Genomic DNA, 59,961 nt, shown 5'->3' with positions numbered 1-59,961 from the left:
TTTCTCTGTGTAGTCCTGGCTGTCCTGGACCTCACTCTGTAGACCAAGTTAGTGTCGAACTCACTAATCTCAGAAATCTACTGCCTCTGCTTCCCAAGTGCTGGAATTAAAGACGTGTGCCATCACTGCCCAGCAGATAGCATAAAGTTTCTTAAGAGTTGGATTGATTTATTCACTCCAACAAAAACTTCAATAATTATATATATATATATATATATATAAATTCATATGTATATATACATATATATCCAGGGATAATATATTATATATGTAATATAATATATATCTTTGGCTGGACTTCTGGAATTATTCCATGGACATTGTTTCTCTTTTGTTCATTATTTTTTTATTTTCTATGTATACATGTCCACGTATGTACAGCTTCACACGCATTTGGGTGCCCATGGATGACAAAAGAAGCAATCCTATAACTTGCAACAGGAGCTACAAGTGGTGATGAGACACCTGAAATCATGCTGGAATGATACTCTTGTAAAGAACCGTGGCTCCTGGGAGCCAAAACCAGGTCCTCTATAAGAGCAGTAAGTGCACTTAACCTGTAAACCATATCTCCAGCTCCAAAATATGTGCCTATATATTTTTCTATTTATGTATATGTGCCTGTCTGTGTTAGATATGAATGTGAATGTGGGTACCTGTGGAAGCCACAGAGGGTGGATCTCCTGGAACTGGAGTGAGAGGTGGTTGTAAGCCACTAGGCATGAGTGCTGGGAACAGAAATAGCGTCCTCTGCAAGTGATGCAAATATTCCAAATGATGGAGCTATTCCTCCTGTTCCTGGATAAATATTTAAATTCAAAATATTATTCTGAAGTCTGACACAATCCAAATGGCCTGCAAACCATTGTTAAGCTAGATTGTTTACCTGATAATGGTAGGAAAGGGAGTCTGGACTTGTTCAAGCAGCTGTGCTGTGTTGAAATATCTTCCACCTTCAGGTAATTGAATCTACAGATGTGAAAAGTTTGGGTCTGAAATTCCAACAGCACACACAAGTCCATGCCCTAAATACACACACACACACATACACACACACACACACTCACACACACCAAGGCACCTTTTTATAGACAGAGGAGCTCCTTTGAATGTCTAACTATAGCTCCTCCAAGAAACAGTATGATGCAATTTTAGTTGGTGGTTTAAGTAGCTGCGCCATGACCTATTTCAAATGGGCAGCATTGTACTTCTGAAGGTAGAACAAATAAGAGCTAAGCAGCATGATTCCATTAATCAGAGACTCTCCCACTTACAGCAAGGTCATAGTTCTTAAGATGGGAAAGTTATAATGTATAGTGGAGTAGGGTGGAGAGAGAAACTCAAGACTGATCTTTGAAAGAGACAGTTGATAGAAAGACTGAAGGACCTTCCCCACCAGGACTACATGTAAGAAACAAAGCATTCTGGATTAAAAAAAAAAAAAAAAAAAAGACTTGGATCTTCAAATAAGGGAGAAGATATAAATGACTCCTTGAGGAATTTAGTAGCTCATATCGTTTGAGCTTCTAACTTTTCTCAGCTCTCCGGCCAAAATCAACCTTTGGAAGCATTTTCTTAATGGAACTGTCTCTATTTCTACCATTATCCATGATTCCATGACCCTATCCTTTGTTTCAAAGCGAAGGTACATTGAAGTCTCTGAAGGTACCCACTGGATTCTAATCATACACTTTTAAGAATAAGTCAGAAACGAATACAGCTAAATCTACTGAGGTACCTCACTCCGCAGCACAGTATATGCCACCTATCATGTGCTTATCCTCATGGCAGCTCAGCTGACTAGAACCCTCGTTCACTCCAAGTACCAGAACTCACAGAGAGTATCATGAGGTTGTATACTGATAGTCCAGGTAAACATCAAGATTCAAAACTAGAAGTACAACTCTATTCTCCTAAAACTGAAAAACACATGGTCAAACCATGGCAAATCCAGGACCATCTCTGTTGTGATTCTACTGCACAGCAATGGTATAGATGGAAATAACATCAAGAGTTAATAATAAAATATCATGTAAAAAATTAGGAAGACATGAATCTTGAGTTCTTATAACTTTTGCTTGAAGACAGAATTGAAGTAGGAAATGCTGTTTTAAGCTCGTAATCTAACACCAGGAGGGACAGACAGACAAGGGAGTTCAAGGCAACACTGGGCTAGTGATGAAAATTTTGTCTCAAGGCAAATAGCCTCACTGCCTAGTATATGTAACCCTTATTTCTCTTGCCAGTCTCACACAGCAAATGAACAAGAATTTTTATGAAACTAAACTAAACTAAAATAAAAATTAAAATAGTTACATATAAAGTTAATGGGTTTTATGAGGATGAATTTCTTGTTTTAGAATTACATACTTGTATATAATGCAGCTTGATCAAATTCACTGCATTGCCTCCTCTCCAAATCCTTCACTATCAGCTCACCACTTGTCCCTCCCAACTCCAAATGTGCTTTTCCACAAACGCACCAGGTCCATATTTCACTGTCTGTACACACAGTGGTGTCTTCTGGAGCATGAATAAGCCAAACAGGGTATGCATTCCTGAAGAAAACAGACTCTTCCACATCCCACCTCCAACATCCACAATCTATGCTAGGATCTTGGCTAATCTGACCTTTTGCAGGTCATGCATGCATAGTTACAGCTGCACTTATGTGCGCAATGACCCTATCATGTTCAGAACAGAGTGTTTCACAGCTGTCCTCTGCAGCCCCTGGTTCCTGTAATCTTTCTCTTCTAAGAAATACCTTGTAGACATTCTAAAGCATAAATAGTCAGTATACTACGCAAGTTCAACAGGATCTAGCTATACTTAAATTGTAAGGGCCCATGATTCATTGAAGAATGATACCATGGACTCAAATAATATGTAAATGCAAAAAGTGTTTAATCTGCAGAAGTCCAGCATGCTGGAGTCTCCCATTATGAGAATAGAGAGACACCCAAGTGAGCTTGCAGGCCTGATTTAAAGCACATTAGAGAATTTCAGGGTAGGTGACCTCTATGTTAATCTGTTGAGTCTCTCTTTATGAACATTCTATTACCAGGATTTGGGGGCTGGAAAAATTGCTGAGGAGGGCTTCAAAATGTTACTGAGGAAGCCTGGAAACTGCTGCGGATCCATTGTCCTTGCTTCAGGCCATTTACAGGAGAGGTGCTAAGGCCTAGATTTTCCTGGAATTTCCCAGTTCTTGGAAGTTGAGATTTAGGCCTAGTCTCCTTAACTGCCAATTTGAAGCCTGACATGGAATCAGCTTAACTTTCTCACACTCACTCACTCACTCACTCACTCACTCACTCACTCACTCAATCAAATGAATACTTACATACACATACTTACAGTTCCAGAGTTTTTAACTCCAAGGTAAGAGGTTCACCACAAAATCAAGGCTAATCTGTTCTGCATAATGAGTTCTAGACCAAACAGGGCTACATAGTAAGACTCTATCTCAAACAAAAATATTCTAATTCCATATGTCAATCATCATGATGGAAATACCCAACATGATGTGGAGACCACAGAAAGGAAGGGGCCTATGAGTATGCAAAATTAATAAAGGAAATGTTTTAGAATATTTTTAAAATAAACTTACATTCTTAAGTTGCATATAATTCCCATTCCCATAGCAAATACTGGAAAGATGTGATGGTTAGTGTTAACTGTCAAGCTGACAGGATCTCTAGAGTGTAACTACCTGGGAGATGGGCCTCTAGACATGCTTTTGGAGGAATATCTTAATAAGGTATAGAGACTTGCCCACTGGAAAGGAACCATTCCCTAGCCAGGAGATACTGGCTGTATAACCTGGGAAAAGAGAAATGAGCACTAGTTTGTGTTCATCCCTCTCTGCCTCCTGCTTGTGGATGTGATGTGACTAAATGATTCATTGAAGAATGATACCATGGACTCAAATAATATGTAATTGCAAAACGTGTTTTATCTGCAGAAGTCCAGCATGCTGGAGTCCTCCATTATGATAATAGAGAGACACCCAAGTGAGCTTGCAGGCCTGATTTAAGGCACATTAGAGAATTTCAGGGTAGGTGACCTCTATGTTAATCTGTTGAGTCTCTCTTTGTGAACATTCTATTACCAACATTCAAGTTCCTATTACCTAAACTTTCCCTCCATAAAGGGTTACACTTTGAACTGTGACCTATAATAAACCCTTCATCCTTAATTTTTCTGCAACCATAATTTTAATATCGATTATATAGAAAATGTCTCATTGTTCAAGCTCATCCCACTATGTTCTTATTTAGTCATAACAAGTCATATCATATTCCATTTCCTAGGTTGCCATGCTTGCTTACCTCTTGACCCATTGAACTTGCTTCTTTATAAGGACTGCCTCCACTGTAGGCCTGTGGATTCTCATTTCCCAATAGCCAGATAAGAATAAGGTTGCTTTCAAAGATCACTTAAGACTTACTTATAGAATTTACCTTCCACAGAGAGAGGTTGAAGAAGACAGAAGCAACTGAGAGGTAGCAAAGTAACCTTGCCAGAACCTGAGCCCTGCTATAGATAAAGCCATCTGACTTCTCATACAAAAGAACAAGAAATAAAAACAAAACAAAAACAAACAAACAACTTAAATTTATTTATATGGACATTTTCTAAAATTTTCATTAATTATTGTTAGGTGGGCACTTTAATCTAGTGTTGTGGATCCAAAAAACAATTATTTATAATATATTTCTGAATAAAAGTTCTATAGGATAAACTTAAGAATTTATAATTCTTAGAAAGCATTCAATAGTACTGTGAAGTATATGACCTTTAACATATAATAAAAACTGGGCAAAAAGGATTAAGATTTTATATATTTTGTTAAACATGACAATATCAATGCTAATACTTAGTGTAGACATTAGGTTCCCTTATATTCTCTTCTACCCATTACTGTACACCCATCGAATAATACCTTACTATTCCAAATTACAGAAAATATCAAATAATTGACTAGGTTTTACAAAATATCTTCCTGCTCTTACAATAGTTGGTTGGCTTTGACTAACACTGAACACTAGTGCACACTAACAAATGATCATTGAAATTAATGACCTCATATTGTACTAGCTTCAGGACAGCTGTTCCAGAATCTTCCACCGTGAACTTATTATACTTCTTGCTGTGGAGACTGACGTGGCCTGTGCCATTGCACCATCTGCTCAGCTTTCACTCACCAGCATCTGCTATTCTTGTCTTGGCACCATCTGCTGGCCATCTCCAACCCCATCTGCACTGCGCAGTGGTACTGCTGAAATTACAACACATTTCACCCTACTCCTAAATAAAGGTATTCCTGTGTCCTGCGTCATTTCTCTTTTTAGAGTCAGGAAAGCCCTTTCTGGAATGTCTATAAGTCTTACTTTAAGAATCCCTTCAATCTTATGAGCACACATTTCATGTTATTCATGATTTTTAAAAACTAGAGGGGACTTTGGTTGGCTATAGTAATATACATGGAACTCCATGATTATCATTCTAAATACTTGATATTCAGACAATACCCTGCTTTTAAAAATTGGAATAAATGCATTTATATTTCAGAAATATTAAGATATAAGAAATGTATGACTGTTAGTTTGTCATATAAGAAACATAATGTGGGAACTATTAAATTAAAAGTGCATTATTTATTCAAATTTGTTACTATACAGGTATATGAATGATTGAAGTAAAAGGTGCATAATTGTTAAAAGTCTACCACATTTTTTATTTACCTGTGCTGATGAGTGCTTCTCCTGATGAATAAGACATCTGATACCTTGCAGATATTAACCTTGCAGATAAACAATGAAAGAATTTGAGTTAAACAAAACGAAGCACAGGGTGAAGAAAAGTTGGCAAGGAAAACAACAGCAACAGCAAAATTGAGACTAAATTGTGTGACAAATGTTACACACCAGATCAGTATACTCAAATTCTACTTTCTATCCTTCTAGAAGATCATGCCTCCCTGTTATTTTTCTGCATTTAGAAAGCGGGGAGACTTCCAAAAATTCCCACTTGAAGTGTTTAGAATGTTTAAAAGGAAAACCTACAAATTTAGTAAAGATTTAATATAAACTTTTACCACATGGTTAATGTAAATAAATGAGCAGATTTAAGGATACACACTTTTATTAGAAGAATCATGGAAAGGAGAGAAAAGAACTGTTATAATAAGAAATAAAGACAAGAAAGATGTCTGAGCTCAGTTACACTGAAGCTGGGTCACTAAAGGCTATCATAAAATAGTGGAGAACTTAAAAGCATTAGCACCATAGTCAACGTCTGTCTCTGTTAATTAGCTTTATCCAAAATAAAATGGAATTATCACACCTGTAGGGCACAAGGTAAGTTTACAACTGGAAAGAAGAAGCATAGAAACTGGAAGCAATGTTATTATTTCCCTTAAAATAGTCAGAAATTCTCTGTTCTGAAGGAAATTATTGCTATATAAGAATATTATTGAGAGGCTAAACAATATTCATGTTATGGTAAAAATATTGATTAATTAATTAATGAAGCAAGCATACTGAGAAATACATATAAAAGAAAAGTTATATATATATATATATATATATATATATATATATATATATATAGGCTAATGGATCAGTGTTAACATGACTAAATAATTCTAATTCTGATTTTCTCTATACATTAAATGATCTTGGGCTGGTGAGATGGCTCAGAGGTTAGGAGCACTGATTGCTCTTCCAGAGGTCCTGAGTTCAATTCCAAGCAAGCACATGGTGGCCCACAACATCTAGAATGAGATCTAATGCCTGGAGCAAGCAGGGCTGGACTGACAGAAAGAAAAGAGAAAAACAAAGAAAACGAAAAAGAGTTATAGTTCAAAAATTTGTTCTTTATAATTTGAGAAAAAATAATTACTGTACAATAATAAAGTAAAACAAAAGAATAAAACATTATATTCCTAATACTATTATTCTACCCAAAGATTTGATTAGTAGTAGTAGCAATGCCTAATTTTAACCAAAATCCAGCATGACCAGGTATTTCCTTCATAAAGAGCAGAGGATAGGTCATTCATTAGCTACGCAGAAAAAGTGTTGTCCTTTGAGCACACAAACCAGCCATGAAATAAAAAACTTGAAACTTTCTCCAGGGAAGGAGGAAGGCCTGGTACTGATACTGATAATTCTTATAAAGAAGAAAAAAAAAGAGAGAAAGAAAGAAAGAAAGAAAGAGAGAAAGAAAGAAAATAAAAAGAATTTCATGAAGTCATAGTTTGTAATAGCTGTGTACTACGCCATTGTGTAAATGTACCACATTTTCTGTATCTATTCCTCTGTTGTAGGACATCAATATGATTTCCAGCTTCTGGCTACTGTAAATAAGGCTGTTATAAACATAGCAGAGCATGTGTCCTTGTTATATGTTGGAACATCTTTTGGTTATATGTCCAACAGTGGTACAGCTGGCACCTCAGATAATAATAGGTCAAATTTTCTGAGAAACTGCCAGACTGAATTCCAGAGTGGTTATACCATCAACGGAGGAGTGTTCCTCTTTCTCCATCCTTGCCAGCATCTGCTGTCACCTGAGTTTTTGATCTTAGCCAGTCTGACTTGTGTGAGGTGGAAATGCATGGTTGTTCAGCCATTCCATATTCCTCAGTTGAGAATTCTTTGTTTAGCTTTATAGCCCAATTTTAATAGGATTATTTGGTTCCCTGGAGTCTAACTTCTTGAGTTCTTTGTATATATTGGATATTAGCCTTCTATCGGATGTAGGGTTGATAAAGATCTTTTCCCAATCTGTTGGTTGCCATTTTGTCTTATTGACAGTATCCTTTGCTTTACAGAATTTTTAGGCAAATGCATGGAACTAGAAAATATCATCCTGAGTGAGGTAACCCAAACACAAAAGAACACACATGGAATGCACTCACCGATAAGTGGATATTAACCCAAAAGCTTGGAAAACCAACATACAATTCACAGACTACATGAACCTCAAGAAGAAGGAATACCAAAGTGTGGATACTTTGATCCTTCTTAGAAGGGGGAACAAAATATCCATGGGAGGAAATACAGAGACAAAGTGTGGAGCAAAGACTGAAGGAAAGGTCATCCAGTGACTGCCCCACCTGGAAATCCATCCCATATAGTTACCAAACCCAGGCAGTATTGTGGATGCCAAGAAGTGTTTGCTGACAGGAACCTGATACAGCTGTCTCCTTCGAGGTTCTGCCAGAGCCTGACAAATACAGAGGTGGATGCTCACAGCCAAACATCGGACTGAGCACAATGTCTTCAATGAAGGAGTTACAAAGAGGACTGAAGGAGCTGAAGGGGTTTGCAGCCTCACAGGAAGAACACCAATATCGACCAACTAGACTCCCAAGAGCTCCCAGGAACTATATCACCAAAGAGTACACATGGAGGGACCCATGGCTCCAGCTGCTTATGTAGCAGAGGATAGCCTTATTGTTCATTAATGGGAGGAGAGGCCCTTGTTCCTGTGAAGGCTAGATGCTACAGTGTAGGGGAATGCCAGGACAGGGAAGTGGGTGTAGGTGGGTGGTTGGGGGAACACTGTCATAGAAGCATGAGAAGAGGGATAGGATAGGGTGTTTCAGGGGGAGGGGACCAGGAAAGGGGATAAATGTATCCATTTATTTGAAATGTAAATAAAGAAAATATCTAATAAAAATTTAAAAAAAGAAAAGAAATAGGAAAAATGTGTATGCTTGTATTGAAGTTCTTTATCTAAAACATTTAAAAGACAAATAAAATGAAGTAAAGTAAGTTGAAAACACATGTAGAATAAGGACATACAAACAATTTTTTCATACAGTTCTGAAACACATTTATGTTCTGACAGATATGTTAATTTAAAAAAGGGTAAAGTGTTCAAAATCTTAAAATTATAGAGCAAAAATATAATTATAAGCTCGAGTTGATTTTTTTTCAAGATATAATTACATTATAAATTTCATATGTTCCAAATTCCACTATTCCACATTACATACAGCCAGTCAGTCAGTCAGTCAGTCCTTGACTGTGCCTTTCCTTGACTAGCCACAGAGTCACACTGGGAAGGTTCCTGTTCTATGAGCTTCATACAGAGTATTCTTCTCTTATAGGTGTAATTGTTTTGGGTCCTTTACCCAACATATTTACTAACATTTTTCTATGTTGAACTAGGTAAGCACAGTGTATTACAGTTGTCTATTATATTCATTACAATAGCTTGATGTTCTGTAGTACAAAAGAATGGGCTCTCCTGTAGAGTCTAGTATCAGAGCAATGGAAGCTGCACCATCTTTATCTAAGTGTACTTTATCATGATTAGACAAGAAAACTTAGTGATACATTTCTGAGAGGGGCTCTCTATTACTAAATAATACATGTTTACATTTTGATAGGGTGATTGTATATTTGTGTATTTATTTGTTTATTTGTGTGTGTGTGTGTGTGTGTGTGTGCGTGCATTAGCATGGCATGTGTGTAGAAAATATAAGTTATCTTGTAGGAGTCAATTCTCTATCTTTCTACCACATGCGTTCCTGGTATCAGTCTCTGACCTTCAGGCTTGATGGCACACACTTTTATCCACTAGGCCATCTAGCCAGCCTAGAGAATGGCAACTAACACACAAGCAACATGGAACTGATATGTTGTGGTTAATACTGCAGACTTGGGGATTTTGTTGTTGTTGTTGCTTGGTTTGTTTTTTTGTTTGTGTTTGTTTTTAAATTTTAGATACATTAAGAATATTTTCCAAACTTTAAAACAATTACTCACAGGTCCACTACTTATTCTTAGTGACCTATTTACAAATTAGTTAGACACATTACCATCATTGAAAATATGGGTGAGAATCATTATTTTCATTTAATTGTATTTGGCTTTTTAAAACCATCATATAAAACTCTAGAAAACAAGAGACAACATAACTTTTAAAACTAAAGTGCCTGCATTCAAGTTTATCTGCCTAAAGTTGCTGAGACTTGTAATTAGCTGTCAGAACCATAGTCTAGTTGTTTATAAAATGTAGGCAATCATAGCTACTATTATTCTAAATGGTTAGGACTTATAACTGAATTCAGAAAGTTTATACATAGGTTAGGAGGCTGAGGCAGCATGACAGTTCCTGGATTCTCTTCTTAAATATACAATTCCTATTTATTATTAATTTGTTTTGGATAGTTCTTGAAACTGAACACAGGCCTTTTTACATGCTAAGAAGGGACTTAGGCAGCAAACTACAGCCCTCAGATTTAGAAATTTTTAAGGCTTAACTCCAATGTCCTGACTGACCTCTAACTTCTAACTTCTTCTGCTTTAACTTCCTGCTTTGTAAGATATACAGGCATTGTGGGTTTCTTTCAATGTTCACTGATACGTGAATATCAGTGAGATATCCTCATATCTCACTGATATTACAAATACCTGATATTACAAATACCCACATAAGGCTTGACTTACAACTCATGACACATGAAGCATGCTTAAGTCAAGCCTTATGTGGGTATTTGTAATATCTTTAAACTTTAACTATCATTTTGGTTAGATTTTGTTCTAGCTTGTGCTGAAGAAGATGAATCCAAGTTGATGTTATAGAGAATTTCTTTATTCTGCTTCTCATATAAATTAAAATTTGCTTATATTTATCTTACATCTGCATTTTCAGTGAATATATTACTTTAGACAGAATATCTTCTGAAAGTACCATAAACTGCATGTCAGAAAATCCTTTCTTCCAATTTGAAATTTTTGCTTCTGAATTCCTTGGAAGTTTTAAACCAGACAATCCCCAATGAACCTATAGTAAGTAATAGAATAACATGTCCACAACAGGAGAGTAGAGTTATCTTGACTATGTTTCAAAATTATCTGTAAAGAACAAAAACTAAGGAGTGAGTTCAAAGGAGATTTATTCAAACTACATCACTTTTAGCTATATATTCAAAGGACTTTAAATGAGCGTACCACAAAGATATTTTCATATCATGTTTAGTATAGTACTTCTCACAGTATCTAGAAATAAAATGAGCCTAGATGTCTGTTATCAAACAAAGAAATAAAGACTATACATATGATGCTATCTCCAAGTGATCTACTCTTTCTTCTGATATCTGTGGGTACCCACACACATGTGGTAAATACACTCTAAGACACATGTGCCTCATATAAATAAAAAATAAAAATAAAGCTTAAGAGAATATGCTTTATGGGTAGCAGACTATGAGGGTAAAAGAGGAACACAGAGATTGGTAACTTACACTAAAGACATTTCAAAAGTCATATAGGAAACTTCTATTGTAGAGACTTCCTAATACATCACATATATAAAAATAGTTTAAAATTAAATTACTAAAATGGTATTGATGCCTCTTCTAGATAATGGAGGATAATAAATTAAAGACCTAGGGAGAGAAATGGGTTACTCTCAGTTTCTGCTGGCTAGCTTTCTTCGGTGCTAGAAGGTTCTATGGACAGTTTTGGAGAAGTAGTGTTGAACAAACTCCTAGTAACTTACCCTTATTCCAATAGATTTGGGCATTTTCCAAGCCTCATTAGAGATTTCTATTGCTATGGATGGTGATTATCATGAAAAATTATAATCCATCACGGTGTAGGAAATAAGAGACTTCAGAATGCTCAGTCTTAAACAGGACATCTATAGCACATGCCTTACCATCAAGTATCAGGAATCATTGTAAAAAGATTTAAAAGAAGAAACACAGCCAGAATTGGTTAACAACTTCAAGGAAGCTGTTTCTTGAACACAGGAAGTTCCATATTTCTGTTCCAAGTTCCACCAGTTGAGGAAGCGTTCATAAGGCTTATGCAAACAAAAGCTAGACAAATCCCAGTATGGAGAAGGGATACAATCAAAACAATCTGATTTGTTTGCTTGTTTGCTTTTGTTTTTTGTTTTTATTGTTAGTTTTTTTTTCTGAAGGTTTCAGTCACGTATAGGTTGTCTGTGCAACAGTGAAAACCACACATCAGAGCATTCAAGTTTATATGAACTGTAGCATCTGTCTAACAGAGAAACAGATATAGTGAGACCAAAAGACAAAGACAGACAGGACAACAGACAGAAAGACAAATAGAAAGACAGAGACACACACACATCATGAGGGGGTAAAGAGAGAGAGAGAGAACACAAATTGATTGGGTGGGAAGAAAAAGGCAATAGTTTATGGAAGCGATGGGAGTTGAATATGATCAAAACATATTGTATAAAATTCTCAAAAAAAACATAAAATAGATAAACCTTTTGATATTGATTTAGAGTTATACATTATATTGATATCATTGGCTATTTGAATTCAGTTATCATTCAATGGATTTCCAGATTTTGGTGTTCCAGAAAAAGGAATTTGACCGATACCTAGATAGTAATAGAAGCAGATCCAGTTTATTAACAATACATATTTAAGAAACAAGTGAGCTAGGAGGGTTATATACTCCAATGTAAAATACAAAAGATGTGGCTTTTATAGGTCATTTGTCTTTTATGAGTTTTCTCAAGCACCTCTTTACCATGTAGGAAGGTTGGAGGTGTCCAGTCTTTCTTTCTGCCAAGTAGTCTCTTTCATATGCTAATTTTGTAGTCCTTCAGACATTAACTTCCACCTCCAGATTCTTTAATAAAACCTAAAAACAAGTGAGGGAACATCATGACTTTAGAATATTACTTTACTGATTTGTTTTGTTTCCATTAACCAAACAGGTGAAAGCATCTTCTACATTTGTCATTTGAACTAATCTCTTTACCCAGGAGAATTCTGTTAGCTGAAATCATGCTACCTTTTGAAAACATTATTGACTCTGGAAGGAAAATTTAAACTGTGATGTGGATAATATTGTGTAAGAAGGCTTGGTTCAGATCAGATCTCTAACATACAATAGCTGTACCATGTTAGAACCATGAATTATTAGAATTAGAATTATTTTCTGGACAATGGGGTTTGTAGTTACATGAATTATGGTTCTAACATCCCATCATCCATTCAATAATTTCCTCTCTGAATGGCATGGCTTTAAATCTATGTGTATTTTTCCTCTTCTTTGCCATTGAATATAAAAAGGTATTAATGTTCCTATACACTTTCTGTGAAGACATGACAAATATATGTGAAGTTCCTAAATAATACTATATGTCCTTATATTTCAATAGATAGTAGTTACATGTTAATGTTGGCATATATCACATAACATGAATATTGTATTACATAATTAATGAATACATACTATTAAAGATAATTCAATAAAGCAGCTTTCTATGCAAAAATGATAAATTAACAATTTTCTAGTATTCTTCTAACATCCTTGTGTTATGGTACTTATGCCTATATGTGATCTCTGGAGTACTAGATCAAGTCACAGACAGTTCCTACAGTCAGTAGATAGTGGCATATGGCTATACTCTTTATCATTTCGTTCTCATTAAAAGTACTACAAATTATTCAGCTCTTGGATCACTTGCTCAAAAATATACAAATACCGTACTTTTGGCCTTTCTACCTAGCTCTATAGACAGATAAATCTTTTTCTTTTCCATCAAAGTTGCTAATATCTTTATTTTTGTCTTCCTAATGTTACAGACATAAAAAAATTTTACATGCTACATAATTTTTATTTATGCTTTTGTGTTTGCATGCTGGGGCTGGTGGAAATCAGGAGAGGACATGAGGTCTCCAGCTTCTGGAGTTTCAGTAAGCCACTAGAGGTGTGTTCTGGGAACAGAACTCAGGTCCTCTGGAAGAGCAACAAGCACTCTTCAACCTCTAAAAATTTGATTTAAATTTTACCATAAAACATGGATGTTTGCCAACTTCAATAATCTTCAGTAAGACAATCAGGAATATACCAAGAGATTCTCATGAAAAAACAAAAGACATATTCAAATTATTAGTGAATCAACTTTGACAAACACAAAGATGATAAATGTCTGTGATCCCTGCTGCCACCTGACTACCCTTGATGAGACACCAGACTCAAGTCTGAATCACTAATACCCAGAAACTGTTGAGTGCGCTTATTGTTTGAAACTCCTAAGATCTTTTAATTATTGTTACAGGAGTAGACAAGAAATACAATTTCAATAAAAAGATGTGTATATGTTAGCAAAAGTATAAAGTTTATAAATTATAATTCTATTAGAATTAAATTATAAAACAGAAACACTTCATTCTTCATGAAGAATATTTTATTTATATGATATTTTATTTATAGATATTTAGGTATGATAGAATTTAAATTTTATGACAATAAAAATGACTTCATCAGCTAGGAAGACTTTGGAACATAGCAGAAATTTTCTGAGTCATAGTCTACTCCCAGGAAACTCTCATAAAAAAAAAAGTGTTCAGCAGCGAAAGAAAAGTTAGTAGACAAGGGAATCTTGAGATAGTGGATCATGAGCATGAGGCCATGGGAAGAACAACTTGGAAAAACAAAAATCATTTAACAATTGATTCCTCCCCTTTCAAATTCATGGTCTCTTGTTGAACTAAATTTCTAAACATAACCTGTTCAGTCTGTATAATACCACCTGTATGTACACTTGCAGAGAGGACCATAACGCAGTGTATAAACCAATGTGTGCACTCTTGCCAAGGTAAGGTCTTCTCTTTCAGTTTCCCTCAGTTCATACTTTGTGTAGGACTGAAGACTTGTGGACTCTTCTTTTCAGTTGCCATGTTCATTGGTATCATCCTTGTTCAGTTCATGTTTGAGAAAATAGTTTGTGAAGACTAGAGATGTAGCTTCTGACATTATTAGGAAACACAAACTCAAAACAAGTACTTTGGTCCTCTGGCTCTTATAATCTTTCCAGTCCTTTGTTTGTAGTGTTTATGGTTTGTTAGATATGAGAATGTTTTGCGGATATATCCATTGGGACTGGGATCCACAAGTGTGGATCAGTTTTCTTTAATGGTTGGCATTTGCTTCAAAACAAAGTTTCATTGATGAGTGTAGACTCCACTTATCTTTGGCTATAAGAACAAGTGTTTATAAGTAAGTAAAAAATGAATTTAAAAATTATATAACATTTAAAATGGTAACATTTGAAATGGAAATAAAGAAATATCCAAGAAAAAAAGAAAAAATGTTTTTGTGTTGCTAGCATTTGGAAGACTGAAATAAAGATATTAACAACTTTGATGGGAAATAAAAAGATTTGCCTGTCCATAGAGCCAGTTAAAGAGGCCTAATATATGGTATTTATATATCCTGAGCATGTGATTCAAGAGCAGAAAAAAAATGTTATGTTTTTAATGAGGTTGAAATGATAAGGAGTATAGCCATATACCCCTATCTGTTGACAATAGAAATTGCCCATTACTTCATCAAGAAACGATTATGCTGGTTTAGTAGAGAAGTATTGTACATAGTCTTCCAATAATCATGACTTTAATAGCACTAAGTTTACAGTATTAGGCATCTTAGTGGACTCAAAAGAAACATTTTGAATGCACATATAAGCATGAGAGTCTCACATGAGATGCTGCCAATTTTAAATCCTGTACTATTAGTTTTTCAGCTAGAATATTTTTGAGATTAAAAAGCACTTTTGATCCTATTTAGCACATAGATACTGGGTCTTTGTTTCATAATACATTTATGCTTACTAAACGTTTGGTAGTTGATTTCTGAGTGAATGATTGATTTTAAAGTTTCTTTTAAATGCATTTATTTTAATGAACAGGATGTGTTCACAAACACATTAGTCTTTATTTATCTCCCAAGGGTTTTTTGGGATAGCTCCAATTTAAAATACTCTATCATGTTGTTACATCATATGTTAAACCAATGTGTCTTGATTCTTTGTTTTAGGAGAGAAGTCACTGTAGATCATTTTCTACTATGCTAAAATGCTTAAGCAGAAAGAGAACAATTTATGAAAACGGGAGGGAGATGAGCAGAAGCAGCCAACTGGCACCATGTTTGGGGCTTGCATGCAAATCATGTTACTCTGTGCTTTCCAACACTTTCCAAATTCTTTTGAAACCATATTTAGTCTGGATAGCAACTCTATATGAAGTCATCAGTGATATAAATACAGACAGCACTGTGTTGGGTAGAGCAATGCCAGAGATTGACAGGACCAACAGAAAAAAAAAACCAAAAACAAAAACAATTAAGTTTCCATAAACAGTTGACTTGGTGTTGAGTCAACATCCTTCTTTGTAAATAGCAGTGTAGCAGGAAATAAATGACAATCATACATTTCCAATACACAAACCAGGCTGGTCTACTGAAGAAACAACATCTTTCCCAGTTTTCTTCTTACAACATGGGCAAATAAATTTTTCAGTAATCTATGCACTTTACTTTGACAATCAAGCAAAGTTCCTTGCTGACAAAGTTTAAATAACTTTTACATAACTTTTGGTACATAACTAACTTAATATCATTCTGCCAAATTCTGGTTACAGGTGAGCAAGTTTGGAGGGATACTTAGTTTTCATTTCTTGCAGGCTATTTCCAGGTATCCATTACAACTTCCTTACTAAGGCCAGAAAATTGTTTATTAAAAGCCTCATTTTTTTTCTTTCTTTTTTTTAAATTAGATGTTTTCTTTATTTATATATCATATGATTTCTCCTTTCCCAGTTTCCCCTCTAAAATATAAACAAACAAACAGAAACAAAAAGAACAAACCCCTGTTGCCTCCCCCCCTCCCCCTGCTTGCCACCCCTACCCTCTCCCACTTATTGGCCCTGGCATTCCCCTACCCTGGGATACAGAACCTTCACAGGGCCAAGGGCCTCTCCTCTCATTGATGATAGACTTTGCAATCCTCTGCTATACACATGCTGCCAGAACAATCAGTCCTTGGTTGGTGGTTCAGTCCCTGGGAGCTCTGAGGGTACTAGTTAGTTCATATTGTTGTCCATCCTATGGAGCTGCAAATCCTTCAGCTCCTTTGGTCCTTTCTCTAACTCCTTTATTGGGGACCCACTACTCAGTTTAACGGATGGCTGTGAGATGTCCCTCAACAGAGGAATGGATACAGAAATTGTGGTACATCTACACAATGGAGTACCACTCAGCTATTAAAAACAGTGAATTTATGATATTCTTAGGTAAATGGATGGAGCTGGAGAATATCATCCTGAGTGAGGTAACCCAATCACAAAAGAGCATACATGGTATGCACTCTCTGATAAGTGGTTATTAGCCCAGAAGTTCAGAATACAGGAAGAACAACCCACAAACCACAAGAAACTCAAGAAGAAGGAAGATCAAAATGTGGACATTTCATTCCTTCTTAAAAGGGGGAACAAAATACCCACTGGAGGAGTTGCAGAGATTAACTATGGAGCAGAGACTGAAGGAAGGACAAGTCAGCCTAATATAGCTATCTCCTGAGAGGCTCTGATAGTACCTGACTAATACAGATGTAGAGGCTTATTTTTTTCTTTTAACTTTCATTTAACTCCCATGTGAGTAGTAACATGGGATAACACATTACTACCTATTTTGTATTTTCTTCCCTTATAGACTCAAGTCACCTTCTCTTTTAAAAAAATGTATTAATAAATATTTTTATTAAATGTTTTATTAATCTACAATGAAAAATAGAAAAAAGGCATGGAGAGAATGTTTTCGATATAATTTTTTGCACAAAGGTATACATATATAAATGAATATATATATGTGTGTATTGAAAAGTTAAAGGTATATAAGCAGAGGGTAGATAGATAGATGACAGAGAGGGATAAATAAGAACAAATAAACATTCTAGTTGTTTGTGTCCTTTTTTAATGTGTGTCCTGTTTTAATCATATTCATATTAAATGATGCATAGGCAAAAGGGGATAAATAGGACAGGCTCCTGAAAAATTCACTTGAGTAGGGCAGTGGTGGCACATGCCTTTAATTTCTGGATTTGGGAGGCAGAGGAAGGCAGATTTCTGAGTTTGAGGCCAGCCTGGTCTACAGAATGAGTTCCAAGACAGTCTGGGCTATACAGAGAAACCCTGTCTTGAAAAACAAAACAAATAAACAAAAACAAAACAAAACAAAACAAAATAAAAAAATTCACTTAAGTACAGTTTTGCTTTTTTTGTATGCAATCAGAACCAAGTCAAAGAATTCCTGTCCCTCTTCTTTAATGATTCTGGAATAATAAACAAAATTAAAAGCAAGTGTATGACAAATTTAAAGCATTCATTCAAATGTGAGATTTCTATTTTTATATGTGGTTTTGGTCTATTGGCATGAATGGTCATCTTTTTTTCTTTTAAAAGCTCTTTTTACTTCTTATCTTAAACTCAGAGACATCTGGATAGTTAGTTTTCCTTTTGAGATTTAGTACAAACCTACATAATAGTTCCAGAATTTTAAGGCAGTTTGTTATCTCTATATACTTCTGTTTTTTTTTTTTAAATCAGTATCTTCTCATAGATATTTGTTTTCTGTAATCACTGAGATCCTTATGAGAGTGGACTAGCTTTCCTTGCATCTTTGGATCATCTCAACTTATCTGGAATAACATAGCATCGTCTCATTAATGCACTGTAAGCAGTACACACCAGGCACTAAAGAAAATCCTCAGTAGATTTCACACTGTGTATTTGTTTATCATAATCATCCAAACACGCAGAAAATAACATACTTAATACTACAATTTTAGCAAAAGACTGGGGAAATGATGCAGTAGGTAAAATCTTTGCCAGACACATATTAGGACTAGAATTCCATCCAATACAGAGCACCCAAATAAACAGGTGTGACTACTTACACTCTGTTTTAATCCTTGCTCTGAGGATATGAGGTCAGGAAGATTCCTGCGATTTGCCCGCCCAGTAGTATAGACTAATCACAGTGAGAAAATTCATCTCAAAAAAATGAGTTGTGGAACAATCAAGGAAGATACTCTCCATTCATTGACCCTTGACCTCTGGCCTCTACTCACATAAAAATCTAAGTGGACACACATGTGAACACAAGTATATAGACACATAAACATACATATTTATACCACACACAGAGAACACATACTTAAAAAATATTTATTTTTGAGTTAGAGAATGAAATAAAACTGACAAAATATTTTCATTTTCTTTCCCACTACTGAGACTTTCAGGAATCTTTCTATTCTTTTGTGATTCCATGGATCCTGCAGCTAAGTTTTACAGTTTGTCCTTAGTGCAAAAATTTAACACTGATAAAGTTGTCTAGGTCATATGTTCTAGAAATATGTTCATGATCCTGTCTTGAAATCTATGTGCTATAGTTTTGTTGTGAAAATGTGATAAAGTATATCTGCTGCTCTTCCTTGATCTACTGAGGCAGCGCCTCAGGTACTGACTGCCTCACTGAGCAATGACATTTCCTCATTAGTATGCAGTACAAAGACCAAGTTCGTATCAGCACACAAATTTGAGAGCTACATGGATGTGGGTAAGTTATACATTATATTTCAGCCCATTTAATTGTAAAAGAAATGCACATATAACAATTCGGCAGCATTTTTATAAAATTGATTACATGTAAAGTTTATTAATGTTGACATAATCTAAAAGGTCCACCATTTCTGCAATCTTAGCAGGATATGTGACCAATACATTCTGTCCAAGATAATATCACTTTCTGAATTCATTCTCATAAACAACTGGAATAAGAGAGCACCAATTTGGACATCTTTACTTAAGTTTTACATTTTATACATGTATATATTTTAAGTATATTCCTCTCCCTCATACCTCCTTCCCCTTCCCTATCTCTCCTTTCCCCTTCAATTAATCTCTTTTCACAATAGACAGTTTCACTGCTACTTGTCTGTCATGTATCCAAACATGATTTTTATGTACCTATGTTATATGAGAAATCACAAAAGAGAGAAAATGTGTAACACTTGTCTTATGAGATTGTTTTAATTCATTTAACAGGATTATCTAATGTTGCTTCCATTACCATGTGAAAAACATGACTATGTTCTTTCTAGCTGAAAAGGATTTGATTATATAGTGTTCTATCTATATGTGTGTAGATAGAAGAAACATCAACACATGTTTAAAAACGTCTCTGAAATATGTTGACTTGAAGCTCTTTGGGTAAATACTCAGGAGTGGTACAGTTGTGTCATAAGATGAACCTATTTTTAGATTTTGAGACCCCTCCATACTGACTTCCAGAGAGGGTAGACTAGCTCAAATCCCCACTAGAAGTGTTAAACATGCAACTGTGGGTTAGTGGAGTCTGGACACATTTTATTTCATCTGAATATATTTGAAACTGTGGTCAAATAAGCAGTTAGCAGAGGAGCATCGTAATCCTGCACATATTTTACATCTTGGGGAATCATGAACCTTTTTGTGGATACTAGGATAAAAACTTTTACTTTACATAAGAAAAGCAATCTATAGAAAAAATTGTGGTCTTGGGAGAGGAGGGCTACTTTTAGCTGTTCAAATTTTTTCTGTAGATCTTCAAGGCTTCAGTGTCTTCGTGCGAGATCTTAAAAATCACACATGTCTCTTCCGGTCACTCTGGAAAATTGTTTTTATTTTGGGCTTGTACCACAGTAAGAGCTAAGGTTTTAAACTCTACTAAATACAAAACAAAGAAAGAAAATGACTTTATATATTTGTGTTTATTTAAAAAATACTAGTAGTGATGAATTATTTTGAAATATACAGTTAATATGTTTGAAGTTATTTAAAATTTATATTGAGAAAAATATATTTTCACTATTGCTGTAGATGAGCATCCACATAAGACTGTTAAATCTATTGTTGTTCTATATCAAACAACTTTTATAATACTTATTTTTATTGTTATAATACTTTATACATTTTAAGGAATCTGACAAAAAAGTTATTGTAGATATTGAAGGGGGTATCTGAAAGGAGTTGGGGTACAAAAGGGAAACAAAAATGTGATTTAATTCTATCTACTTAAAATACATTTTTAAATGTTAACAAATTCAGATAAATTGAAATCATGTAACTTTTCTCATCATAATGAAATAAAAGTTAAAAAAAAATCACACATGTCCCGCCTTTCCTCAGTATTGTCTATTCTCTGTGCCTTCTCCTTTCTCATTCCTCTTGTGATGGTATTTTTGTTCTACTTATGTTTCCCATCATGTATGGCATTCTTCTGTTCTCTTAGTACGTATTCTATACTGTTTGTGAGCACATATTTATTTCTGTAGTGGATTTTAGCACAGAAGATAATGAAGTAAATGTAATACAAAAATTAAAAGGGGAAAGCAAAAAGCTGATTATTTATTTCAAAATTTTTTACTAGACACTCATATAGTGAGTTATTATCAAAATAAGTGTGGATTTAGGACAAACAAGTATAGTCTGCTCTAAATAATGCATTATTTGCTATTAAATGTATGGCGTGTAAAACATAATTTTTGTTTAAAATGTGAAGTAGAGTTCAAATTCATTATTTTTGTATTAAATATTCCACTGAATTTTCTTTATTCAATTTCATGTTAGCCTTTGTCTTAAATCATATAATAATATGTATAAATTTGTATCCTATAATATTCTCTTGATCAGTTTATGACACCAATGCTGTCCATGCCTAGCATTATAGTAAGTTTTAATATTTAGTAGTACAACTCTTTAAGCTTTCAAGTATAAAATTTTCTTCAATATTTTATAAAGTTTGGATCAATGTTCAGAAAAAAAATTCTTTCATAATTTGTCTGTTCAGATAACAAGATATTATCAAACATTCATGTACACGGAGACACACAAACAGAATTTAGTAAGTAAAACTAAAACTCTACTTTTAAAACATTTGCTAAATGAGATATACAGATATGGGTCAGCTATTTCATATGCCCTCCTTCTAAGGCAGAGATTACTGAGAAAGAGGGTGAAATAATTATATGAATCAAGGATATTGTCTATGAGAATATTGTCTTCGGGATACATCAGGGATATTGTATAAATGGGGCCTGTGACATAACAGATAAGACATCGGTTCTAGCAGCGACTTCAAGACAGACAATATCCCAACACAAAGACGGAAAATTTGCATGGATTTCCACTTGTAGCTGGCAAATGATGTCTTCTGGAAAAAAAACAGTCAGTTTTCTTTAAAGATATGATCCTTGGTAGGTTGATCAGACTTTAATGCAAGATCCCATATTGAAGAATATATGGCCAGCAGAAATTGTGCTTTATGGGGTTAAAATACAAACAAAAAAACAAAGAAACAAAAAAAAAAGAAAAAAGAAAAAAAGAAAGAAAAAAATGATACACAAAGTTGAGTAGTTAAGGAAAGAAAGGAATGGGTCTGGAAGTAGTTGATGTGAAGGAGGTAAATATGGATTTTTCAAGGAACTAACAAAAATGAGAAAAGGATTTTAAAAATAAGCCACAAGCTAATAGAAAGCTGATACATTTTGAAAGCTTATCAAGAACATATGGATAATTCATATAAATTAATAAGAAAAGTATAATGAAGTAATTGTAACAATAGACGAGAATATTGAGTAAAGACTATACAAAAGATGGTACCTAGTGTCTGATAAAACATTAGAATATACTCAGTATTATTAGTCACAGGATAAATATAAGTTAACATTGTAATGAAATAATGTTATGTGCAACAAAAACAAGTAAAAGGTGAGGATAGGAAGCAGAAATTGTTTTTTAAAAGGATTGAACTGCTCTGGAAAATCATTCGTTAAAATGTACTAAAGGAAGCCGAGCTGTGGTAGAGCATGCCTTTAATTCCAGCACTTGGGAGGCAGAGGCAGGCAGATTTCTGAGTTCGAGGTCAGGTTGGTCTACAGAGTGAGTTCCAGAACAGCCATGTCTATACAGAGAAAACCTGTCTTGAAAAAAAAATGTACTGAAGGAAAGAAAATCACTTATATAGCCCAATAGTTCTACTCTAGTTATAGAATTCACCCTCAGAAAAGGAACATGCAGTTTGTACCAAAAGATATATCTATAAAATATTTCTATAAACTTTTCCTAGAATCCCAACAAAAATCCCAAAATATCTCTGAATGATAAAATGGATACATTTTATCCTAGATACATATTATATGGTAGATTGCTACATAGCTATTGATAAATGCAAAGTCTTCATATGCACCATTAATAATTCATGTAGGCATATTAGCAGAGAAGCTAGCATTGAAATATACATATATCAACTCTAGAAAGGTTAAGTATTTATGAAAATAATGCATAGCCACCAAGATCAGGATGCTGTTTTATTTGGGGGCTGTAGACACAATGGGACATAGGGAACCTACTTGGATATTAGAAACACTGTATGTATGGGTTGTTGTACACTTGATACAGGTGTACACATATGTACAAAGTGATCAAGCTGGAACACTGTGCGTTGACTGCTTTCCTGTAGTCTGCTGAATGTAAGAGTTAAGGTATTTGCCAAAGAAAAGATTAAATGTGGGAATGGGCTTTTGGTAAGGTATATTTTTATCGGTTATTCAGTCAAGGCAAGGAAGAGCCTGTGCCTCATTTTAGTTGATAATGAGAGGTCATGTTCTAACAATTCCCAGATGAGAAAGTATGATCAAAGGTCTGCCACAGGGCACTCTGCCTGATCCTCCTCAGCTTTTCCCCACACCCTCTATCTTTCCTCTCACTAAATATTAACTTTTAATTGTTCATGGCCCATTTGTCCAAGCTTAAATTTAGGACAATAAGTTTATGAGGTCAATTTTTCAAGTTCAGATACTGTCCATTTTTTAAAAAGAATGTTGACTAAAACTTGCACATTTTGGACAAAGTATGTGTGTTGAAAAAGAAATGCTGAGTTTATTCTCCTTTGTTTCTGTTATAACTGAGTTCAGCATCTCAGATAAAATGTCAGCTTTGTTTACAGATTTGCAATCTGTGGTCAATGGAGAGTTCAATGGAGAGTCATGCAAGATACTCTGGATGCTTTGCCCTGGTCAGTTCATGGATTAGATCATGTCTCAGTGATCTAGTGAACAAGACTTAGACTAGACATGCAAGGCATCTTCTCTGAGATCATTTTTTCTCCAAGTCTTATTCAGCTTCTGATTCATGCTGTCTAATCCTTATCTTTAGAGCAGCATTTTTGCTGATGTCAGCCTCTAATTCTACCTGAAACCACAGTCTCTTTCTAACCCTTCAGTATAGCCTTTGACTTCTGATTTTGAGTTGTGTCTACCAGCACTACCAAAGAGATCCACAATCTGTAATCTCATATACTCATATCTAGACAAATAGCAATCTTCTCACAATTATATGAATTCTATTTTCATTCTAAAATCCTTAATGCCTTCATGATGGTTAGGTATTAAATAGTATCTTCTTATTTCAACTTGATTACTCTAAGTGCTACTTGAACTTTAAGCAACCTAACGTGATTCCCCTATGTTCTTTGTACTTACGATTCTTTAAGGAACATTAATATGAGTAGTAACATTCTACCTGGCCACAAGCCCTGAAGCCAAAGCAGGACTTGGGATTTGAGATTTCTTTCTTAGGAGATCTCCTCACTTCTGTTCAGCCAAACTAATCCTTGCTAAACCAAAGTTCTTGGTATGAGACCAATTTGCTAAAGTAACCATAATCCTACCTGAAACCAGTGGTCCCATGATCATTTATCAGAGGCCAGACAGGAGTTGTTTGTGATTTATGTATATTGTTCACAGATAATAAGACACAGGTATATAATACAGTGTTCAGTCCTTTATGTATGCTACATAAAACAAAGACTTTTCATCTATTTGTGACTTATCTTTGCATCTAAAATTGTTTTACATGAATATGTGCACATACATATGTTTCAGTTAATCATTATGTGGTAAGATATGTTTTCTAACATTGCCCCTTATCATTAACTGAAGACAATTTATAGTATATTATATGCCTTTACATTCATGATATGAGGTAAGTTAGCAGATTGTAGCATTCTGTGTTACCCACCTGGGTTAGAGGTCTGTTAAAGATTTTGGCTCTTTATTTTGATGCAGGCTGTTCCTATTATTTGAGTAGACATGTTTGCAGTTTTCAGTAGACTCTCGGTTGTAGTAGGGTTGTGGTGATGTCATCTGCTCAACTAATATTCTAAACTCTCAGCTCTATCTCCACTCTGTCTATATTGGCTGGGTAATGTCTGTAGCAAGTTACTATTCAGACATTAGTAACCATGAAGTAGGCACTTATTAAGTACTGATTGATTTAAGGAATAAAAGGCCCTCATGTCTATTATCATGTTCACTATTGCAGTGATAACTAGAAAAGAATAGAAGAGTAGGTAAACAGTCATGGTGACAATAGTGGTTAGTATCAGATTGTTAGATGGATGTAGAGTATGGGAGTATACATGGGGATAGGAATAAGAGAAGGGAAAAATAGGATGGATACATGGGGGATTGAGTTAATGACAGACTAGGAAGAGGAGAAGATGTTTTAGATATCACAAATCAAGTCTGTCTCTAGGCTTTGGGGATATATAACAGTAAGAAAAATGGGCAAAGAGGAAAAAGAAACAAAAGGACAGAAGAGAGAGGGGAGGGAGAGAGAGACAGCAAGAGAGAGAGAGAGAGAGGGGGGGGGAGGGAGAGGGAGAGAGGGAGAGAGACAGAGACAGAGACAGAGACAGAGACAGAGACAGAGAGGAGCAAACCTAGCTAGATCAAGCTAGAACAAGAATGCGAGTAACAGAGTGAAATAGGAAAGAGATAAACAGTATAAGACAGTGTTGGCCTACTTCACTGACCTAATGAATTACATAGATAAGAAACAGCTGGTTGGAGCAGAGATGGACATAACTATAAGATAATCAAATGGCTGGCTTGAATGTTGTTTTCTTCTTGGCAGCTCTGTTGAATTGTCTCTCTGTCCTGGTCTGGGCAATGCTGTGGGAAATGTTCTGAGCTAGTTGTTACTGGCCTTTCTCTTGTCCAGTATCCAGATCCAGTTATGTGTGATAAATATTGCATGTGGTTGATTGTGAGAATGTGGGAAGCACTGGAGAAAATGGGGCTGTAGAGAGTGGAGTTGATGAAAAAGGAATAGAAATGCTACATCCTTCATGTTATATATATTTTTTTCCAGAGGACATGGGACATCTGAAAGCAATGACAGGACAACCATGTGCGTATGGAAACAAGTATAAGTACTCCTGTTTATTATTCAATTCTTCACAAACTGATTAGGTTGCCTTTCAATATTAGAAATTTCCATAAAAGGTAACTAGTAGGTTTATAGTAACACACATAATAGGTTGTCAGAAAAAGTGTCACATTAGTGTCTTAGAATTGATTAACTGTATTAAATAAGAATAAAGATCCATTAGTTCTCATTTTGTTACAACAAAAAGACAATTATTCTTATCCAAGTAATGGAAATGTACAAAATATCTTTAAATCACACACATACATGAGTAGTAATAGGATCACGTGCCTTCTGTGTACTCTTTGAAATAATACCTGGCTGATGGAGTCTATCTCATATGCTACAGATGTTGTCTCTTGACTTTTTTATTTACAATTAGGCACCTTTGGGATTAACTTAAATGAATGAAGAAAATGTAGAATATAATCTCTCTTAGCTTTAATCACTTGGCGAGAAACCTAAATGCCATTTGCTACTTCAATTCCCTATTAACACACAGCTGTGTATATCCAGACTCCGGAGATTAAAGAATTTACATTTTGTGTCCATATTATTTAAATCAACTGAATGTTATTTTATGAGTCCCCTTAGCTAAGACATAATATTGAACTTTATTTTAATGTCCCTATAACAAAAATCAAACAATGTAAAAGTAGTTCAATGTTTCTTAGAAAATAGTTTTTACACTATAAGAATAATCTAAAATTCTGTTACTTATATTTTTCAGGTACGGCAATGAAGCTCATCTTGTTACTGTTTGTTGATGTTTTTGTTCCTGCTGTGACTATCAGAGTATGTAAAGATTATATGTTACATAACTATATTTTCTTTATGAGTACCCAACAACACTTTGATGAAATATAGAGGGAGGGGAAGGGTATATCAGTTATTCACATACTTCATATAATGATGCAGCTAAACAAGTCTCATTCTGTTTTATAAAAATATTCATTTATTTATTTTATGTATATGATTACACCTGTAGCTATCTGCAGACACATGAGAAGAGGTCATTGGATCCCTCTACAGATGGTTGTGCACAATGTGGTTCCTGGGAATTTAATTCAGAATATCTGGAAGAGCAACAATTGCTCTTAACCACTGAGCAATTTCTTTAGCCCAAACAATTTCTATTCTTAGTACAGCAGAACCAAGAATGAAACCAAAGAACAGAAGGCCTAAGTGAACGTTCAAGTTTAGAAGAATTTTATGAGGGTTAAAGTTCAACTTTCACTTTATCTCATTGGGCCCAAGTCTATGCCTTTTAAAAATGATAAGAAAAATAAATAAATAAAGGAAGGGAGGCTAGCAAAGGATGTGATACAGAAGAGAAGGGATGGAGGAAGAGAAATATTAAAAGCATAGATAAGAATTTCTTTACAATTTACTCATGTGTTTTCATAACCAGATAGAAGAAAATAGACAAATAATGTTATTGTTACTTTTCCTCCCACATAACCATGTCTTCAACTAAGGTATATTCTTTTTGATTTTAAGAATGCTAAAAATCGGGGGTTGGAGAGATGGCTTAACATTTAAGGGTACTGACTGCTCTTCCAGAGGTTCTGAGTTCAATTCTCAGCAACCACATGGTGGCTCACGGCCATCTGTAATGAGATCTGATGCCCTCATCTGGTATGTCTGAAGACAGCTGCAGTGTACCCACATTAAATAAATCTATAAATAAATAAATAAATAATTCTTTAAAAAAAAGAATGCTATAAATCAAAATTAAATATGAAATTGAAAGGTACAAAGATGTGTGAGAGACTCAGCCATGGAATCAATGTATGATGCCTGAATCTGATTGCTCATAAAAATAAAACCTTTGAGCTAGCAATATAGCTCAGTACTATAACATTTGAATTGTTTGTATGATGTCCAGAATTCAATCCCTGGGATTACAAAATAAGATAATGATGGTGATGATGATAGTGTTAATGATGATGACTTCAATATTCATAGAACAAAACCAAGATCTTCAGTGGTAAAGTAGGTATAGTGTCTTACAGTTTGTGACCACTGAATGACAATTAAGCATTAGCAACCAGGATAAGGCATGAAAAACTATATGGACCTTAATTTACTTCATCTAGTGATATAATGACAATGTCAACAGATTTTTTTTGTAGAACTAGACTGTGTGCGTGAGTGTGTGTGTGTGTGTGTGTGGTGTGTGTGTGTGTGTGTGCATATTGTTTTTCATGAGCCACAGGGAGATGTTCACAGTGGAAAAAAAAATAACATAATATTATTGTCGAAAGATTATTGTCATCAGCTACTGAAGTGATGGATTGGTATCAGTATACCACAATGTCCATGTCTCAGTGATCCTCTAGAAAGCTAAATATAGACTATCAAGCTTTATGGAAGATTTCTTCAAATTTCCCTTTGATTCTCTGCTTGTTTCACTTCTTTTCATGGAAGGACATCTCACCACCAAAACTAGAGGTAACATAAAGTATAGGCTGTATTAAAAAGGGAAAGAAAAGTGGGTAGTTAGAAACCCACATGTGCCTTTGTGATGTGGTAGTCTATGATAATTCAACCCAAGTTTGGAACACACACACACAAAAAAAAGAAATTATGAGCACTACTAGAGTTCAGAGAAAAAAATCAAAAGGACCTAAGATGTCATAGGTTTCCAGGCAGATATGTGGATATTAGACCACTGGATTGATTAAAGAAATCTGGGTGTACAAGATGAATTCATATACGAGATTCAATTTTCATAAAAGTAAGTGAAACAATCTCAGAAAAATAGACATTCCTTTATTGTTTTATTATAAAGGTTATAAATATTTGGAGATGATCAGTGAGGCAAATGTTATGTTTTTCATTGAAATAAAATGCTCAGAGGTTTGTGCATTCTTATGAGCCTACAAATTTTGTTTAATATATACTAGAGCTGATTGCAATGGCAGAAGAAACCAGCTTGTGATCTTGATCCCAGGAAAAGAGTTGGTGTCTGGCGAGGTTCCATGGGAATGCATTCTCTTGACCTGAATGACTTCTGTTTGGTCAAAGCAGTATTCTGGATTCTGACAATTTTTAAATTTATCTCAGTAAAACAGTGGTAGCTAAGGAAGAAACATACACCATTCAAATTACACATTATTTTTGATAATGGATAAAAAGAAACCTTAGGAAGTATTTGTGTTTTAAACAACACATATAAAAAGACCCAGTGTGTCAACTAATGCAAACACAGACTATTTTAGAAAGCATTATTTCTTAATGAATTACAAAGTAAAATGTATACATTTTTAAGAAATGAGTCATACATTCAAAGCTGCAATAGGAGTTTGAATTTTACTTACAATTTTTAATGCACCCACTTGTTTTTAAATCCCACTGGGTTTTTTAGATGTAAACATAAGAGAGATATAAACCTGGAGGGTGAAAAGAACACTTAGTCAATGCTCAAAATACACTATTAATCTTTGTTCTTACACACACATGCACACACACATACATACACACACACACTTTGAAAAGGAGTCAAGTATGCATTGTTCATTTGTGGAGTACAGGCATTGCTTTCAACAGCTATATGTATAGAGAATGAGCTAAGGCATAGAGTCATTCCATGAACAAGAGATGTCAAACTATGGCCTTTGTGATTCCTATTGTCCAATAACAAAAACTTCTACTTGACTCTAAATATGAATTATAAATTTGAAAATTTCTAAGAACAGTATAATTTGTGTACTGTTTTCAACAGAAAAATGTAGAAATCCTTAAAAATTGAATATTAATAATTCCTAAATACTAAACATAATTGTTTTTTCACTGTAACTTCAAATTTTACATTGCCTAAATGTCTATATGTAATAGACTTCATGTGACAAGGGCCACTTCATAGAAGTGACATGAATTAATAATTTTCTGGTAGCCTCTCAAACTGGATAGAGCTCTCTATAATAAACTGATCACGGAATCACAAACTGAACCACAAGAGGAAATCGTCAATACACATAATGCCTTCAGGAGAAAAGTGTCCCCGCAAGCAAAGAACATGCTGAAACTGGTAAGTCTAAAGCACAGCATTAGTGGAGAAGCAAGGGATATTGGAGGCCTTTCCTATATTGTTATTTAGTCCTATGTACTGTCACTATGCCAGTTGTTTGGTCATCACAACAAATCTATGTCATAACAGTAGAAGAAACTGAGTCTAAGAGGATGTAAAAAATTCTCTCACGTACATCACAGAACAACAATTCTGACTCAGCCCCAAATTAATGTTGGGTGCCTTCAGATGTGTGAAATGTATTTGAAAATCAGGCTGTCCAAATTCATAGCTAAAAAAACTTGACAGTTATTGAAAAAACGTAGTAGTAAATTTCATTGAATTCCATAGAAATTTAGGGATCTGGCCTTGGCAGTGCAAAAACTGATGGCTTCTATCACAAGAAAAATTTAGGGATCTTGGACAGTCAAGAAGGATGAAGTTCAGATAATGATGCAGGCCTTAGAGCAGGAGTTTTCAACCTATAGGTCTCAGCCCCTTTGGGAGACACATAGTAGATATGCATTATGGTTTATAACAGTAGCAAAATAACTCTTATGAAGTAGAATCAGTGATTTTATGGTTAGCTGTCACCACAATAGGATCTGTACTAAAGTGTCACAGCATTAGGATAGTTGAGAAATACTGCCCTAGATGGTGATCATGATTGACAGTACACACTTGGAAATGATGGAAAGGAAGCAACAAGAGAAAAAGAAATGTAGTTTCTAAAAAAAATTATCTCTGGACCACTGTAAAAATTAATACTATTATTTCATAAACTCTTTTAAAACCATCAGTTGTCAAAGGTATCCATGTTGGTGCTACTGTTAATAAATGGTCTTGAGCTAGCCATAGTGATTTATATCTAGAATCACAGTATTCAGATAGATTCCCAGGCTGAGCTAGAGGATCACTGGGTGTTCAAATCCAACCCAGGCTACATGGTGAGCTCCAGAAAATTCATTCTTATAGCTACTACAAGTACCTAGTTTATTTAAATTTGCACTACAATTGTATCCATTTCAAGGAGTCTCAAGTACATGATCTCTTTTTAAATTCTAAATCCTTCAATCAAGCTGGGGATCCCCAGGAACTTTGATCTTAATTATATTAAGATAATTTCCTAACTCCTTTCTACCAGATGAACAAATAACTATTTCTAGAAAGGCCTCTCTATTGACAAGTATTATTGTATACAGAAAGTAATTTTGTTCTTTACAATTCCTTGGTTAGACACACATATCAAAAAGTAATCTTCCTTATTTGAAAAACGGAAACAATTAAAATATGTTTTGGATGCTAAGCCAACGGGAAGAATAATCCTATAAGAGAGCCACTAGGTGGCAGCATACACTCATACAAAGATAATTACTATCTTTTCTCTGTCAGACTGAGAAAATTGACCTTTACTCTGAAGAGTGATGGCAATAATTCTAATGTTGCTTCCTGTATTGTTATTAAGTCCAGTGAAATGTGTGTTATAAACATTTTGTTAAAACACCAAGCTCAAACCACAGAGTCAGAAGAAACTGAGTCCAAAAAGAGTTGCAATTGTCTGTACATCCTTAGAGAATTTATACAAAAGTCTGTGAGCAAACCAAGTAAATTCTGTAATTGTTGACAGTGTAATGCACAGGCTGTGAGCAGACTGTGATGGTGTTGGTTGCAGGATTGTCAGAATGTCAGTGCTACTCCTATGCAGGTATTTCTGAGTGGTTTATAAAATGATGCTTCAACTGAGTATATATTACACTTATTCCACCCACAGGAAGAGCTCAGACTACTCTTGATTAACTGATTCAAATTCTCTGTTGTGTGACCCTTAAAAGCTTTGGAACTCTAGTTTTGGGCTGGAGAGATGGTTCAGCAGATAAGAGTACTGGCTGCTCTTTCAAAGAACCTGAGTTCAACTTCCAACACCCACAGTGGAGCTCACAACTGTCTGTTACTCCTGTTTCATGGGATCCAACCTGAGCACACAGACACACATGCAGACAAAACAGCAATCAACACTAAAAAATAAAGTATTCAAAAAAATTTCACACACAGGAAACTGAGTTACTGCAAGTGTGGAAGAATACAGTTAGTAACAGTGTCTAGGAACATTAACTCCTTTGCTTTAATCACTACTTGAGGCAGGGGTATATATGACTCTGCTTGAATTCACAGAAGTCATTTGTGTGCTGAGTGCACATTTTAAGACTCAGAATATCACAGGTTTATTGTAAGGGTTGCCGACTGAACAAAGCTTTTGGAATAACTTACACATCATCTTTACAGAAGCTGAGACTCTAAAAGGTGAAATGTCAAGCCTGGGGCGTTTCTTGTTTACATCTCTGTTGTTGTGATAAAACAGTGAACTAAGGGAACATAGAGGAGGGGGGTTATTTGGTCTAAATTCCAGATCACAATACATTGTTGAGAAAAGGCAAGGCAAGATCTAGCAGAGGCCATAGAAGAATGCCTTACTGGCTTATTCTTCATGACCTCCCGTTTGTTTTCTTTTATCACTCAGAACACATACAATCACTGATCAAGAATAATTCCCCAAAGGCATGCTCCCAAGTTATTATATGATGAAGGCAATTCCTCAGGGGCAGTTTTCTCTTTCCAGATGACTCTATTTTTGTATCAAGTTGACCACTAGCCAGCATTGAGGTAAAACAACTGACAAGTTATTGGGTTAGCTTTCTGATTGTTGTCTGTTTTCCTGAAACTCTTTACTTAAATTCTAAGAAACAAGTTCTGGTCTGAAGGTTAGGGCCTAATTTTAAATTTGTAATACAACAGGAAACTGAAATGAATTACACACTTGTCTTCTTTATGTTCCTACTAAAATATTTAAGGAAATGTCACCATGTAAAAGTTCGGTTTCTGCAAGGAAGGACGTAACGAATTCCACATTATATTTTTTTATAAAAAGCAAGAATCTTAGGTTGAGAAAGCTAATTTTATTGTGTTTCTGGGTATTCTATTGCCTTATAGTATTGGAGTTCAGCTGCCGCAGAAAATGCTAGAATCTTGGCGAGGTACTGTGACAAGTCAGAGAGTGACCCTCTTGAGAGGCGACTACCAAGTATGTATGGGTCTGCATGACTCAACTTGTATTAGTTTTTCCAACACTAGAATGAAATTCCTGGGGGTGGGGAGATCACTTTAAAGGGAGGAGGTTTATTTTTAGTTCATGGCTTCAGAAAGTTCAGCCCACGGTTTTTTAGCTTAAATGATTTGGGGCAGAACTGAGGCCACATAAGATGATGGATGGTAAAGTGGAGGATGCTATTCACCTCAATTAGAAAAGAAGTAGGATAGAAAGAAAAAAAACTAATAGGTAGAAAGTATACTCTTGACATGAATGCCTTCATAGTTCTAACTCTGTCAGATTGGCTCCATTTCTCAAAGTGTCTATAGCCCACTCATCCCCAGGATCCAGGGAATAAGCCTTCAACAGGTGAGACCTTGTAATACAGTTTAGACACAAATGACTTTTAAACAAAAAATGTTAACGAATAAATTACATCTCAAAAAAAAGGCATGCATGCAAACAACTAGACAATAGTACACTAACAGATTTAATCTACACTGATCCTCAACTATCCTTTCTAGTAGATTGTAGCTTGATATCATTGTTTTTAATTTTTAAAATTTGGATACTTTTATTTTTGGAGTCTAAGTTCTCATCAACAGGAGGAAACCATGATTAGCAACATTAAAGGATGGAGCATGTCAGGATATCTAGGTTTTCCTTCAAACCTCTCTTAGTTGTCCATAATTTCAGAATGGGGGATTTCCTCAGTTCGGGGGCACTAAGATATGAGGTACTCTAAAAGTACCCAGATAAACAATTTTGAGTTCTCAAAGGTAGGCTCAGTTTTGTCATATAAACTAAATAACTACTACTCAATTTTTAGTGCATCCTACAGAATTATGTAACATTTTAAGCAATGCTCTCTTCCAAACTAACTTTAGAAAATACAAATGTAACTTCATATCTATAGATTATTGAAACTCTTATGCCAAGGTGTTAAGCAATGGGGGTATCTTGGTATTTTAGAGAAAGACAGATTATTCCTCAATATCATATCCTACATAATGCATGTATGACAAATGGATCCAACATTTTTTTATTAGCTATCTTCTTTATTTGCATTTCAAATGTTATCCCCTTTCCTGGTTTCCCCTCCAAAATCCCCCTATTCCATCTCCCCCCCAACTCAGCAACCCACCCACTCCCACTTCCCTGTCCTGGCATTCCCCCTGCACTGGTGTATCAAGCCTTCTTAGGACCAAGAGCCTCTCCTCCCACTGATGTCCAACAAAGCCATCCTCTGCTACATATGTTGCTAGAGCCATGGGTCCTTCCATGTGTACTCTTTGGTTGGTGGTTTAGTCCTGTACCCTCCTTGCAACTGCTTTCATCTCCAGAGCTGGTTTACTTTCAGCTCCCATGTGGTCATACAGACCTACACCATCATCCTTGACCTGATAAAAGACAGCGTTTGATATCTGCAGTCATGATTTTAAAGCTTGCTCATCATCAGTCAGTGCTATTTCCCACCACAATTGTGAACAACATGCTCACTCAGTAAACAACTGAGTTTATTTCCAGTTTTAAAACAATCAATAGGTGATCATTAAAACATTTGTGAAATAAAATGAGGAGAAACTCTGTGTTGAAACTTATAAAAGATATTACACAGCCATCTTTCCTCATTTCAGATACATTTTGTGGAGAAAATATGCTTATGGAACATTATCCCTCTCCCTGGTCAAAAGTAATTGAAATGTGGTACAATGAGTCCAAGTACTTCAAATATGGAGAATGGCCATCCACAGATGATGACATCGAAACTGATCACTACACTCAGGTAATCTGTATTCTTCCAGATATACACATGACTGGATATATGTGTCGGTAAAAGGTAAGTACTGGTTTTCTTCTCAGGCCTAAGGAAAATGACCCTTGAAATCCCAACAATCTAGTTCCCAGATTGTAACCAGGACAATGAAAACACCACTTGACTGAGTGCCAACAGGGGTAATTCCACCTGAGCTCAACTTTTTGTTGAAGTACAGGGGGTTGGTAACTATTCAGCTAAGAACAGTGTCAGCCTTGAACATATTTACATATGAGCAATAGTAAAAGATCTTAGTAGGTTGAATACACACCATATATGTGTCTAGATCTATATGTAATAGTAATGATTAAAGAAGGAATGAAGAGCTCATGGAAGGAGTTTGAAGTGGGAGATGCAAACTGCTCATGTATGAGGTTCTCGGTAAACAGAATTTTTTGGTTTGTATTTTTACGATTAAATGAAAGCAAAAGGCAAGCAGTAAAATTCCAAATGCCTAATACTCCTGTTAGAATGTTTATATAGGTTCTGGAGATCTGTACTCTGGTCCTCATGTGGGAAGGCAAATATTTTGTCAAATGAGCCATTTTCCCAGCCAACTTAGCTTCATTAGCATGTTTTAATTGTATAAAGTAAGTTTTATCATGAGATTTCAACATGCAATGTATGCACTGATTATATTCACTCATTTTATTTACTATTTATTTTCTCCACTCCATTTCCACATCCACCATCCTAATGATCCCTCTAATGTCATGTCTTTTTTAACACATGGAATTCATATGTGAGAGAAAACCCAGTCCTTGACTTATGGAGACTATCTATATTCCCTCAAAAAAAAAAAAAAAGATTCACAGCTCTCTATATTTTCCTGAAAATGGTATGTTCTATTGTTCTTAGTGTTTGAAAAACTTTCTTCTGTATCTTCCTAACACATTCATCTGGTACCAGATATCTAGGCTGGCTTGCCTATTGTTAATGGTACCATTGTAAAGACAAGAGTACATGTTTGTATTGTATGTTGGCCATGATTTCCTCATATAAACAACCAGAAAATATTAAACTTATGGAAGTTCTCCTTCCAATGACTTAAGTTAACTCTACACTGAATCCCACAACGGATGCCCAGTTTATGTTTCCACCAGCACCATGCAAGAGTCCTTCCTTTCCCACATCATCAATAATATTTGTCCTTTTACTCTTCTGGAGGGGAATCATTGTGAGAGCAGTGACATGGAATCTTAACCAAAATATTGATTAAATTTCTCTAACAGCTAAATATGTTGATCATTTTTCATCTATCAATTGGACATTCATATTTCTTTCAAAGTACAACCAACTGATGGTTAAAATGTTCAAAACCTGACATTGTCGAGGAATGGCATCAATTTCAAACCACATCAGATCTACTTTAATTTCTTTCAGTTAATTAATATTCTATAAATATTTGAGGCTCCTTGTTAAAGATTCTAAGTAGTTTATTGTTATCTTGCTTTTTAAACAGAACAATTTTCTTAACTTAATTTTCTTTTTATTCATTTAGTTTTAGTGTTATAGAGTGCTAGTTATAGAGTGCTAGAGAGTGATTAATAGGAATAGAGAAGGTGTTCACAACAGAGACAGGGTGATTATATTACCCATTATAAAATTTACATTTATATTAAGTGCAGGAAACAATCAGTGGAGGAAAACAGAAAAGGGATTGACTTAATTTGATTAAAAACTGGAATGATCATTTGCCTGCCATACAGAGTCTAAGTTAATTTTAAAGGAAAAAAATCCTAGAATCTCTAAATACAATATAACAAAATGTATACTAGAAGAAAGAGTATTTAAAGATTTAAAATGGAAAACATTAGAATATAGTTATTGTTCGCAAAGCAGAAGACTCAGAAACGTTCACTGGTCAGTCTAATAACTTACATCAAGTAAATCTTAGTTAAGATTGACATTATAAGTTCCCAAAGATATAACTCAAAATAAAGTCATTAATGTATGTACAGAATTATTAAATAAATATCAGCAAAATATCTTTTCTTTCAAGATCAATACCACTGAACAGAAACAGTATGTGCAAAGAATCTAAGATACCTTAAAATTGAACAGTTTAATCCAGTGATTTATAATACCAAGGGGTTGAAAGAGAGCCTAAGAAAGAAAAACAGTCAAAACAGTGATGACGTAACCCCAGTCTTATAACCTATTCATACAAAAGCCAACTTTATCCTTTTCTTCTATCAAAATAGCTTTGGCTTTTTCAGTCTTATGCAGCAATTTATCCCATGGACTTTGTATTTATCAAAACAATTCAATGCCATATCAACTAAATTATAAAAATGACTGTTCACATTTGTCAAAGGTGCTTAAAAATGTGTAAAAATTATGTACATGTAAGAAACATCAATTAAAAAAAAGAGAGGACACGAATTTGAAAAATAAGTAGCAAAATTATATAACAGGGTTTGGAGGAAGAAAATGAAAGAGGAAAATGCAAATACTGTAAAATTATCATAATTTTAAAAGCCAAAGAAATAGTTTCAAAAATCAAAGAAATTGGCCTTTATTTGCTTAAATTTTAAGAGAAAAATATTGTTATTATCTGTAGAATCATAAGAATACATTAATATTCATTTTTTCACATTATTTGTATATTTTCTTGGATATGGACTGAATGAATAAATGGAAGAAATACACTCACTACTCTTAAGACTAATCAATATATAGTGTAAATATGACAAAATAGATTTTCTAATATATTTTTTATTGCAATTTTTTCAAGTATATATTCTATATCATTCAGAGGTTAACAAAGTTTCATAAGGAAAATGCACCTTTAGGGGAAAGAATGAGAAGGGAAACTTGCAATCATTGAGTTTTTGCATCATCCATTAAATACTTCCTGGTGTGAAGAGAGACTGACACCTAGGATATTTGTGAAGAGAAAGTAATATTTGAGAAAACACTGTGATAGAAAGAAGAAAGAAGAGGAGGAAGAGGAGGAAAAGAAGAAGAGGAAAAGGAAGAAGACAAAGAAGAAGAAGAAGAAGAAGAAGAAGAAGAAGAAGAAGAAGAAGAAGAAGAAGAAGAAGAAGAAGAAGAAGGACAAGAAGAAGAAGGACAAGAAGAAGAAGGTGGAGGTGGTGGTAGTGAATTAAGAAAAAACCTAGTTAAATATTTTAGTATTGTATTGGCTGAGAGAAATCTAGCCAGGCTACTACCCAGGTTTCAGAAGATAATGGGTTCCATTGCATCACCCTATTTCCTTCTCCAGCTTTTTAAATATTGTAATATTTAACCCTTACCATACAAATGCATGTACTGGGCAGCATTATTATATCCATCACAGATGAGAAAATGAAACACTCAAAAAGAAACTGCTAAATCCAAACCAAAGCAAACCAAAACCAAAACCAAAACAAAATTAAAACCAACCAAACAAAACCAACCAAAAAAACAAAATTATTACCTAGCTCACAAGTACAGAGATGGAATTCAAGCTTGGTTCATTTCCATTAAAACCATTTAAGTATTATACCCTATGCTAAACACTGTTCTTGGGTTTGATCCTTACAGAAATAACCTTTATCATATTAGCATATTCATGGTACATGTTTGACATGGAGAGAATGAGCTGAGTAGATGATACCAATTCTGGTTTTTAGTGGGAATTAATATAACAGGATTCTTGTTCCATTAAGATGACCTAAACATATAGCATAAGATATATGAGTTTTTCATATATCTGTCTTCTGGATAAGACAAGTAGAATGCAAACCTAAGACATGATTTCCTATTTAAGATTAACGTGTGTGTGTGTGTGTGTGTGTGTGTGTGTGTGTGTGTGTGTGTGTGTGCGCGCGTGCATGTGTGCAAGTGTTCCCATACAGGTAATAAGAAGGCCTTGGATACCTGGTATTGGATTTAGAGATGGTTATTGGCAGTCCAGGTAGATGGTGGTGTCAGTCATGTCCACTAAAAAAGAAGCAAGTTCTTTTAAACACAGAGCCATCACTTTGTGCCCTGCATGCTTACATATAATATCGATAGTGGTGCTGACATTGTAGTCAGTATGGAATATGAAAATCTGCCATCAAGTCATCTCTTATCTTTGCAGATGGTCTGGGCCTCTTCCTACCTCATTGGCTGTGATGTTGCATCATGTCGCAGGCAAAAGGCAGCTACATATCTCTATGTGTGTCACTATTGCCATGAGTATGTAATGCCAGTTTATTATTCTTTCCAAGTATCTTATTTTCCTATGATAACTTTGACTAATGTTTCAAATATTATAAATGAATGTTCCACATTTTTTTTCTAGTTAGTTGGTTAACAAAATGTCACAAATATACCCAAAATGTTTCATTTTTCATCATTATTTTACTAAGTAAGTTATGAGAGATATACCCATTTGGACAATTTATTGGTGATCTTAGTCATTCCCTGGAAAGAGTTATTACACAGGGAAGTGAATTTGAACTGGGTTAGGCTAAGAAAGGATATTCAGGCAAATGGTGCTCCCTGTGTTGTGCTTTGGGATCCCAATGGTGACTTGTACATTTCCTTTAGAAATAAAATTTATGTCACTCTGGGGAGATGGCTCAGCAATTTAAAGAACTCTTTGCTCTTGCAAAGGACAAGAATTATTCCCAGTACCCAAGAACAAGAGTCTCAGGATTGCCCATAACCCCAGCTTCAGGAAATTCTATGCCCTCACCAAACCTCCATTGGTACCTATACACTTACACATAAACACACACAAACACACACACACATATGTATATGTATATATACAATGTTTTATTTTAATGGATACATAATTTTAAAGGCAATATATGCATATATACATGTATATATGTACATATAATACATGCATACAAACATGCATACACATAAGTACAAACAAAAATAGAAACCTTTTAAAATAAATTAAATGTACTTATTCTAAATGCTACCATCACAGGTACTAGACATAAAATCTAGAACATATAATCCAGTGTTTCGGGGAAAGCAGATGTACTCCTTGTACTAGTAAATACATTTATGTAACTTTAAGAGTGGCACTAAGAACTGCATGTGATCTAAATAACATTTAGATATTGATAGTCAAGAATTTTTGCATTTACTGAAGTTTCAAATATTTCGTTATCTATGGATTTCTTCTATACTCTTTCCTACACCCAGTAATTTCTTTAGTTTTTTTATGTTTATGTGCTTTTGTGATTTATATAGTGCAAAATGAGATAAAAAATGCTAATGGTTTGTGTACTCTTTCCCCTAAACTCTGTTTTCCACCACACTTTTCCAAGTTCTTGATTAAAGTCCCACTTGACGGATTTGATTGTACAAATATCTGGAGTCCTGTTAGCACATGATTGCTCAAAGATGGGGGAGAAGTAAGTTCAAATGTTCATAAACAGAACTGTTAGGGGATGAGTGCCAAGGCAGCACTAATAGCCATAAATCTAGATCACATAGCCATTGTAAGTATTAGCTCTGTTTGCAAATATGGTTAAACAATCCATCTTTTTAATTGGCTGTTGACAGTGGACGTAAGTTAATATTTTCCCTTGACAGTTTTCATTATATCTCAACTTCTTTTATTTTTTTAAAGGGGAAATAATCAAGACACATTAAATATGCCTTATAAGGAGGGCTCACCATGTGACGATTGTCCAAATAACTGTGAAGATGGACTCTGCAGTGAGTTGTCTTTGTTGTTTCATTTAGATTGCCTGATGTTGGCACATTAATATGGGGAACACACATCCTTTAAGAGAAGCATTAACCCACAGTCTATATTTCTATGATTTTCATCTTAATATCACACCAAGATATATCTATATTATTTCTCCTTCCCTACCCCTCATACGCAGAGTAATCCAACCTCTTTTAAGTAATTCACTGGAGGTCAGAATTAGCATAACTAGATATGAAAACTCAATTTCCTATCCAAAAGTTTAAAATTATGAATGAGAGGCAGTCTAGGGAAAATATTAATATGAGCGCGTGCTTTTCCCAGACAATTCCTGAGATACCTTATTGATGACCACACTCTATTCCTTTAGTATTACCAGTCTCTGTGAAATGCTTGCTGTTCCACAACCCTCATCTTGCCTGTAATATATCAGTATGGAATTTTTTTTTATTATCACTTTTATTTTTTTTACAGTCCAGTCATTGCTTCCCTCCAGGTCTGCCCTTGCACAGTTCCTCACCCCATTCATCCTTCCCCTTATCTTCTGAGAATACCCCTCCCCGTGGCAGCCCTCCCCATTCCCTGCTTCTCAAGTCTCTAGAGGGTTAGGTGCATCTTCTCCCACTGAGGCCAGACTAGGTAGTCTTCTGTTATACGAGTGTTGGGAGCCTTAGACCAGCTCATGAATGGTGCCTGGTTGGTGACTCAGTGTCTGAGAGATCTCAAGGGTCCAGGTTAGTTCAGACTGCTGGTCTTGCTATAGGGTTACCCTCTTCCTTAGCTTCTACGAGCCTTTCCCCAATTCAACCACACGGATTCCTGACTTCAGTCCAATACTTGGTTGTAAGTATCTGCCTCTGTCTCAATCAGCTGCTTGTTGGGCCTTTCAGAGGGCAGCCATGATAGCCACACATCAGTAAGTGTCAGGTCTTGGAATCTCCCCCTGAGATGAGATCCTGAGTAGAAATGGTCTCTGGACCTAGTTTTGCTCAGTCTCGTCTCTATTTTTGTGCCTTCAGTTCTTTTAGACAGGAATAATTCTGGTTTAGAAATTATAACTATGGGTTAGTAACCATGCCCTTCCACTTGATGCCCTGTCTTTCTGCTGGAGGTGGACTCTACAAGTTCCCTTTTCACATTGTAGGACATTTCACCCAAGGTCCTTCCCTTTGAGTCCTTACAGTCTCTCACCTCCTAGATCTCTGGTACTTTCTAGAGGGTCCACCCCCCATGGTTGCATATTTCCATTCATTCTGCTGGTCCTTAGGGCTTCTTTCTTGTCTCTTCCCCACCTCATACCTGATCACATTCCCTTTTCCCATTCCCTTCCCTTTCCCACTCAGTTCCTTTTCTCCGTGATGATTTTCATCTCCCTCTCAAGTGGGATTGAAACATCCTCACTTAGTCTCTTCTGCTTGTTAATCTTCTTGAATTCTGTGGATTGTACCCTAGGTATTGTGTACTTTTTTTTTTTTTTGCTAATATCCACTTATTAGTGAGCACATACCATGCATGTTTTTAGGTCTGAGTTACCTCACTCAGGATGATATTTTCTAGTTCCATCCATTTGCCTGCAAAACTCATAATGATCTTGTTCTTAATTACTGAATACTATTCCATTGTGTAAATGAACCACATTTTTTGTATCCATTCTTTGTGGATCATTTGGGTTGTTTCTAGCTTCTGGCTATTATAAATAAGGCTAAGATGAACATAGTGGAGAATGTGTCCCTGTAGCACTGTGAGACATATTTGGATATATGCCCGGTAGTGGTACAGCTGGGTCTTTCTGTAGAGCTATTTCCAATTTTCTGAGGAACCTCCAGATTGACTTCCAGAGTGACTGTACCATTACAATCAGTGTGGAATTTTTGTAAGCTGACCATTATTCTTCAGCTCAGGATCTTTCTGATACTAGATTTTTCTGATCTCTCTTATATTGCCATTGAGATATAGCACTCCTTAGCATATGCCTAAAGGAGCTGGCATCCTTCTCCACATATTCTTATGTAATAGTGGTCATTGGCACTCCACTCACAAAATCAATAGCTAGGAAATGAAAACATGAACCTATTCCACAGATTAATGGATAGTCAAAATATGGTATGTGTATATACCGTGGAATTCTGCTCCACCTTCAAAATATCTTGAAATAAAATATTTTCCATAGAAATGGGTGAAAATGGAAAATACTATATTGCTTGAGGTAACCCAGGCCCAGAAATTAAATGCCACATGTTCTCTCCTATTTATGAGTCTTAGCTCCAAAGTTTTGGATGCAAATACCTGGAGTAACCTACAGAATAGTGAAAGGGAAAGGGAGCCCAGTGTGGGTTTGTCAGCTCTAGAAGAGGGGGAGTAGGACACAGCCACTATGAAAGTGAAATTGGGAAATACAGAAAGGAGACTATAACTGGGGATAAAGGAAGAATGACAATATATGGGGAGAGGGAGGACTGAGGAATATATAACTGTAAGGATGTTTAAAAGTATGGTAGGGAAATATTTTATATTTAGTTCAAAATACATACATAGTTTAAAATCTAATTATATGACTTAGAGTAATAATGCTCCCCCCCCCCAGTGCTTCTCCCCAAATCATAGACTACATAACAAAATCTCGAGAGCCAGATGTGGAACCCCCCTTTCAATTGTTGGTCAAGAGTGTCTAAGAGACTCCTAAAACAAAAAAGTCTATTTCCAATGCCATGCCTGCCAGCCAGAGCTTGAAAGTAAAAACACTGTTGCTGAAGAGAGTACGGACTTTGGACCCAGGAATCAAAGATATTAAGCTTGGATTGTGCATGTCACAATCTGAAAAGGCTCCAACTCTAGACAAAAACCTACAGGCAACTAGTTCTTGATTTAAAAGGGAGTATCTTACTGTAACTTAATATCTTTATATGCCAGGCTGTTTGTTATCCACTGGAAACATCTCAATTTCTAAAGAGAAACAGGGGAGAAAAAGTAGATGGGAGAGTGCGGTGAGAGGAGATTGTGGAGGGAGGGAGGAAAAATTGGGAGGAGAGGAGTATAGAAAGTAGAAACTTTGGATGGAATGTAAAATAAATTAATAAAATAATTAAAAATAGTCAAAGCAATCTTGAGAAAACGAGAGATACCAGGCCTTGTAATAACCAGCTTTACTATATACTACAAAGCTATATTAGTCAAAACAGGACAGTATTAATATAAAAATACACCTCTAGAGAATTGCGGCAGCATACAAATTAACGTGGGCAGCTACAAAGAGAAAATAATAATAAATTATAAAAGGAAAAAGAAAGGGAATTAAAGGGAAAGTGAAAGAAAGGAGAGAGGTAGAGGGAGGGAGGGAGGGAGGGAGGGAGAGAGAGAAAGAGAGAGAGAGAGAGAGAGAGAGAGAGAAAGAGAGAGAGAGAGAGAGAGAGAGAGAGAGAGAGAGAGAGAATCAGTTTTCTTTTAGGGATGAGTCCCTTGTCAGATTGTCCAAGTCATGTCACACATAAAACATATAAAGAAGAGTCATCAATTAAAAAGAGAGAGAGGAAGAAACATTGGTGGGATTAGATGAGGAAACACAAAGAGTAAAAATGGTGAAAATACTATATTGAAGTATCAAATTTTAAAATATTTTAATATTAAATAAATCCATTAATTTAAATTTTAAATTAAAACATTATAAACTATAGTTCATGCCACTTATGAAGCCAGCACTTGTAAAGAGAGTCCCTGTTTTGTTCTCATTTTATTGGTTGTTCATAAATAAATTATGTGTGTTTGGTCTTCATCTTAAATTTACTTCTCCATTTTTGAGTTTCCTCATGTACAATATGTCCATTGATGACAGTGGGGTGTTAAGGTCCTCATGCATCACTTCTTGGAAGGTGACTAATGTTTGGTTTGTGTATTTAGTAGCTTTTATGCATATGCACTTAGAATTTTTGTTATTTTACCCACTTCCTGTTTATCATTATATAATGACTTCTTTTGATTTTTTCTGAAGTCCATTTTATCTATTAATGGAGTGATGCTTGTTTTCATCTGAATTTTATTATCATGGCATATCTTAATTCATTCACAAAACTACCTATTAGTGTGTATCCTCAGTGACTTTCTTGCAACCAACATATATTTAAGTGTTGTCTTGTTTACTGTTTATTCATTTACTACGTCTTTTAGGAGGAAAACGAAAATCTATTTACTTACATTCAAAGTCATCAATAATAGATATGGTCTCATAGCAGCCATGTTCAAAGTTGCTTTTAAATTTTCAAATAGCCCCTTTTCTTCCTCTCTCACAGTCTTCTTGCAGTTAGGTTACTTAATATGATAGTACACTTTGATTTCTGGCTTATTTTTGTTTGTTTTCTATTATAGATATTTTCTTAGCAGTAGGTTGTCAAGTAAGTAACAGCATCAGAAGTCAGATACCCCCTGTTACATTTTGTATTATAGAATTTAGAAATGACAGAAATTTAAAATAATGAAAATAAATGGAGGATACTTTGATTTTTAAAATACTGTATTTGCAGATTGTTTTCTCTTCTGTTAGATTCTTTTTAAAATCACACTTTACATCTTTTCTAAGTCTCTTACTTCAGTATATTAAAGATCCTGGCATTAATTTTATTATTTTAGTTTTAGTATTTATACTAAAGAGAAGGGCAGCTTATGCATCATATTTATAGTATTGGCGCATCCTGAATCTGTGTGTAGAATTAGTATTTTCACTGACCTTTATAATTCCAGGGTTTCCACTGTTCTTTTTATAGTTAAATTTGTTCAGCTTAAAGAATCACCTGTAGCATTTTTTCTGTAGGACAGGTATGCTAAATAAATTCCCTTTGACCTAATTTTTCTGATTATGTATTTATCTTTCCTTCATTTCTAAACATAACATTGTCAAGTACAGAATTCCTTGTTCAAAGTTTCTTTCCTTCCACACTGAAAAACTGTGCAACTCTTTGTTTTCCTGAGCAGCGGAGGATGGAATATGTCAGGACACTGCTCTTGAGAATCTCCTTTTGAACATTCCATTTTGAGTTGCTAATTACACAACATATCAGGATATATGTTGAGTTAAATAAGGAGGGCAAACAAAACTTTCCTGTACTTGGATATTATTACTTTGTATAAATTAAGTGTGTCTTTTTCCACATCAGAGGGATGGTGGAGAAAGTTTATAATGACCTAACTGACACAGGTCTAGAGGCTCAGTTCAAGAGCAGTTATTTACAGGTAGGAGCTGGACAATTCCTATTACTGAATTTCTCCATGTTGAGTTTCTTAAAGGGCTCTGAGTCCACAACCTAGACTTAATTCTTTTCTCACAAGTAGGAGGATCTCCTATTATGCTGTATTTCTTTACCTTGAGGAAGGGGCTATGATGGCAGTTCTTTAATTAGTTTGAATGTTTTCCCCATTTCCCTACAGTAAAACCAATTACTGAGATCTCTCAGATGATGAATTTCCTGTGATGATAGTTTCATGCCTGTTTAGCCACTGGAATTAACATGACTTTGGAGAGACTTGGTTGAAGAGCATTTTTTCTTTTTTCTTTCGCTTGGATCTATGGGAATCTTGTTGCAGTGTAGGGAGAAGTATTGCAGGCCACAGGAGGATAGGGACTTCACAGGAAGACCAAGAAAGCCAACTCACCTGGACCCTTGGGGGCCCCCAGAGATTGAACCATCCACCAAAGAGTGATGATGGGCAGGATCTAGGCTCCTGTAAATACATAGCAAATGTGTAGCTTGGTCTTTATAGAGGTCCCCCAACAACTGGAGCAGGGGCAGTCCCTGAACCTGTTGCTTGTTTGTGGATATAGTTCCCCTTTGTGGGTTGCCTTGTTTGGCCTCAGTGGAAGAGGATGAGCCTAATTCCACAGAGACTTGATATGCCAGAGTAGGGTGATACCAAAGGGAGGCCTCTACCCTCTCAGAGGAGAAAGAGATGGGGGGATCTGTAGGAAGGGGATACTGGTAAGAGAGGGGGCAGATGTAGGGATGTAAAGTAAATAAAGAAATTAATTAATGGAAAAAGGAATGTCTATATCCTTCAATGATAAACCTCAGAGACACTTTTAAAAGTCACTGAAATATCAGTGTTTTATCATTATTGTCATGGCATTATTGTTCTCAAAATGAGTAATTGCAAAGGTTACTCATCTCTTGTCTGTTCAGGTATAGTGTTGCCAATTATAAAAATGAGTTTGAATAAAAGTGCTTCATAGCATTTTGTCCTTTACTTCAAGAAGACCTGATTCAAGGTCTTCTTGCATTCAATTGCCTTGCATTCAGACCTAATACGCTTCCCTTAATCAAATTAATCCTTTATTATATACAACATTTCTCTTGGCATCATAGGAAGATAACGTCTTTCCTCAATGGTCACATCTGTTTTAATCACAATGTTGCATACCCTTCTTTTTGTTTTTCAGCTAATCCCTGCACTTATTATGATGAATATAACAACTGTGATAAGCAGGTAAAACTTTATGGATGCTCACATCCAGCTGTCCAGCCATTCTGCAAGGCTTCTTGTCTGTGTACAACTGAAATAAAATAACCTAGCATTTGCTACTATGCTGTGAAGATAAAGGGTGTTTTCAGGATTGTTTATTTCACCTTAATGTCATGTACTGTAAGACTTTCTACTGAATTTCATTTGTTTTTTTAAAATTATGCTCAAGAACATAATTTTTTAACCATCATTTATAGACATCAATATATTTTCATCAAGACTGTGACCACTGCCATGTAGTAACACAGCTTTAAATTTCCTTGTTTAACGAAAGGACAAGTCAAATGCTTGCCCCAAATTAATACAAGTAACTTGAGGTGTGTAGGTCAATATAATCCGACTAATGAATGAGTCCTTCATCGTAACTTGCAGTAAAATAGCTTTTACCTAACACCCCCAGTTCCCCAGAACCTTAATAGCTTTTGTCTAACTTTTCATTCTATTTTAAATCACACATTAAAAATATTCACCAAACAAACAAGAGTCAGGCCTCAATTTGAAGTAAGAGTCATAATGCCTTCCCAATTCATTCATATCTCAGCATGCAGCATGTTTGTGATATGGGGGAATGAGAGCCAGACTGTGTTTGGGTTCCTTGTCCCTTCACCTCTATTTCTCCAGTGCCCTCCTACACCACTGAGCACTCCGTTCCCAAATTATTGTGTTCCTAACACCATAACGGAATGGACATAATACCAGGCTGCCAAATTATTTGAAATATCTAACCCTTTAAATTGGCCACATTATACTACTTCACTAGAAAAACTATGTCTTATAAATAGTTCTGTATACAGTTCTAATTAAAGAAAACAGAAAGTGAAACAATACATGATGATATTGTGATGTGTTCTTCGTATACTGGTTTATTTAGCGGCCGTGAACCTTGCCAGTTCAAATGGAATTTAAAAATCTGCAAGTCTGAATATCAAAGAAACATTGCAAGGAATACAGAAATATACAAATTCTGATATTTGAAATCACCTTTTTCTTCTGAAAATAGTTGTAGTGCAAAATTCCTTAAGTTCCTGTTTCTTTCTTTCTTGTTCTTTCTTTTTTTTTCATATACACCATGAATACAAACCATGTTTAGCTTTGAAGATGGGAATTTTATGTAATCCAAATTGATTTATTGGGATGTATTTCCATAAAATGTGAGGCAAACAGTAGGGCACTTTCCTACACCCTTCAGAACCATAGCTCACTAAGGCCATTTTTGTACGCAACAGTACACTTACATTACAACACTGTAAAGCTATAAGCACTTCAGGAGAGGATATCTATACTCTGATTCCAGCATCCAACACATGTGTGTATTTATGGGTACATGCAAACCCATTAATGAAAAGCAGGAGAAATATACAGCAATATGGAAAAGAGTGGCATTCAGAATAAATACAGAAGTAACAGGTTTGTTACATCACAGTAAGAGAAGAGAAGCAAAAAATAAATAGAAAACAGATGTTTGTGGAGCAAAAGATCCACATATGTCCTGTGTCACATCCTTTATTTACCACAGTATCAACAGTTTAATAGCACACTGTCCACACACTTTATGTGGAGACAAAAACCAGGGGGGGCTCTTTCAAATGTCTGGACTAAATATTGATTCACAGTGATGTTAATTAATTCTACGATTTTACGTTTTATTTTCTTGACATAAAAGGGCACTACTACATCACTGCAAGAGGACCACATCTAATATATAATTCTGTGCTCATTCATCCCAAACTGCTATTACTAATGGGTATGTATCACAATTCCAGCGTTTAAATGAGCCTTTACTGTGTTTGCATACTTTTATGGGAAAGGGGAGGAGAATTCAACACGGAAGTTTACTACTGTGAAGTCTGCAGCCTCATTAAGGGAACGGTTTTTCATTGTTTCTAGAAGAAAAGTTCAGAAATCCCAACCACTTAAACCACAGCAATTTTCTAGGAAAGTTAATCCAGCTGACCACTAGATGGCAGACTATACCCACTGTTTAGTACTTCTTCCAAAAGGCACCATTCTGGCGAAACGGGATCATTTCTGAACTTTTACTTATGTTGTGAGCTATCTGATGGATGTTTGGGTCGTTCATTCATCTAAATGCCACTGGGTTATGGAAAAAGTCTTTATTAGCCTATAAGGTTTTGCAAATACCAAAGTTACTGTAAACAGATAAAAATGAATTAAAAAACAAAACAAAACAAAACAAACAAACAAAAAACCAGAAAAAAACCTCAAGCAGATTCTGTAGCCTAAATAAAGCCGAGTAATGTATGAACAGGGCGTGGAGGTAAATTGGATTCTAAAGTTTCATTTACATTCAAAGAAACGGTATCTCACTTTTGAAATCTGTTCATCCATGTAGATGCATTGATGTAATGCACCAGCAGAGGGCTCTAATGCATTTCTTAAGCAACTTTTTAACAAAGCAGGAGCCTGAGCTTTCTTCCCAGGATTAATTTCCTTTTCATTTCTCTTAGCCCTTTATAGGCAGGATTATCTTAGACGTCTTTCCATCTCAGACATGCATTGAGCTACTGACTCACAACTTGTGGTTTTGCAAGAGTAACAGAAACCTGTGCCTGCCTGCACTTGAAGTTTCTCCTTCAGGGTAAAATCCTTCTAGCCCAGGCCCAGAAATCATGCCTAGCCCCTTTTTTCAGATTTTTTTTTTGAGACTTTTCTGGTACACGTTTAAATGTAACGTACTGGGAAGTGTTGCCTTCGCAGTCCTTAGGTGAACTAGGTCATTATTTCCCAGGGATTCCCTGACCCTCTTTCTTCTCAAAACATCACTGGTGCTGAGCTACTATTACATTAGTTGTGTGTGTTTATCTGCAGTAGGGATTCCCTGCAACCATCACAGCTAGCAGGAAAGCAATTTGCGTGAAATTAAGACTGGACTAGTACTGGGTTAAAACTTCTGGAGCCAGGCCAGTTTATATTTCTTATACATTTAAATAAAATAAAACTTTAGGGAAAATGTTCTATATGAGAATTATCCCAACAAAGCTTTAGACAAGGCTATATAGATATTCCACTGCAAATTACATCTCCTTAATGAAGCACCTGTGACCTTTATCATAAGAATGGGTTGTTGTGGACAGAGAAAGTGTTCAGGATGAGGACCTATGGAGAAAGGATTTGTAATAAGCACATGGATGGGTTCTGTTAATTCAGAATACATAAGGATGGCTTTTATTCACTGAGAGACAAGGCTCAAGACGAGGGCCTTAACAATCTTTAGCATTTGATGGAATTTAGGGTAAAGGTTACCTGCACTGAATAGCAAAAGGTCACGAGGATTTTAGATAAGAGAACAAATTCTTTCCTTTTCTTGAAGAAAAAGCCTGCCAGGTTAACAAATCTGACTACTTTAGTGCTTTCTTTCTTTCTTTCTTTTTTAAATCTTGTGATGGCATTTATTAAAATATTCTTACTACATATAACTTATTCAATATTCAATGGTTTCTGACATGAGATTAACAATCTACACAAACAAATTATTATAAATAGCACATGCCCTTTTATGAACTCCACTTCCTGTGGTCTCATACTAGCTTCTTGACTTCTATGAACATTATAAAGGAAATGTGCGTATCTGAAGACTCACTACTCACAACCACTAATGTGAGAAAATATGCCTCGCTCAGATTTCTCAGTACTTCCCTTTCAGATTCGTTGCTTCCAGCTTCATGCTTTATCCATCCAACTGTGCTTTTCATGTTTTATTTGTCTTACCAGATGAATGATATGTCTTTATTAAAGTTGCAACACATTTTCATTATCCATTCAACAGATGACTGACATTTGTGTGGTTTTGGGGATTTTTAAATCTATTATAATTACAGCCACAGTTAACATAGATGAGTAAGTATCTCTATAGTAAGATATAGAGTACTGTCATCTATTTATTTATCATCTATCTATTTATCTTTTTAATTAGATTTTTAAAATATACATTTCAAATTTTATCCCATTTTCCTGGTTTTCCCTCCAAAAATCTCCTATCCTCTTCCCCTTCCCTCTTCTCACCAACATACCCACTTCCTCTTCTTGGTCCTGGCATTCCCCTACATTGGGGCATCAAGCCTTCACAGGATCAAAGGCCTCTCCTCCCATTGATGAACAACAAAGCTATCCCCTGCTACATGTGCACTAGAACCATGGGTCCCTCCATGTGTACTCTTTGGTTAGTGGTTTAGACCCTGGGAGCTCTGGGGGTACTAGTTCGTTCATACTGTTGTTTTTCCTATGGGGATGCAAACCCTTTCAGCTCCTTGGGTACTTTCTCTAACTTCTCCATTGGGGAAGCTGTGCCCAGTCCATTGGTTAGTTGAGAGCATCCACCTTTGTATTTGTCAGGCAGTGGCAGAGCCTCTCAGGAGACAGCTATATCAGGCTCCTGTCAGCAAGCACTTATTGGCATCCACAATAGTGTCTGGGTTTGGTGACAGTATATGGGATGAATCCCCAAGTGGGGCAGTCTCTGGGTGGCCTTCTTTTTCAGTCTCTGCTCTACACATTTTCTCTGTATCTACTCTCATGAATATTTGTTCTGCCTACTAAGAAAGAACAAAATATCCTCACTTTGGTATTCCTTCTTCTTGAGCTTCATGTGGTCTGTGAATTGTATCTTACGTATTCCATGCTTTTGGGCTAATATCCACTTATTAATAAGTCCATACCATGTATGTTCCTTTGTTATTGAGTTACTGCACTCAGGATGATATTTTCTAGTTTCATCCATTTGCCTACAAATTTCATAAATTCATTGTTTTTAATAGTTGAGAAATATTTCATTGTGTAAATTTACCACATTTTCTATATCCATTCCTCTGTTAAAGGATTCTTTCCAGCTTCTGGCTATTATAAATAAGGCTGCTATGAACATAGTGGAGCATGTATCCTTATTACATGTTGGAACATCACCTGGTTATATGCCCAGGAGTGATATTCCTCAAGTCTGAGGAGCCATCAAAGTGATTTTTAGAGTGGTTATACCAGCTTGCAGTCCAACTAGCAATGGAGGAGTGTTCCTCTTTCTCCACAAACTCACCAGCATCTGCTGTTACCTGAAATTTTGGTCTTAGCCATTCTGACTGGTGTGAGGTGGAATCTTAGAGTTGTTTTAATTTTCATTTTCCTGATGACTAAGGATGTTGAACATTTCTTTAAGTGCTTCTCAGCCATTTGGTGCTCCTCAGTTGTTTAGCTCTGTATCCCATATTTTAATACAGTTATTTGGTTCTCTGGAGTCTACCTTCTTGAGTTCATTGGATACATTGGATATTAGCCCTCTATCAGATGTAGGATTGGTAAATATCTTTTCCTAATCTGTCGGTTGCTGTTTTGTCCTATTGACAGTGTCTTTTGCCTTACAGAAGCTTTATAATTTTATGAGGTCCCATTTCTCAATTATTGATCTTAGAGCATAAGGTATTGGTGTTCTGTTCAGGAAATTTTGCCGTGTGCCCATGTGCTCGAGGCTCTTCTTCACTTTCTTTTCTATTAGTTTCAGTGTATCTGGCTTTATGTGGAGGTTCTCTATCCACTTGGACTTGAGATTTGTAAAAGGAGATACGAATGGATTGTTTTGCATTCTTCTGTATTCGAACTGCAAGTTGAACCAGCGCCATTTGTTGAGATGCTATCTTTTCCCCACTGGATAGTTTTAGCTCCTTTGTCAAAGATGAAGTGACCAGAAGTGTGTGGGTTCATTTCTGGTTCTTCAGTTCTATTCCATTCATCTACCTGCTTGTCACTGTACCTTGCAATTTTTATCACAATTGCTCTGTAGTACAGAATGAGGTCAGGGATAGTGATTTTGCCAGAAGTGCTTTTATTGTTGAGAATAGTTTTCACTATCCTGAGTTTTTTATTTTTCCAGATGAATTTGCAAATTGCTCTTTCTAACTCTATGAAGAATTTTGTTGGGATTTTGATAAGGATTGCATTGAATCTGTAGACTGCTTTTGGCAAGATGGCCATTTTTACTATATTAATCCTGCTAATCCATGAGCATGGGAGATTTTTCCATCTTCTGACATCTTTGATTTCTTTCTTCAGAGACTGGAAGTTCCCGTCAACAGATTTTTCACTTGCTTAGTTAGTCACATCAAGATATTTTATATTACTTGTGACTATTGTGAAGGGTGTTGTTTCCATAATTTCTTTCTTAGTCTGTTTATCCTTGAGGAGAGGAAGGCCTCTGATTTGTTTGAGTTAATTTTATATCTAGCCATTTTTGCTGAAGTTGTTTATCAGGCTTAGCAGTTCTCTGGTGGGGTTTTTGTCCAATGTGAGGTTTGAGCTTTAGTAAAGTGAGTTTTATGAATTTGGGTGCCCTTGCACTCAAAACATACAAAGCCTTAACAAAGAAACAATATTATAGACCAATTTCTCCTACAATCATAGATGACAATATACTGAAAAACTTTTTGCAGAATGAGTCCAAGAATACATCAACATTAAAAAGATCATTAAAGATCATTTGCCATGATCAAGTAGACCTCATCCCAGAGATCTAGGAATGGTTCAATATAAAAAAAATAAATGCAATATACTTATAAACAATCTGAAAAATAACAACAAATACATATGATTATCTTATGTGGAGATATGGTTCTTGACAAAATCCAGCACCCCTTTATAATAAAAATCCTGAAGAAAATGTGGATACAAGGGACATAAATAAAATAAAAGCAGTTCTTACAGCAAGCTCATAGACAGCATCAACAAAAATGGATAGAAAATAAAAACTGACATAATTTCACTTAAATCAGGAACATGATAGGATCTATACTTTCTATACATGATCAATATAGTATTTGTAGACTTAGTTTGAACAATAAGACAACTGAAGGATATCAAGGGGATACAAATTAGAAAGGAAGAAGTCAAAATATCTTTATGTGCAGATGATAGATTGTATATATGAGGACCCTCAAAATATCACCAGGACCTACAAAGATTATAAACACATTGGAGATAAACATACTCCGCAATGTAGCTGGATACAAAATTAGTATCTTTCCTATATACAAATGACAAATAGACTAAGAAAGAAATCATGAAATAATGCCTTTTTCAATAACCTCAAATAATATAAAATATCTTGGGGGATAAGCCAGTGAAAGGCATACATGATATAAAAGTCAAGTCTTTAAAGAAGAAAATTGAAGAAGGTATCAGAAGGAAAGATCTTGCATGTTCATGGATCAGTAAGATTAATACTGTGAACACGCCATTCTACCAAAAGCAATTTACAGATTCAATGCAATCCCCATAAAATTCCAATACAATTATTCACAATCCTTAACAAAATAGTACTCAAGGTCACAAACACACACACAAACATACATACATACACACACTCACACTCACACACACACAAACACACACATAAACACTGCTAAAATAATACTGAACTATAGATGAGCTGAGAGATGAACTGTACTCATCCTGGCAAAGCAAATCAGCACAACCCTGAGACTCCACCTCACACCAGTCAGAATGGCTAGGATACATGAACTATAGATGAACTGAGGTCACACCATTCCTTATCTCAGTCTATACTACAAAGCTACAGTAATAATAAAAAACAAGTATGAATTGACATAAAATCAAACATCTTGGTCAATGGAATTGAATTGAAGACCTATGGATACCTGAGGTTTGATAAAGAAGCCATAAGTATAAATGGGTGGAAAAACAACATCTTCTCAAATGATGCTCTTCAAATTGAATGGCTGCAAGTAGAAGAATGCCAATAGATTCATACCTGTTACCCTGCATAAAACACAATTCCAAATGATTCAAAGTTTGCCACATAAAACCAGACACATTGAACTTGATACAAGAGAAAGCCTGGAACAGAAAGACTTGAATGTATTGCACAGGAGGCAATTTCCTTTACAAAATATCAATAACACAGGCACAAAGATCAACAACTAATAAATGGGACCTCAAGAAACTAAAAAGTGTCTATATAGCAAAGGATACAGTTAAGAGGAAAAAATATCAGCCTATAAAATGTAAATGATGTTCTCTAATTCTACATTTGATAAAGAACTAATATCCAAAATATATCAAGAATTCAAGATACTTGATTTCAAAAATAAAATAACTGTATTAAAGATGAAGTATATATCTAAACAGAGAATTCTCATTAAAGAAATTCCCAGTGACTGAGAAATGCTTAAAGAAAGGTTAAACATCCTTAGTCTTTAGAAATGCAAATTAAAATGACTGAGGTTCTATATTACACCTGTCAGAATGGCTAAAGTAAAAAATACAAGTGACAACTCATGGTGACAAGGATGTGAAGCAAGGGGAACATTCCTTCATTGCAGAAGGGTTTACAAACTTGTACACTTTGGAAATCTGTGTGGAATTCCATAGGAAGATGTGAATTGTTTTACCTCAAGGCCTTTCAATCAATTGCTGTGAAGAGTCACCATGATTAAGGAAACTCTTATGGAAGAATGTATTTATACAGGGTTTGCTTGCTTACAGTTACAGACACTTAGTTATCACCACAGCAGGGAACTTGGCAGCATATATGGAGAGCTATACTGTGGTCTGCAGGTCAATAGCTTGAGAGAACTTTCCTTGTTATATGCCTCTTAAACTTAAAAGTACATCCTCTGTGACAAAAATCCCTCCAAGAAGGTCACATTTCCTAATCCTTCCTTTTTTTAAAGATATTTTCTTTATTTACATGTCATACAATATCTCCTTTCCTAGTTCTCCCCCCTCCAAAAAAACTCCCCAAAACAAAAAAATGAAAAACAACAACAAACCCCTGTTTCCTTCCCACCGCCCCCGCTTGTCACCCTACCCTCTCTTATTTACTGGCCCTGGCATTCCCCTACACAGGGGCACAGAACCTTCACAGGGCCAAGGGCCTCTCTTCCCATTGATGACCTCCTTGGCCATCCTCTACTATGCATATGCTGCTGGAGCCATTAGTCCCACAATGTGTACTCTTTGGTTGATAGTTTAGTCCCTGGGATCTATGAAGGTACTAGTTAGTTCATATTGTTGCTCATCCTAAGGAGCTGCAAACCCTTCAGCTCCTTGGGTCCTTTCTCTAGCTCCTTCATTGGAGACCTTGTACTCATTCTGGCAATGCAAATCAACACAACCCTGAGATTCTACCTCATACCAGTCAGGATAGCTAGGATAAAAACCTGAGGTGACAGCAGATGATGGAGAGGTTGTGGAGAAAGAAGAACACTCCTTCATTGTTGGTAGGATTGCAAGCTGGTACAACCACTCTGGAAATCAATTTGGTGGTTCCTCTAGAAATTGGACATAGTTCTCCTTGAGGACCCAGCAATACCACTCCTGGGCATATACCCAGAAGATGCTTCAACATGTAATAAGGACACATGCCCCACCATGCTCATAGCAGACTTATTTATAATAGCCAGAAACTGGAAACAACCCAGATGTCCCTCAACAAAGGAATGGATACAAAAATTTTGGTACATTTAAGCAATGGAGTGCTGCTCAGCTATTAAAAACAATGAATTTATGAAATTCTTAGGGAAATGGATGGATCTGGAGAATATCATCCTGAGTAAGGTAACCCAATCATAAAAGAACACACATGGTATACACTCTCTGATATGTGGATATTAGCCCAGAAGATTGGAATACACAAAGTACAATCCACAAACCACAAGAAACTCAAGAAGAAGGAAGACCAAAATGTGGACACTTCACTCCTTCTTAAAATGGGGAACAAAGTACCCATGGAAGGAGTTGCAGAGACTAACTAGTAAGCAGAGACAGAAGGAAGGACAATCCAGCCTGATATAGCTGTCTTGTGAGAGGCTCTAACAGTAACTGACTAATACATAAGTAGACGCTCACAATAGTCCTTCTAATTCATTTAAAGAATTCCATTCCCTGGAGACTAAGCTTTCACTATATGAGTCTATGTAGGTCATTTTTATTTAAACAACTACAGGATATAGTAAAGGTCACTTCATCTTGACACAGTGACTCTTGTGTAAACATGTTCATTACTGCTTTATTCATAATAGCCAGTTATTGACAACAACCTACATGTCGCTCAACAGATGAATGGATAAAGAAAATTTCATACATTTATACCATGGAATATTACTCAGCCATTTAAAAAAAGCTATAAAATTCACAAATAAATAAATGGAACCACAGAGAAAAATCATTCTTAGTGAAATAAGTCAGATCCAAAAAGATAAAGACTCTGGCCTGCTCAATTGTGGGGGACAGGGCACTGGCAGGCTGTGTCCTCTCTCTTTCCCCATGCCTTGCTAACAACCTTTAGATTACATTTCCAAAACTAACCACCACTATTAGTTTACCACTTCCTCTTTCAGAGGCTGATTATGAAGGTCCAGCTCTCAAAGTGTTGAAATCCAGCCATCAAAAGCCCACTTTGGCTCATCTAATTAAGATGCCCAATAAAAATTAAACACCTCATTCCAATACAGAGTTTCTCCCTTTACCTTTATAAATTTCCATTTTCCTATGTACCACATTTGTCTCCTCTCTGTCCAGAGGCAGTCCTTTGTCCTAATGGACAAATGCCCTTCTCTCACTCCTGTGGTCGCTTTCTCCTCTTCTTCATTCTTTATCTCCAGTCTGGGGCTCTGACTCCCTTTCCTGTCTCTCTGAGGCAAACAAATCTCCTTCATGCTAAGAACTTGGTCTTGAGGGTACAGAGCTGATACTTTTCCTAAAAGTTATGTGGATGTTAACCATTTAATCAATGTTAACCAAGGTACAATCTATAGAACCAGAGAGATTAGGTATAGAGTAAGGACTGGGGTATGGAACAATAAATATCCCTAGTAAAGAAAAAGTAAATAGACAGTTATAGAAGGATGGACCTGGGTGGACTAGAACTGGAGGATCAAGTGGATAGGGGGTAAAAAATGTAGTATGACTACAGGGGAAAACTGTTAATAACAGGCATTTGAAGGGTAGTAAAGAGACCTATTATAACAGAAGTTTCCTAAAATATATACATATAAAATGGTGACCTAAATAAATTCTTCAAATAGTGGGGGAGACAGAGCCCAAATTAGACATTTCTTGTTATCAAATGAAGTTTACAATACTGGCACTGAGTTACTTCTACTTGAGTTGTTGGCAAATGGGATCCCACGGTCACCAAACAACATGTACTGTTGCCAAGACTATAGGTTGTTCTTTACAAATTGGTTGCAAGACCTTTACCACAAATTGCTGAAGACAACACCTACATATGTCAATGAACATTGAAATGACCAAGCCATCTCAATCAGTCAACAGTGTCTTGAGGGAGAGAGTGAGGATTGGAAAGAAAAAAAGACAATTAGATTTTATAACATGACACCAGCCAGTTTTGTAACTAAAGAGGGTTTATTATTTTCCAAGTCTACTTTTATATCATTCTAGGTACATATCACTAGGAATGGTCATTCCTGAGATATAAGCAGTAGTCAAGGAACAAACAAGGCGTGACCAGAGTAGTTAAGGAACAAAGAAAGCATAAACAAAGTCCCATGGTCACTATATTCAGAGTTTTAACAAGACCCTTCAAGACACAAAGAACACAGTCCTCAGCCGTATTCATCTTAAGCCTAATTCTTTGTCCTAGAGCAACGTCAAATTCCTGCCAAATTCTAACCAGATCTTCCCCTTTTTTATTTCATAAACAAGACTGCATCTGTTTTAGGTTCTCCTGACAAGAATACCTTCCTTACCAGTCATGGAATATGCATTATCAAAAGCAATGCATTTCTGTCTTAAGTTGGCAAGGCTCCACAGAATCTTACCCATCATTGACTGCTAGCCTGTTAAATTAAGGAGTCTGTCTGGGGACCCTTTTTAGTTTCAAGCTACATATTTTGACTGCCAATATTTTAAAGGCAAGTTTTATCACAATGGATGGTAAAAAATATTCCCATGTCAAGAAGGGTAACATAATCAAGCTATACATGTCATTCTGTAAGCTTGACCAAGATGGAAATAATGACAATAAGCCATGAATAATTTTAGTGGAGCATTGTTCTTTAATTATGCAAAATTTATTTATGCAAAATTAAAACATCCAGAGAGGTGTTAAAATTATGCCAAATACTCTGCAAGTGTCTTTGAACTTCTTCCCAATTTTGGTGACTGTCATTATAAATTTTAAAAGGGACACAAATCTTGAGCTTGACACTCAAGATGTTTCTTACTCCTAAACTGTGAAGCGCCTCTCCAATAATTTGAATGTTATCAGAAAGAGCATAACTGTTCTAGATGCCTATCTATATCTTCTTGAATACTTGAGCATTAATAATGTTTTTTTTTTTTTGGCTAAATGATTAACAAAAGTAGCTATATTAACTTCTTGTGCCACAACAATTGCAGAAAGATTGGTGCTAGCCATTAAAGCAGTCATTGTTGCAAAACCAGCAATAATCAACCCCACTACCCTCTTGCCTCTATTTGAAGCCTGATTAACTTGTTCTAGTATCTGCAAGCCTTTTTCAGAATACCAAGTTCCTGTAATAGTCAGAGGCAATAAAACATAAGCTGGTTGATAGACCACCATAACAGACAGGCAAAGTTTTAACACACTAACATAATTAGAAAGTATAAAATTAATGTAGCTTACATTAAATACTGTAAAAGAAAAAAACATAATTTTAACATGGTCAATTAATAAAAGATTAGGAACCTTAAGACATAAACTAGCACTTGTTTGGAGTCTAACTTCTTGAGTTCTTTGTATACCTTGGATATTAGCCCTCTATCAGATATAGTGTTGGTA

At 35.5% G+C, this 59,961-nt stretch overlaps 1 protein-coding gene across 1 annotated transcript; it reads left to right on the top strand.

Moving 5' to 3' along the window:
* The first annotated feature begins 19,366 nt into the window (after positions 1-19,366).
* On the top strand, positions 19,367-47,643 carry Crisp1 (cysteine rich secretory protein 1). The gene is made up of 8 exons (XM_031368803.1): positions 19,367-19,412; positions 26,835-26,899; positions 30,003-30,137; positions 33,105-33,195; positions 34,839-34,987; positions 39,090-39,187; positions 40,587-40,675; positions 47,092-47,643. Exons 1-8 carry the CDS (start codon positions 19,403-19,405, stop codon positions 47,217-47,219), a joined length of 765 nt encoding a protein of 254 aa, XP_031224663.1. The 5' UTR covers positions 19,367-19,402; the 3' UTR covers positions 47,220-47,643.
* Positions 47,644-59,961: the final 12,318 nt, after the last annotated feature.

Source organism: Mastomys coucha, unplaced genomic scaffold, assembly GCF_008632895.1.
Source record: "Mastomys coucha isolate ucsf_1 unplaced genomic scaffold, UCSF_Mcou_1 pScaffold14, whole genome shotgun sequence".
Classification (NCBI taxonomy): Eukaryota; Metazoa; Chordata; class Mammalia; order Rodentia; family Muridae; genus Mastomys; species Mastomys coucha.
This window is presented reverse-complemented; position numbering and strand designations above follow the sequence as displayed.

Coding starts and splice junctions, on each gene's coding strand:
- Crisp1 (XM_031368803.1), top strand. Junction 34,988..39,089: donor AAACTGATCACTACACTCAG/GTAATCTGTATT, acceptor TTATCTTTGCAG/ATGGTCTGGGCCTCTTCCTA. Junction 40,676..47,091: donor CTGTGAAGATGGACTCTGCA/GTGAGTTGTCTT, acceptor TTTGTTTTTCAG/CTAATCCCTGCACTTATTAT.